This window comes from Thunnus albacares, chromosome 8, assembly GCF_914725855.1.
Source record: "Thunnus albacares chromosome 8, fThuAlb1.1, whole genome shotgun sequence".
In the NCBI taxonomy this organism is placed as follows: domain Eukaryota; kingdom Metazoa; phylum Chordata; class Actinopteri; order Scombriformes; family Scombridae; genus Thunnus; species Thunnus albacares.
In genome coordinates this window covers 19,394,886-19,465,794 of record NC_058113.1, presented here as the reverse complement: position 1 = coordinate 19,465,794, position 70,909 = coordinate 19,394,886, and the positions used below count along the sequence as shown (strand labels likewise).

Below are 70,909 nucleotides of genomic sequence, written 5' to 3'. Positions count from 1 at the left end.
TAAATGAGATAAATAGGACAAAAAATTATGTATTACGGAATGTCCAATAACTTGTTGGGGTTGATTTTAGTTTTAGGTTGTCCAAGTGAGGATATTTTTTTTTTAGGATTTTTCGGATTAGGACTGGGGTTTAGGATGAAGGTTAGACTTAAGGTTTTGGTTATGGTAAGGAAAGAGTTAGGATGATTAATGTCAGAAATGTAGAGTGGAAACAATTAGTAAATAATCAGTTAGCTGATACAACAGAATATCTATTCACAATTACTTGATACTAGATTAATCATTAATGTCATTTTTTCATGCAAAAATGTCACATATTTTCTGATTTCAGCTTCTAAATTGTGAGAGTGTGGTATTTTCTGTATTTTATATCACTATAAACTAAATATCTTTGAGTTTTGGCCTGTTTTTCAGACAAAACAAAACATTTTAGGAGGACATTTTCACTATTTTCTGACATTTTACAGATCACAGTTAACGGATCAATCAATTAATCAAGAAAATAATCAGATTAATATTGGAAATAATAGTAAGTAGTAAAGGCAGTTGAGGAGTTTAAAAGAGTGTACGTGTGTTTGTAGAGCATAAGCCCATGAGATTTTGATCTCACCTGCACAGTCAGTAGATTCCTCCTATTTGTTTTTTTTTTTTTACAACATATCTGCTCAAATAGTCTCAACTAAATTATGTAAAGAATAATAATCCAGGATAAACTACAATGTTCTGGCAGCAGTTTCTTCACAGCTGCTCTGCCAATAAAGCACAAGAGCGACAGTAAGACAGAGAAAGAGATTTGACAAACACAATACAATACAATGAAGCATGGTAAATGGAAAAAGGGCTGCCAGAGACCCAGAGGGACATTAGAATGGACAGAAAATAGAAATGGTGGTAGGCCGCACTGTATATCTTTCACAAGTCTTAATATTGTTGACAGAGGTTAGGGGGCAGCGGAGAAAGATGGAGAGTTTGGAGCAATGAAAGCAGGAGGGAGTGACAGAGAGGAGGAATGATGGGTGTATTGAATGAAAAGGTTAGTCCACAGTCCTGCCCTGCAGCATATGTCAGATGTATGGAGTGAGAAGTATGTGAACGAGAAAGTGAATAATAGAATATAAAGAGGAATAATAAAGTGGGGTAGCAGTTGCTATGCCAACACTGTAGTATACAAATGAGTTCTCACTCCACCTGATCCATCTCTCTCAGTCTTTCTCTTTCTTGACTCGCTTGCGAGTTTAAAGCCACATAAAAGCTTGGCTACAGGACATAATACTGTATAAATCACATAAAACTTCCAAGTGACACAACAGGCGAGTGGGTGGGAGAGGAAATAGAGGAGGAGAGTAATGTGTATCTGGTGGAAAAAAAGGAGATGTATAGGAAATGTGAGAATTTGGAGAAGGAAGCTCATTAGTGAAAGGAGAGAGGCATTGATTAGACTCTGAACCATAAGGACAAAAGGACAACCCCCCATTTGAGTACAAAGTGTTATATCAATATATATACATATATTTTTAATGATTGAATTAGTATTACTGATACATCAATGTATCAGCAGCATTAACTACTGTACATACTATTGGGTATTTTAACATGCATCAAATGCTTTGCATTTAATATCTCAACCTGCAAAGTAACAACTGTAAGTGTAGCTTTTAGATGGTAGAATGTAGTGGAGCAGTACAATATTACCCTCTGAAATGTAATGGAGTAGAAGTATAATGTGGGAATAGTATTTAAGTAAATATAAGTGTATTAAAATCATACTTAAAGAGAACATAACATGCACATTTCCAGGTCTATATTTTTGTTCTGGGGCTCTGCTCTCTGCTCTCTCTGCATGATTTACAGTTCAAAAAACTCCTTATTTATCTTATATTGGCCATTTACGCAGCCCCTCAGTTCAGCCTCTGTCTCTTTAAGGGTGCCCTCCTGATAACCCACTTTGTTCTGATTGGTCAGCTCCCGGAAGTTGCCCCTCGGTACACTTTCGACCTGCTCTGGAGGCTACGTAAACAAACAGTAGTGGTAGGATTTCACTTTTTTCCCCAGTTCTTTACTCGAAATATAAACTTTGCAAATACATATGTACATGTTCAAGCCTAAATCCAAGTGGACAGTAGCTGTGTTTATATGGACCCTAATATTTGACTAATAATCAGAATAATAGCCCAACCAGAATAAAAATGCCTCATGTAACCACCTCAATTGGAAGAGACTGGCCTGATCTGGCCCGATTGGAAGGAATTTTCAATCGGGTTGAGAAGGGTGGTGTAAACCTTTGATATCCATTCAATAGGAAAACATTAGTCCCTAATAACCATGTAAACGCTTAATCCGATCGTTTCTCTCTGGTTGGAATAAGTATATTCTTTCTGCACATGTTTTCCCCACGTGGGGATAACATCAGGTGATGGGATGGTAGAGAGAGAGAGAGCATGCGTGTGAGAGAGAGTATGAAGTTGTCAGCTGTGTATGTAGCAGCGCAGTGTGTGTACAGTTTAGGTTATTTGTCACTGAATAAATGCTACAACTCTTCAAGACCCAAGCCAAGTTCCTGTGTTTTGCTTGCCACCTGCTGATTACAGTGAAGGGGGTTAGCCCCGACTTGACTTGTTTATCAGACACCTGACATTATAACAGTATTTAAATGACAGAAAATCACCAAAAGCATATGTCCCCGTAAAGTACAGTACCTGCGTAAATGCACTTAGTTACATTCCACCACTAAACACTCTGACTGAGCAGGGAAGTCGATCAATAAAGAAAAGAAAATGGAGGAGATGATTTTTCTCTTTCTCTAAACCACACACCTGTTGACCAGGTTTATGGTACATGTCAGAGAAGTGATGAGTAAGTGCATTGCATAGCTATATGGCTCTTCTTAATAGACCGCTGGGCTGGCCCCACTCTATCAGACACGCTCTAATCGTTGCCCTACACCGGCTCCATCGTATCCTAATGGCTCAGATTGCATTAGGGGCCTGGAAACTGTGTGGGCTAACCCACAGTCTAAAACCAACCGTTGTAAGCAGATGGATCACTCTGATCTGACTCTCTGAGAGAGACTAATCAACTACAGAGAGTGGGGGACTACAGGGGGTAAAAGATACAGAGGAGGAGTGTGTGTGAGTGCGTGTGTGTGTATGTGGGAAGTGAAAGGGAAAGCTTGCATAAAGCTGTGGGTATCGCGTCCGCTCTCCCATTTAAGTGGCGAGCAAGCAGTGCAGAACATCTTGCCTCCAAACAACTGTGCCCTTTTAATGAAAGGACAGACAGGCACACACACACACATATACACAGCATACGGATAAAGCTTTATTAGACTCTATATTAGACTCTATATCATTCAGAAATTGTATTAGACACAAGCAAAATACCTACCATTCCATGTCAGGCTTTGTTCTATAAGATATATAATAAGGTATTAAGTGGAGAGCCTCAGGCCTTTGGTTAAGTGTGCTGCTTACACATATGTGCAGCTGTCTTGTTTCTAATATTATGATGTGTTTGAAGAGTTCAGAGGTTAATGACTGTTTCACAGTGTCAGCACGAAAGCAAAGTGTATGATGTGGTTGGTGCTGATGTACAGGATGGTGTCTTTGTGTTGCAGTCTTCCTCAGTCAGCTATCTGCGGACAAAAGGGCACTAGTCAGCAGACTATTGACTCTGCCGGATATCCACTCATACACACTTTTCCTGTCACTTTTACATTCAGGTCCAGTTATTTCTTCCCTCTGAGACTTCATGGTTGGCTTTAAGGTTTCTTAGGCTGGACATTGGACAGCTACTCTTGTTCAGTAGTCCCTAAAGCTCACTGGTACCCTGATGCATCAGCTTCTGTATCTTCATGCCAAGTGGTCTCAACCAGGCTAGGTGATTAGCTTGGTTGTTGTTGAAGCCACATATCACAGTGCCAGGGGCCAATGGTGAGATCATATTCCCAGTTGTCACTAAAAAGATGATGACTGTGGCCAGTGCTCCTCTGCCATCAACATCCCTCTTTGAGACTGTTTGCCCTCCTGATCCATCTCTTCTAGAACAACCTGTTACTTGATATCATCATTATCCACGCCACTATCTCCACACTCCTTTAGTTTAATGAAATCCAAAGCAGGGCCTACTTTGGATTTCCAGCCTGATGTCCTCAAGTGTGAGCGTTGTGTTGTTTTGATGTGCTGTTTCTGTTGCTTCCCCTGGTTTTATTGCCCCAGCTGCTAACAGAGCCCAAAACAGTGATACTCTGTGACAAACACTGGAGTTGGAGGCCTTATCCTAGTCTGGTAATCAGACTGAAATAGTATTTTACTTCATTATTATCATAATTGCATCCAAGGCTTTGGTCCTAACCAATGAGTAGCGAGTAATGTTTCTGTCCTGCCATCGTCATTTTCAGTGGACACAATTGCTAGGAACAGTTACATTCAGCATTTTTCACACCAGGGACCTTTGTTGCATGTCATACCCATCTCTCTCTCCCCTTGCTTCCTGTCTGCTTCTTCACTATCCCCCATCCAATAAAGGAAAAACTGCCCCCCCCCCCCCCCCCAAAAGAGTAGTCCTTAATACATAGCCTAATTACATAAAACACATTGGAAATATCATAATTTACATTGCAAGTATATTTGTAGCATGCTTCACATTCAGTACATTTAAATACATGTTAGTACAGTTTCAAGTCACAGTTACAGTTTTCAAGTACAATTAAAGTGTATTGGAAATGCTCAAGCGGTTTCTGGGTTGGTTTCTGTTTCAATGAATTTACTAAGTGCTGTCCTGCTGATGAGATTATTGATTATTGCAGCTGTTCTGATAACCATTGCATCTCTATAACCTTCTGTTTGTTCGCTCCACAAGCACATTTTTCTCCTCCTCTCCTCTCTTGTCTCTCAGGCATCTCTTGCTGGACCAGAACCCAATCAGGAACCACTCTGCTTCCCTGGCTGTCGGTGCCATTTCCAGAGGTTTCGGATCCTGCAGGAGTTCAGCCTCACCTCACATCTCTCATTCTGAATGATGTCTTTATCCTTCTCTCTCTCCTGTGTGAATAATATCTTTTCTTGTCTCTTCTCCAGTGTATGAATGGTGTGATGTGAATCTCCCCTGTGTGCATGTGTAGTCTGTCTTCCTGCCAGGTCTCCATGGTGATGGAGGTTTCATGGCTCAGGTCCTATTCTGTTCTGGTGGCACCTGGAAGCTGCTTGGCATCCTCTTCATCACATTCTTCATGTGTATTATAAATCCATTATAATTTAGTTATCCTGTTCATTGTCTGTCCATCCTGAGAGAGGTATCCCTCCTCTGTTGCTCTTCCTGATGTTTCTTCCATTTTTTCCCCTATTAAAGTTTTTTGGGGGGGAGTTTTTCCTTATTTGAATTGAGGGTCAGGGGATGTTGTATTGCTATACAGACTGTACAGCACCCTGAGGGAAATTTGTGATTTATGATATTGGGCTGTACAATTAAAATTGACTTGACTTGAACTTCTCTTCTGTCCATAGTAATGGCAGTGTGAAAAATCTGAGACCTGATCTGCATCCTCATTGTTCTGAGAAGCTGTGTCAAATTTAAGCCTCTTTCTATGCATAGGCATCAGAGAGTCAAGGTCTCAAGCCTTTTTACAGTAGGAATGCTATATTGTGTCACCCTTGATTGAAGAGGCAATTGGCAAAGTATGCCTGCAAGTGTGTGCAGCTGTCCTCATACTAATATTTAGAAGTGTTAAAGGAGTTCAGACGCTAACTACAGTTTCAAAGTGTCAGCATGATGGTAAAGTTTATGCAGGGTTGGTGTGTGTGTGTGTGTGTGTGTGTGTGTGTTGGAGATGACTGGAGCCTTCCTGAGTCAGCTGTCTCCTATCTCTCAGCTAAATGACAGTGCCTGATTCCTCCCAGATTTTTTGCGTCACTGTATTCCTTAAAAAAATACCATTAAGTGCAGTGCATTTTACTAGTACCACAGTGGTAGAGCCCTAATTACAATGCCAGTGTACCTACGTAATGCAATAGTGCTGCGCCATCACTTTTGGGTCAAAATTGCCATGCAATAGTACAATAATCAACATTATTGTTGCATGGAAAAACCATCACTGTGCCAACATAGAATACTATGTGCAGAGTAACTATTATTACATTTAGCGACCCAATTTAAATAGGAAAATAATACAAAGAACATACACTTTATGTCAATATGATTTAAGGAAAATCCAAATACCTGTTTCCAATTATTTGCTGTAGTTTAAAAAGCATCACCACATGAAAAATGAAAGCATATTGAACATTTATCAAAGATAAAAGTAGAAGATTTCCTTGCAGTAAAAGTATAAAGTGTAAAACAGAAACAAACACAGTACCTCAGCATTTGGATAAAATTGATCTATGTGGAGTCCTTATTACCAAAATTCTGCCCTTCTGGCCTCAGTCTCCACATAATCTAGTTTTTTTTTAGATGTGTAATCTAAAAGAGTAAATGAAAAACATCTTTAATTAGCAACAGAGTTCTCATGATTGTATGGTTCTTCTCATTTGGCCAAATATACTCCTTGCATAATATAATCCTGGCCCAACTTTCAGTAGAACATGTAGATGATATTATATAACATAAATAAGCTGTACTGTTTCTCAGTCTCTCCAGTGTGTTGCTGCCTTTCTATTCTGTAATGACAAAATAAAACTGTAAGTTATATAGTACACATAATCTATATACCAGATATTTTGTGGCTAAAACATCCCCTGAGCCTTGATTTTGTTATATTTCTGCTATGGAGGTCCACTCATGAGACAAAATCAATTTACTTTTAGGGTATGAAAAGTTAAACAGATCAAATATCATATTCATCATATTAGGTCTGTAATATTCACCGCAGCCTTGCATTACTCAAGTGTGACACATTTATAATGCATTATGTGTCATAGTTTTGAACAGCCCAAATTCACAGAAAAACTCAAAATAAGAGCCAACACACTATCCAAGATTACCAAGTAAAGACACTTGGTAATATTCATATAATTGTAAGTCTGTTGGTACAAGATGTTACTCCGCAAGAGTTCAGATTGTCATAATTAATGTATACCTTTGTTCACATACTGTACATTAATGTATGTACAAGTAACATTACCATGTTTTTATAATGTCATGGTGTCATTTAGGCCACAGTGTACCATTTTCACAATGACCAATACCTCTACAAACTGTAAAACATTGCTGTACCACAATATGTGATTTTGTACTATGGCCAGTACAATGGGTAGTACCATGTTGTATTTTGTTCATGGCTAAAAATAAAAAAAATATACTGTTTATTCTGTCTTATTTGTTCCATTGTATTAGACCATAGGTTCTCATGATCTTGTGTTTTTTTAGCTCAGCTTTCTAAGCCATTTCACTCCCCACTCAGCCTTCATATATTCCCCCCTTCCCCGTTCTCATTTATTTCCTTAGGAGAGCATCGATTGGCTCGTTTAAGCCCTTCAGTCTGGACTAATATTTCACTCCATGCAGCCCCATTTCACTCGTCCGCCTTTGCCTCCATCGTGCTTTACTCCTCTCCCCCTATCATTAGTTGCACCCCTCTACCATCCAAATACTCGTGTGGAGAGACAGTATGAATCCAACTTGCCCACAGTATTACACACAGACCATTTGGATGGCACATGCACATACTGTATCTTTAAATCGCTATTGCTTACTTGAGAGGCAATATTGAATATAACCTTAATCATAATTAAGAGCTCAATTGTTAGACTCTAACTATAATTAAAAACAAGTCCTCCAAATTGAATGACCACATAGGTCGTTGGACCCTACACTCCAGAACGACCCATATGGTGTTTTCAGAACGACCAACAGGAGCATTTTCTAATGAGGCGCTTCTATCAGCAGTAGTCAGCAGGACAACATCATTTGTCAAATCACTGGTAAAAATAATTATCTATTATGATGTGATAATGCTGTGGTTAAGGTCTGGTTAGGTTTAGGCACAAAAAACAACGATCATACTTTGGGTTAAAATGATCACTTGAACTACTTCCTTACAAATCTCGTGAGAGTTTCGCAAATCTAGGGTTACCATCTAGACATGACCACACGATCCCACCTCCGATTATGGAAAGGTCTCACCTTAATCATCCAATTTACAATGCGGACTGTTTGAGACGACACATGAAAGGAACCTCCCCTGAATGGTATTCAGGTGAAAATCTGCAAAGAGATGGACATTCAGTTCAAGGAGGACTTTTTAAAGGAAGATAGCGAAACCCCTGCCAAACTTTGGCCCAAGGTGCAAGAAGGAAAAAAAGGCCCTTCTAAAACTAGGCTATACACTTATTGATAGACGCAGAATTGACCCTGACCTGATATTTCCAGCCAGGTAATACTCAGACACTTTGTTAAAGTATACAAGGTTTTGTTACATGTAGCTATACTAGATGGAATTTAATTGATAGAACTGTTCAATAAAAGGCTTTAAGCCATACATTTATTTCCAATAAGTTGGTGTGGTTTTGTTATTAAGGACAATTACAAGATACTCTGCCTCTTTTGCACATGGAACTTCACATTCGGTTGGAGTAATGGTATTATTTAACAGGTTTCCAGGCATTGTAATTGACCATAAAGGATAGAGAAGTTCACTGGTTAATGGTGGTAGTGGAAGTAAATGACAAATGTTATATCTTACTATGTATCAATGGATATAATAACAAAATTGTTAATAGAGAAATGTGTGCGAAACTTGGTAAACTTGTGAACAAATGGAAAATAACCTGTACTTCAGATACAGTGATAATGGGTGGAGACTTTAACATAGACCCTGATTCATGGTTAGACCGAGTACCTCATAGAAGCCCACAACCTGAATATACAGTACTTACACTATACTAAATTTGTGTACAACAGCAAATGTGATTGACTACTGGCGGATATCTAACCTGACTTGTATTCAACAGACATGGTTTAATTCTTCAGGAAACAGACAATGTTCAAGGCTAGATTATTGGATTATCTCTTGTGAGCTGTGTAATGATATTTCAGACTGTGGAATTTCAGCTTCTCCACTCACAGATAACTGTATGAATAGTCTAACCTTATCAACATCTAAGCAACCTCAGATCTCTGCTAATATTTGAAAATTCAATAATGACTTGTTGCAGAATGGAGGATTTTGTGAACAGATGAAGACTCTCATTGAGGAGGATGAAAAGCTAGATATGTCTATTATGAATAAATGGGAATGGTTTAAATATAAAGTGGAACAAATAGACATTGACACACGTAAAAAATATCACTTGTAAGGAATCATAAACAAAAGGAATTGATAGATAAAAATAATTCATAACACTATTGTCAGAAAACATAGAATTACAATCTGTACAGTTTCAGTTGGATGAGATATACATAGTGAAAGCAAATGGAGCTTATATTCAATCAAGAGCAAGACAGATTGAACAGGATGGAAAAAGTTGATCTTACTTCTTTGGCCTTGAAAAACAAAGACAGACTAAGAAAAAAAAATCTTATGACCAATGATAATGTAATAGAAGATCCAAGATTGATTCAGGATAAAATTTGGCTTCTAGTCAGTCAAACTATAAAAAAAAAATCAGTGTGATTTTCTATTTGAAAACGTCAAAGATGACATCAAAAAACTGAATGAGGAAGATAAATATTATTTACTTGATGAGGAATAAATGAAAATTGATGTAGCATTAAAACAAATGAAAAATGGTAAATCACCAGGAATTGACGGTTTAGCATCTGAATTTTTAAAATGCTTTTGGGATGATATTAGGAAGTTATTATATAAAGCATTTTTGGAATGTATTCAGAAAGGGTGTTTACCCTCTACTATGAAAACAGGTTTAATAACATGCTACCTAAAACCCAAGAAAGATTTGTTGTTGATAGACAACTGGAGACCAATAACTTTACTATGCAATGATTACAATTACTTGTAATATTTGTTAATCATCTTAAACTTGCTCTTGGAAAACTTGTAGAGGAATATCAATCAGCTTTTATTAAGAGAAGATATATTCATAACCAAGTTAGACTGATTCTGGATATGATTGACTATCAGTCATTTATTCAGTCAGTCTCCTTCAACACTGGAATTACATCAAAATTTAAGGTTTTATGCAAGATTAGACAAGGTTGCCCAAATATTTATATTGTGTACGCAAATGCTAGCTTACTTGATTGTGAACCATCCTCAAATAAAAGAAATAACCATTTTTGATTATGAATACTGAATTAGTCAATTTGCACAATTTGCAGATGACACAGTAATCTTCTTAAAAGACAAATCCATAATTGCAAAAGCCTTGGACATATTTCAATCTTCTCTAGAGCATCTGGTCTGTGTTTAAAGTTGAAAAAATGTGAATTGTTACCTCTTTATCCTTGTGTTGAGGCAAATGTTGAATCCATTGCTGTTAAAACTAAAATAAGATACCTAGATATAATAATGCCTAAAGACAGAAATAAAAGAGAACAAATGAACACAGAAGAAAAAAATAGATAGTATGAGAAAATCTCTTAATCATTGGCTCATAAGAGATCTTTCTGTTTTGGGCAGAATTCAATTGACAAAAGCAGAAGGTGTATCTAAACTAATGTATCCATTTCCTCATCTTTATGTTTCTCCTCAAATAATTAAAAAGGTGAACTCTGTAACTTTTAATTTTACATGGAAAAATAAAACCCACTATCTAGAAAAATCTCAGATAACTCAAGACTATAACAATGGTGGCCTGAAAGCCACTGAATTTGAATCTATAATCGGAGTGTTCAAGTTGAACTGTATAAAAGCTTATTTGGCACAGCCTGGTCCTATATATAACCAAAATGTTTATTCCAGAAAGTTGGAGGGTTGGAATTTTTGTTGAGATGTGATTTTGAGATTTCTAAACTGCCTACTAAGCTGTCAGATTTCCATAAACAGATATTGTATTATTGGAAAATTATATTTACCCATAATTTCACACTACATGGCTCCACCTTGTGGAATAATAGAACCATTACAATTAATCGGAAGACCTTAGTTAAACAATAGTGGTATGAGAAATAAGTTGTATATGTTATTGATTTGATGGATAAACATGGCCATTTTATACAGTTCAATTCATTTATTGAGAAGTGTGATTTAAAATGCTTGTTCAGAGAATTCTGTCGCATTTGCAAAGCCATTCCACTTCCTTTAAAACACATGATACAAAATACTCTTACATATTCAAATGTGTCTATTAAGTTACCTGAATTGAAGATTGGTGAAGTGTACATTGGTGAAAGAAAATGTAACAACAAAGTAATTGGTAATGTTTTAAGATAGAAATTATTTTCTTATTTTAAAACACCATTAAAAGTAAGAATAATTGATAACGGAACAATGTTAATGAACAAGTATTGTAATGATCTTAAATGGCCAATTTCACCTAAAATAAAAGGCATACAGTTTAAAATTATGAAGTATGTTTATCCAGCTGCTGAAACCTGATGGAAAAGGTCCTTGTGGATTTTGTTTGAAAAAGCCTGAAACTGTTGAGCATTTATTGTTTTCTTGTTTGGTCACATTGCAGTTCTGGCAGGATCTTTACAGCTGGTTATATATCAAGACTGGCATTCCCTCATTTGATTTATTTCAGGTTTTGATTTATATGGATGGTTTCTCAAGGAAGGTGTTGGATATGGTAAACATAGTTATCATTATGGGTAAATATATATAAATAAATGCAAATGGAAAAAAAGTAAAGCCTCCTTAATCACCCATAAAGATGTTATCTTAAGAATAATCAGTCTCTTAATGAATTATATGAGGTCATATCTAAGCCTCTTTCATTTAAAGTTATAGCCCTTGTTGCTCAAATTCTTTAAGTTTACATTTTGTTATATTGTCAATATTATTTAAATGTTTTTTTCCTCTTCTTTTTCTTCTCTACTGTTTTTTGTTGTACAATGCATATGTGTGTATGTGTATATATATGTACACTAACTATATGACTAGAGGTATATGTATATGTATATATGTATATTTTCTGGCCTTTAAATTATTATTTTGTATGCAAGCTACTGTTCCCTTCTTGTGTTTGTAAATTGTAATTGTTCAATAAAAAGAAAAAAAAAGGTCATAATTACTACTAACATTATAACCTATTGTGTCGTCTTTCTGCTGTATGTCTTAAAAAGTCAACTGCTGTATGTCTTAAAAGACATCCGTGATTTTGTTGTGGTTGTGATTCCACTGCTACACACCCTCCTCTCATCCAACATGCTGTTTGGGGGAATTAACGATAAAATCATTTATGAGGCACTATACTGATTGGCTGGCTATACTGCCTTGTCTCTTGACAGAAACAATCACTGCTCAAGAGTGGATCTGATGCTACAAAAAATGATTCAGAATTATACACAGAATATCACTAGGCTATTTGTTCCCAGTGAGACATCACACCAGGTGACAGCTCTAAATGGCTTGTTCAAATGTTCAGTGTATTTTCATCACATTAAGATGTCCATGAAACAGTGTGGTGTATCAATATTATCCGCCATCATGATTTTACAACCGACAGAATCCCAAAACCCCAAAACCCCAACCCACCTGCAATAATGATTATCGCCCTGTAGCCTAAACCTCTTTGGTGATGAAGAGTTTTAAAAGGCTCATTCTACCCCAGCTACAGAGGGATGTTTGTGGGCTCACAGACCCACTCTTGTTTGCCTACAGGCAGCAGAGAGGTCCTAAATCCTAATAGCAGAGACAACCTAAAATACTTAATTCAAGACATGGCTAAAAATGTCCACACCCTTAAGTACAGGAACATAAACATACCCAGCCTGAAAATGTTAGGGCCAAATTATTATAAAATAGAATCATTCTGAATTTACCATTGGCTGTGTAATTAATGTGAGTCATATACTATAATGTGCTGATCTATGGGCGAGATAAATGTTTACGCCCTAAAGATCTTGATAAGAAAATCTACCAACAGATTTTGTCTGGCGTCCACCATGAGCATCAGGTCACTAGGGGCTGATTTCATGTAGTCTCTCCCACATAGGTACACACACACACACACACACACACACACACACACACGAACACAGCTCTCGGCTCTAAGGTGTGGACACATTTCCATCTGCTGATCCTTTAGAGCATTGCAATGCGCTCTGCAGCTATTTAGAGCCAGACCGGATCTAAACGCTACCCTGAGGAAAAGTGCCTCGCTGAGAAAAATTAGCATCTCAGATTTACTCAAAATTTTCATCCCAGCAAATCTCTTTCCAGTCATTGCTTCTGCTTAAGTGCGATCCGCAGCTTTGTCATGAATACTTTAATTTAGGTCCTGAAAACAGCTCAACAGCAGCTGCCAGAATATCTATAATCCCCCAAAATATTTCAGCAACCCTGTATTAATCAGACACCTCGACCCCCAGGTGAAGCAAGTCCTCCTCTGGACTAAGAAGCACAAATAAATAAATACTGTGTAACTCTGATGAGAAGAAACTGCCACCAACACATCACTGCACTGAAACATTGCTACTTATTTTTAATCTTCTTCAAACTTTCCAAACATCATTGGTAAAAAAGAGCATATCTTTTGCAATTTAATTAAAATATTCGGAAAAAATTATAGAAAAGCCACTGTAGATGATTTACAAAATATATACATTAAACCTATACATGTACATACACACACAGACATATACAGGTATACAACACATACGCAAACATCCATATTTGCATACAGTGGGGTCCAAAAGTCTGAGTCCACTGCCAAGAACTGTACATTTTAATGATAAAAACCCATCTGATTTGCTATATTATGCTTTACATGTGTAATTTATATTGCTGCTAAACAATAAAGGATTTCTGCTGACAAAATACTTTATCACACAGGAAGAAAATCTATCAGAATTTGAACTTTAGGGCTGCAATTGGGGAGCTTTTTACAGGCCTAAAGTGGCTGCATGAGGGGTTTAAGCAATAAATACTAAAAACTACTGTCAAGCATGGCACTGAAAACCTTCAGTTATGGGTATATTCTGATGGGGATATTCTTCTTTTGTGGAGTTGGTGACTTGAAAAGGATCAACTACACACTGACATTCATTTTTCAGCAAAACAATGGCTGTACGTGCATCAAAGCTATGTTAAACTGTTTGTAGTCCAAGAAAAAAGAAGTGTTGACTTGCATGTTTTTTTTTTTTACTTCACAAAATATTACAGTACAACTCAAAGATGCTCTTGAGAGAGAGAACTTTGATAATGTGGATTCTCTAAATCTTAAAAAAACCCTGTGTTGTGCACTATGCGTGTCTTTCTGCAGAACATTACATGTACAGTGGCGAATGGAAACTGTGGACACACACATATTGAGAAATTTTGACTTTCTAAGTGTTGTACTTACCACATGAATAAAATATATAAAAACATTCAGATTGAGAAATTATTTTTGTTGAAGCTTTGTGTTCGTTTTTGGACTCAGGCTTTTGGACCCCACCGTACATCTGTGTGTTCATGTATTTGTATATACCTGATGTATATATTGCATCATTCATCTACATGTAACCAAATCAAGAACACACTACACAATCTCCTTAGACGACAAAAACTGTCCTCACCTAGTGGTCCTCAGGACCTGGCCACGCATCAGCACCTGAAAGCCATTTCACCACAAATGTGGCATCAAGATGTAAAAAAAAAAAAAAAAAAAAAAACAGTATACAGGGAGGACAGTTTATACTTTCCAGGACTTTCTAGCATGGCCAGCTGCTGATAACCTTATTGACAGAGGTGAGGAAAAAAGGAGAAATACTCAAAATAATACACAAGCCATAGGAACAAATGTATTTCTTAGAAGTCGTGACATCAGTAATTCTATATAAAAGCACAGAGAGATTATGGGACTGATCGAAGGGGCACACTGACCCATGCTGTTCTAATGGTGACCATGGCAACAACATGTGGATGGATGGACAGCTGAGGGTGTACATTAACTTTAAATTCACATAGCTGGTTTAAATCAGAGAGGATCCTGACAGAAGAATATGTACAGGAGCTTAAGTCTCAAATGTTGGACAGTGAATGTTTGTTTAGTAACTGATCAGAGCAAAAGTTGGCATTGATGTTCTTTTTATGTACATTGTAAGCTAGGACTGCATTGAGCAAAGACTAATTTACAAGTTTAGTCATGACATCTAACTAGGTTGAGTGCAATTTTCAAAAATCAACATTTCTGCTGAGAGCGTCCCATTGATTCTGCTCGCTGCTTGTTTTTTCAGGCAGCATAATAAAAAAAAAAAAAGTATAAGCACTTGATGACAGAGGACTTAAGTTCTAAAAGAACTTAATTACAAACACTGCTACACTGGCAAGTCATATTAGGTTGAATGCCAATTAACAGCAAAACAAGAAACCTGACAGTGTTCTAGAGAGTCTAAATCATCTGGGTCCAAAATGCAAGTGCAACGATCAAAGAACCTGCAAAAATAAATTTGCATTTCAAGTGGCGTTCTCTTAAAATAATGGCAGAATATGCCAAACACTACAATGAAAAAGACAAACAGAAATTAACAGTATAAAGGATGCTGACATATACAGTGATTGTCTCACAAGCTAATACGACCCAGTTTTGTAGCAGTGTTTGCCATGGTGATTTTCTGACTGCAAACTAATTCTTCATGTAGTGTTTACATCATTTTGTACACCCCCTGAAACTCTTCCAAGTTCTGTTTGTCTACTTTTGACCCCACTCATCCTTCAGGCTTGTCCTTGCCCTCTCCTCACCCATCTCTTCTCCCTCTCAGTTGTAATTTCCCTTTCCATCACTCTTTCTCTGCAGCCTTTAACCATGTTCCATTAGAAGATACAGTTGCTGCCGTTTGTCCTTTTCTTTCTTTGCAGCCACCCTTTTGATCTACTCCTGCCTTGTGCTTTTCTCCCCCTGCATATTACATATTTATATTACCCTCTTAATAATGCACCTTGCACCATCCTAAGCCTCCTCTTGTTTGTACTCCATTGTGCCTCCGTTTCTACTGCTGCTGTATCCCACAGGGAAATTTGCTCCATTGTTCCCAGTTCCTTCCCCTGCCTCGAAGCTCTTCTCCTCCAGTGGTTTGCCGATCCAGGCTCCATAACCGTGGACGCTGAGTGCTTGGAAGAACTGTTGCTTGGCTAGCTGGAAGGACATGGCAGACATCTTGGCCTGAGCGTAGGAAGGCAGGGAGAGGAGGTCAGTGCGGCCGCACCGCTGGCACAGAGAGCGGAACAGACCGAATAGGTTGGATTTGGACACTCGGGACACAGCCAATTTGTTCCTAGAGGGAAGACATTTAGAGGGCTCTTTAGTTGAGAGGAGACAGTCATGGAAAACATCATTGTTTGTCTGCCAAACTGGCATGACACAATTTTTCCTCTTATGTCTTTGCTTGTTAGCTTACTTCAGTGCCTGCTGCTCACTGATTTTTAACAATTATATGAAAATTAAATTAAGCCATGCCAGCAGCATGCTCAAGGGATGGTAATTCTGGTCTATTGGTTGGCTAGTCCACCACTTTGGTCCAGACTGAAATATCTCAACAACTATTAGATGGATTGCTGTGAAATTGTGTACACACATTCAAGGTCTCCAGAGGATGAATTGTAATAACTCTGATCTCCTGGCTTTTCCTGTAGCACCATAATCTGGTTGAATTTACAAAACTCATGACAGCATGAGTACTAAAAGTAACACGGTGAACTAAACATTATACCTGCTGAAAATCAACATGCTTGCATTATCATTGTGAGCCATGCCAGTGGCTGTAGAGTCTTAGTCTTGTTACTGAATACAACAGGGAACTTCAGATTATCCAAAATAAATGCTGCCAAGGGCTTTCAGTTTAATTTGCAGATCTAATTCCACATTACTATTTTTAAACTACTTCAAATTATTCTTCTGAAGACAAATTCCAGGAATGTCTTTTCACAATGATACGGTGTTAGATCAATGTCACAACGATCAATAACTCATAGGTGAAAAAACAAGATCAAATCTCAGGAAAGCATTTTAGAGGCATATTGGGCTACTGGGTAAATCAATTCAAATATTAAATTTCTGCTGAGGCAAAGGATTGACTTGAAGATGACAGAGGTACAAGGGTATATCTAGCTACTGGAGAATAAACAAACAATCTTAAGTATTAATAAGCAATGTGTGTTGCTGTCAGGAGTGACAGGATTTAGTTTGGCTACATACCCATCTAGTTTGCCTTTGGTCCCGTCAAGCACCTCTACACTGTGCTGGTCTGGAAAACTCCAGTTCACACTGGATTCCTTGGTCTTGCCTGTGTGACGTGTAGAGTCGTACACACTCACCCTGCCCACCTGCAGTCCAGCCAGGTGGTGTGGGAGAAGGGAGGGGGACAGAGAGCATATTGTGTTCAATCAGGCTAATTTAGCTCTGCAATGTGAGTCAGCAATTCCAAACAGAGCATATAAAACGAGTTGTGTAATGCATGTGTCAGTGTGATTACTGTGACACACTGTGTGTTGATTACTGATGGTAGTTTCAACCAATTCCACTGATGTGTAATTGAAAGCCATGTGAGTGTTGAAAAACTGGTCAAAAACTAGGAACTAGCTAAAATGAATATAGCTGTCTGCTACTGTATTTCTCAGGCATTTTGCCCGGCGGTGTGATTGTGACCTAACCGTTTTCTGCTAATTAATGGACGAGCCAAATTTAGAGAAGATAAAAAGTGAAGAAACAGTTGTGCAGGCACAAATAGGAGTGTTGGCAGCTTAATTGATGAATTTAGTGAGAATGACCTCAATATTTCTTAATAATGTCTTCTTGTGACATTGCCGAAAAGTTGTGTTTACCTCAGGGTGGTTTAGCATAAAGGGAGAAGGGAGACTCTGGGTGAAAGCTTCACCGTCTCTGGCCAGCCGACAGCAAACAGCACGTGTCAAGTGACCGTGGCTGTACAGATAGCCTGACAGATGGCAACAGCAAACACAGGTTGTAAAACAGACATTTGAGACGAGAAGCGACGTAAAAGTGGGAATTTATCAAATTTCATTGACAAGTTAACGTTCATGAATATCTGTCACATCATCTGTTCTTCAACTGGCTTCACTGTAATATATATCTCAATGCAACAGAATGTTTTACCAAGCGTGATGGACTTCAGGTAGATGGGATGCAGGAAATGAGTGAGCAGCGCCCCCTGCAGGCCCAACACATTCCAGCGTAGGATCTTATCACTGCAGCTCATGGTTCGCAACCTCTCGCCGTGCTGGATGCCATCCCAGGTAGGTACAATGGCACTTGACTCCACTGGGATGGTGCCCTCGCCTGGCACACACACACACGCGCACACACACACACACACACACACACACAGGTCACAGGTCTTGCTCAGAGGCCCGGGAATGGAATCATTTGCTTGCTCCATGCACTGATGATGACAGATTTGTGAGTCTCATATCTCACCATTCTCCACTTTGGTGCGGAGCTTGCCCTGCTTAGCATTCTCAAACAGAGGCTGGTGGCCCTCCACCTCATCCCCCGTCTCACTGCATGACTTGTCAAACAGAGCCCCATCCCCGCATGGTGCCGTGCTTTAGTGAGGAAGAAAGAAGACAAATAAGATATTGACATGACACACACCAAAAGTTTCAAAGGAAGAGGGACATCGATCCAAACATTGACGAATCTGACTAATGGACAGGATGGGAAACGAAAGACGAGATTGTGCAAAGAGGTGAACGAGGAGAAAGAAAACATCTGATACTCCCACCTGATGTAAAGGTGAAAGGTGATGTCAGATTTGATCCGCAGTTTGGTTTTTTCCGCTGGCTCAAATATACTGTCATCTGCGCCATCATAGTGCTTGAGCAGCTCGCTGTACAGAAACCTGAGAGGCAAGAAGTCGTTGAGTTAGACTTATAAATAATGTCCTGAGGACTGGGTCTGAGAGAAGAGCTGGGTATATTTAGAACTGGGAGAGAAACATTGATAAAAGAGTAAGATCTATTTCTACCGAACAAATCCCCTTCTGGAGATGATTTCAGCATGGCAATCATTAACGGTGTCCCCTTTAAGGCTCAGCTCCTCCCCTTTAACACAGCGATTCCCTAACAGAAAAAAAGACAACAAGGAAGACGCATTCAATGTCAAAGAACACAACAACTCAGTTCTGCAGTGACCTAGTTCTTTTTTAGCTTTCCGACAGTGCATGCCTGTGAGCACAGGAATCCATAAAACTTCCTCACATCATGGAAATGAAGTGACTACTTATTTTCTTATGCTGCCAGGCACTTCCTTATGCTACCTGTTTTCACCACTACCTCCTTTACTTTAAGTTACATGCTAAAGGTAATGGATATACCAGTTCCCAGGCTGACAACAGTCCCCAGGCCCTCCCCCCTCCTCATGATGATGGTGGCCAGGATCTTGCGTCCCAGAAGGCTGTGCTGGATTCGTGTGGTCAGGGCGTTGAAGCGCTGGTGACTCAACATTGCTATCTGGTCATGCAAAGTGCTGCCACTCACTGGAAGCTAGAGAGAGAGATGTATACAGGACAGGAGAGGCAAAATAAATGGGAAAAGATTATTTAATAGTCAGTGTATATGAGATGTGTTTCACTGAGTAGTCCAATTAGAAGTCTCACAAAACTATACTAGAGAGTCAGTTTTTTTTTTTACAGGCTTATTGAGGCTTCCTCAGCACAGGCCTAAATTAACAGGTGCAGCCAAAGAATGTCTAATGTTTTTATATTAAATGTCTGTATATTGTCAATACAGATTCACCACTTCCTATAGATGCTACAAAGCTAAAACCTTCCAGTGAAGAGAACTGATTAATTTACTGTGAAGCAGAAAATGTGTTAAGTTATAGACTCTGGGTGTAGTCTACTTTAGATTGGTTATGTTTTCACTGAGGTTACAGGTGATAAATATGTATATAGACATTTATGCTGTCATACATGCAGGTGCTTACTGTAGTTCTAGTTGAAGCTCAATCTTTCATATCAAGGTAGGCAAAACCTCATATCTCTGCTATTTCTCTCATAAAATTTTGTACTGCCTTATCCCAGAGAAGGCTCTTTCATGACAGAAAATGTGAAAAAAAAGTTGGTACCTCCGCTGGGATAAGCTCCCCAGTGCGGGCTGCCCTCTCAGCCTCTCCAATGAGAACCCGTAAAGCAGCATCTGCTGCTTCTTGTTTCCCCTGTTTTTTGTTTGAAGCACAGACTGGAGGGAACCAGCGTCCACCCAGCTTGGCCTGGTAGGTGAACCTGAGCAGGAGGGACAAAGAGAAAGGCAATCAGAAGAGGATAGAACAGGGTTTTCAAACTAACTTCAAGATCCAAGTTGTTTTCAATGACATTCAGTGTTTTCATTTGTGAAATTCAAGGACAAAAAACTAGGCAACAAGTCAAAATACATCACAGAGGCCTCATTTTGTATTCATGATCTGGTCAAGTCAGGAAATGATGATTATAAAATCATTCCTAATGTTTTCTTTAGTGGGTGAAGTGTTATTTGAACAAGAGAAATCAAAAGAAACAAGGCAGAAAGGCCTCAAACAATGTTCTACACTTAAAAAGGATTTTCTTCCTCAAATAAAAAAGGAACAGATACTTCCAGGACCAGGGAGACCCTGACAGTAAGATATTTTTATCCAGTGTGTAGATATGTATCTGGTGTGCCTGGGCATTACACACATACTTAGGCTCATGTGGTGGCCCAGACTGGCCCACCAGGCGGATCTCAGCAGCAAAGCCCCGGGCTCTGGCATACTCCAGAAGACCTGATACTGCGTTGTTGTTAAGGTGGTTGATGAGGTCCCCAACTCCTGCCTCATGGGCTGCTCGCAACTCATCTGCTGTCAGAGGGGGCAAAGAGGGGCATGTAGTCCCAGAAGCAGCGGCATCACTATCGCTGGAAGAGCCCAGGGGCAACTGGGGCTGGAAAAGGGAGAAGGGGGTAAAGTTGAGAAAAACAGATGTAAACTGTATTGAGAAAAGGAAGCAGAAAGAGAAAGAAACAAAAACACTACTTTCAACCTGAGTGATCTATTGTTTTTTAATCTTTTAAGGAATAAGCAAATACCTCTTTTTCCTCCCAAAGGAAGACCTTATTTATTCTCTCACTTCTCACCCCTACCTTGTTGAGCTGTAGTTTCCCATCAGCCATTAATTCTTTGACAGCCTCCTCTGCTGCCAGCTGGCGGGCTGCCTTCTTGCTTGGAGCCGAGGCCTCTGCAAACAAACTTTCTCCAACCTTCACCCTGTACATAAACCTGAACATAAGACAGAGAGGGTGAAAAGGGTGGAAAATGTTTCTAGTTTTGAATCTGAGATCAGACATGATGTCACACTTTTATGTCATACTATTCCAGATGCCTGATCTCTCACATTTAGATAAAAAGGAGGAGGCACAACAGTGTGAAACTGAGGAAAACACAAGTTTGTACTGAATCTCTCAGCCAGACGACTGCCTAAAGGGATGGATTAAAAACAAAGAGTGGTAAAGAGTAGAGGGACACAGACAGTATTATGTTCTTTGTCAGCTGACATTGAACAGAAATAGCTGATCAACTCCTTCCCAGAAGAGAAAATATATGACCACAGAGGACTCCAAGAATGTGGGGTGGGGGAGAACAACATCCAAAAGGACAGATTCAGAGGGGGTTGAAGTATACAGTACCTTGGGTCATGTGGTGGGCCTGCTTGGCCAGTGATGATGAATTCAATGGGGTTCCCGCTGCGCTGGCTGTACTCCATCAGGACAGACACCGGATTCTTCCCACCAGGCAGAGACCTGGACAGCGGCTGGCGAGATCCCTCTGCCATCCCCATCACTTCCACACTACTTGTCCCAAAAATTTCCCCCATGCCTTCAGCTGCCCCCTGATAGACAGCAGAGGAGAAAGAAAATAATCTCCACAGCCAAACTTAAGTTTACAGTGCCTAGTCTAGTGAAATAAATGTAGCTCTCCCTATTCACATGTAACGTGCCTGACCAATCCCAGGTGACTGTTTAAGTGTACTGTCATTAACTTTGACATGGCCGTCTTTAAATACTGACAGGGGCTAATTTTCACACATTCAAACACGAACTTACACTGGTTTCTGAGAGTATATCCATCACTTGGTCCATACTGGCAGTATTTCCCTCATCTCCCGTGCTCGCACCTCCCTGCATCTCTCCGATGAGAATGCGCAGGGTGGCTGCAGCAGCGTCCTTCTTTGCAACCTTCTTACTGGAAGCTTCTGCGATAGGAAAAAGTCTCCTGTTGAGCATCACCTGCATACGGAATCTGACAGAGGGAGAGAAAATATATAAATGAGGCACAGTGATCTGTCGATAGATGATTCATATAGCAGCTACTGTTTTGCATACAAGCAAAGTAATTTTCATCCTTGATTGGCGGCCTCGTATGTCTTCATTACAGCAGATTTATTTCTCAGAGAGTTTGAATCAATAGATTTGTCAGCAGGTGCTTTGCAGAGAATAACAAACATGGGTGGAAAAACAAAAAAAAAAAGATACACATTATATAGTGAAACAACGAACAGAACTTCACAGACTTCAGTCTTCAAGTGCTGTCTAGCTAACCTTGCAGCATGAATACATAGACTATGTTCACAAATGAAATTGCATTACCCCTTGCATCAATTAAAACTTTACAATAACAAATAGATAATGTGACTAACCTTGGGTCGTGGGAGGGTCCCGACTGGTCGAGGAGCAAGAACTCACAGTTCTGGCCCAGATACTGGGCATACTCCATAAGACCACTCACAGGGTTCTTCAGTCTCACCTCCTGTAATTTTGCCCACAAGTTCTGGGAAGGTGGGGCAGCCAACGACACAGCAACAGTTCCAATAGCGTTGGTCTTCTCTGCGGCTAGTCTCTCAGCGTCTGTTTCTCTGCGAATGGCATTTAGGAATTCTGGGATATCGTCGGTGGCCCACTGTCCTTCGCTGGTCTCTTCCTCTTGTTTTGAAGTAAAGGAGGGAGGCTGGACGGTGGAATGAGGCTAAAGAGGGAAAAGGAGAAGCAGAAAATCAAGGTAGACCTCCAAGGTTGGTAACCTTAGATTAATGTCTGGTAAAAACACACTTCACATTCTCTAAGCTTTTCTTCTCTTAAAGAAAAGGTTAGACTTTTTGAGAAATACACTTTCTGCTACTTTTTTTTTTTTTTGCTTTCTGGTGGAGTTTTAGATGAGAAGATGGAAACCATTCTCATATCTGGCAAATTTGAGGCTACAGGCAGCAGCCCGTTAAATTAGCATAAAGCCTCGGAACAGTGGGCAACAAGCGCCCAAGAACATTTCCCATAATGTCCATTTGATTATTTGAATGAATCCTTATATTTTGCTTATTCAGCATATGACTGCCACAATTATATCTCTATATTAGTGCTGCATGATACTGGAAAAACTTACATTGCAATATCTTTTTCTTCGGTGATATTTATTGCAATATGAAAAAAAACCCCAGGAAATTTCACCAGATTTATAGAGTGTACAGACATACAATTAACAATCATAATCTTCATCATTTGGGTAGTGGTGGTACAGGTGGAGAGGTATTTGGGAAAAACAACACATTTCTTAATACACTTTTCAAATGGACTTGTGTGTTATAGTCGTGTTATTTACATGTAATCAAACTCAAAAATGTGTATCCAAAAACCCTTAAATTGGACTTAATTATGTAATATCACATGGACTGTTCTTGTAGATTAGTTATGGAAAATGAGAACCTTGCGAGCTTTCCTTTTGTATCAAGCAGCAAAAAAGTTGCAGCATGACATGTTTGAGTTAATTTGCCTTAATTGACATCATGTGTCCTGTAATGTGACTATTGCACATGCGCACATCGCCATGTTGATGCTGAAACAATATATCGTGCAGCCCTGTTCTATATGTATAAGAAAATATTCACTATACCACCATTAAAAAACAAAACAAAAAAAACACAAATTTTACCCACCGCTTCACTATGACTTTGCTCTGGCATCCAACCCTCCTTAAATGGCAGTGGTTCGAGGCTTGGTAGTGGTGGTGACGGCAGGAAGATGGACCCACCTCCTTTCTCATCTCTAGTGGCTACCTCCATCTGGCTCCCCTCAGCTGGAGTGCTCTGTGCGGCTTTGAGGCTCCTCTCCATCCTCTCTCTGCGGTGGTTGGAGAGCTCCCAGGTGGGAGGGTTGACTTCACCATTCTTAACAACTTCACCTTGCTTCTCCAGGGCGTAGAGGGTGGGGTTGACCTGCTTAGCACTCCTAAGACCCAGATTTTTGGCTATGACAAGAGCAGTTGCCTCTCCTGAATCCAGGAGGTACTGCAGAACTTGCTCCTTTTGGTCTGTCATTGTGGGAAGCTTAAGTTCTTGGTCAGGGGAGCTGGTAGTGCTGGGATGTTGTTCCTCCTGGTGTTGACCTTTTGCTGGTGACTGAGATTCTTCAGAGTCCGATGACTCTGAAGAGGAGCAGTAAGAAGAGCTGGAATCTGTGTCAGAGTCTTCTTCTTTTACTTGTCCCCTGTTTTCTGCTGTTTCTGTTTTTAGCTCAACCTTGGCTTCAGGGTTTTGAGAGTGTTCTGAACTGACACACTGATGGGGAGGTGGACTTTGTACTTCAGAGTTTTGATCTTCCTCGCCTCTGAGAGGTGCTCTGTACAGAGTCCACTCAGGAGGGAGGAGTCCTTGCTTGGAGGCTTTCTGTGAGCGTTCTAAAGCATAGAGAGCCTGGTTGACTATCTTCTTTGGCAGATGCAGCTTTCTGGCCAACAACTTTGCAGAGATGCTCTCACTTGGCCTCAAACCAGTCAGAGCCCTGTGGACCTGATCCTGGATGTCAGGAGTGAGTGTGATGTTACCTTTACTAAAGCTCAAATTCCCTGATCTGCTGGATGCAGAATGTCTGTCAAACCTGTCTCCTCCTCTGTTGTGCCTGTCTCGGAGGGACAAGCTCTGAAAATTGTCACACACAGACTCAGGTTGGACGCCCCATTGTCTGTTGGAGTATTGGCTGTGGCTTTTACTTTGTAGCTGGTTTTGATTCAGATGTCGAGGGCCTGGGGTGCCTGGTGGGGGTCCTACACTAGGTGGGCGCGCAAAACTCTGGTCCTGGCTATAACCCCCTCTACCCTTTGGGCTGCTGTTAGGGTTTGGATATCTACTATACCCTGACTGGGGCTGGTATGAAAAACTAGGCGACCTTCCAGGTACAACTCCCCCTCCACCTCCTCGTGGACTGGCTCTGAACTGTGGAGCCTCAGAGCTCTGTCCTCTGAGGAACTGTACCTGTTGGTACTGAAAAGAATTATTAGCAGGACTGGGACCAAGATTCTGATTATGTGAGCTGTTGGGGGTTATGGGATTAGGGGCCACTTGACTGTGGCTTGGTATGGGTGGAGCAGAGGGGATGAAAGGAGCTGGGGGTTGTATGGGCACTACAGGATGGGCAAGGCTGTTGTAGTAACTTGGATATGGGCTCGGCTGTGGGCCAGCTCTCGGGAAGAGTGAGGCTGGGCCAGATCTGTAATAATTGTCCTTGGCCTGGAGGTGGGGTGGTGGATGTCTGTGGTAGTGTTCTCTGGAAGGCCCTCCTCTACCTCTGCTCATAGCGCAGGGGTTGAGCGTGAAGGGGGCCGGTGCAGCTGGCTGTGCAGCTTCTGTGTGATTGTATGTCCTCTAGCACTACCAGCAGACCCTGCTGGAAAGTCAGGGCAGGCCAGTTGCAAACTGAGAGCACCTGAAATACAAACAAAGGACAATGTAAGGGGAATATTAAAAAATAGAAATAAATAACAGTAAGATAATTGGATGGTGGAAAAATGAGAAGCAGCCAGGAGTGTAGGAGATACTGTCATTCCAGCCAATAACACAAGTTCAGGCCCTGCTGGCAGCCCTCCAATCTGCTCAAGTGTCCTTGGATAAGTGATTGTATCAATACCAACTCTGAGGACATGGTTTTATGTGTGATCCTACACTCTCACCTTCCTGAAATGTGGCATACAAGAAAGACTTACTCAAGGAACAATGAAATATGTCAGTATTAATGGGAAAAAAGGAAAATGTGCAAAGCTTAAGCTCTGATGTACACAACACTGTCAACGCTGCTGTGTATATCTTCAGATTATACCCTAGCCAGTCTACAAGGATATTGCAGGGTGACATACTGTCTCTCTCAGTCACACTGAAACTTAATCCCAGGGTAAAAGGGTGGTGATTAATAATTCAGACCTTCTTGTGACTATTCTGTTTTATTTCTGGCCTTACAAATTATTGCTGGATCTGGATCCATAGCGGAGAGGAAATAGAGAATCTGATGCAGACAAAAAGGACAGTTCCAAGGACACAAGAACGCGAGGGCTGCCTGTCAGTGACAAGCTGTGGGCAGAAAACCATGCAGTTGCTAGCTGACAGGCCTAACAATACTGCTAAGGTTTTGCAGAGCTACGTTAATTCCTTCCTTCAAAAAACACACATGACCAAAAAATACTCATTTAGTAGAAATGTGGATCCTGAGCAGCACAGTCCAGAATTCCAATATCCTTCTATGGTACAACATTGATTCAGCCTCAAGTGTCATATCTGACAACACTCAATAATGTCTATATCAGTGAGACTAACAACAAGGAGACACCCAATACTGAGTCAGGTTTCATCCCCTCTGGCCCAGTCAGCATCACTGGTCTGTCACATAGAGCTGAGAAGGCCCGAATGCCGCCACATTAATAGAGAACACCATAGTGTTGGTTCATCACAGTAATAGGGGCCGACAAGGCCAGCAGCCCAGGGGCCAAACAAGGCTGGAGCTGACTCATCTTGACCCTGATGCAAGGCAACAGTTGACGGCCAAAATAACAACTCTTGTGTTTTTCAGAATCCACTTTCATTATGCCCCCTCTTTGATATCAGCCTGGCCAAGACAACCCACATGTGAAAAGTGATGAATCAACTCTTCTGCACACTTAATGCTGTCATGCCAAGACACAGCTGAACACCTGTCCACAGTTTGATGACCAAAGTAACCCCATCCTTGTCGCTGAGACCTCGTCTTCCCTTGTCAACTGAGCAGTACAGGACGGTACATAATCCCCAATTTGGTACAAAAGATTTCACATGTGTATGCAAAACATCACATAAACTGGTAGCACAAGGCCCAGTGAGCTCACAGAGTATTGTGGATCTCACCTAGTTAAAGTGAAAGTGGCGGCAGTGGAAAAAAGTGGCACGTTTTTACGTTGCTGCTCCTGGAGCTTTCCCAAACGAGATTTATATAACGATTGCTGCCGAAGAGTCTCGTGAAAAATAAAACCAGTTACGAATAACAAACAAAGCACAGAGTAGGCAGGTAGAGTTAGCTGTTGTAAACTGTAAATCACTAATGGTTTATGTTGTGAAACGGCAAAAAATACATGTTCCAACGCGCAGAATCTTCCGCTTTGGATGAGCCAGGTCCTGTTCGCAGCCTCCACAATGCAAAACACTACTAGTGTCGCTCGCTTATAAATGCTGTATGCAGAGCTGTAAAAACACGTTGCAAAGCTGTTTACTTATATCACGAAAGTTAAGGGAAACCCCACAGCCTCGTGTTAAGCAAGTAAGGAAACATACAATAAGTTTCGATTTCTATTCTAAGAAAAGATAAGTTTCAATTTTGAGTCACGTGACCCGGCAGAGACACACCCATCCAGGGCAGACAGAGATGGACACGCGGGTCTGTAATGTATAAAAGTGCAATTAAAGTAAAGTTCTTCTGTGGCTTCCGGTTCATTTCCATGCTTAAAGAGGTCGCTCTCAAACAATCAATGTGCCTGTGCTACTGTGGAGAGACAAGGACATCCTCCCTTTGAATGCACGCTGCACACAATGCACTGAGACAGAGGAGACATCACATGCTCAGATCAGATTCTCACATTAAAAATAAAACGAGGGGTGGAGAGAATGATAGTAATGTAATACATTTTGGGAGATACAAATATCACAGAAAAACATTGAGATCTTGTAACGTGATTGTGGTAGGACAGAAAAATGACAGAGTACTATACGGTGAAGGTCACTATTAAACACGGGAGTAGCAAAGACACATGTTGTGTTTAAAGGTACAACAGAATCCATTTTCGCCTGAAACAATGCTGGATACCCTCATAAAACTGCACAATTTAAGTTAGAAAGCACTTCTAGTAGTACAGCAGGGAGGCGTGAACTCACAAAGACAGGATTAAACAAAAGTAAAACTTTAGTTAGTGTGAGTGGCTTCCACCATTTATGTTTCAGTAATTGCGCCAAATTTCGGTAGAATTATTATCAAATTTAATTATGAATGACTTCATTTACTTTAATGATGTCTATATTCCACTTCATTAAATTAAATAAGTATAAATGTACCTAGCTACATTACATCCGCAGGGATTGAGTGAATGACTAAGTAACGTAGCTATACAATATATTGCAAAAAGGTATTTAACCATGTAGATTTTAACACGTTTTAACACGTTTAACACCTCAACAAATTTCACATGTGTCGGTATTAACATGGTCGACACGATACTACGATAAAAGTTTGACAGGATATCTACCAAATTTGAACTAGAGCTCGAAGAAGCAGCAAATGTCACTGCCTTCAATGTTGCCATCTGCTGTGTTGCTGAGCATGTAACAATTAAACCTTTTGATCTTGATCTCTTGAACAAAAACACACAGACATTCACAAAAACACGGATACTCTTCTGAAGATACCATTTCTCGTATAAGTTGCATCTCGCTATTTAAGAGTTTGAATAAACTCATCACTTGGTGTTATGTCACTCGAAAGAAGTGGATAAACTACAAAAAAAGGGGTAAGATAATGTTAGGAGGGTGAGACTCATAAGTCATAGCTTTAGCTGTAATCTTCTTCGTTTGCTTGACGCAGACTTTTAAGAAACACAACAAACCAGCAGCTGTTTCAGTGGTAGATATTGAAGCAGCATGTGTAACGTTACTAGCGTTATAACTTGCACATCCAAAGATCAGACGTAAATACGTAAATGTTATTGAAACCGCCGAGAGATAAGTGCTCAGATTTCTTAAACCATTTTAATTTGCTTTGATGTATGCATTTAATATGGAACAGTCATATTAGAGCACAAAACGTGCAGCTGGTAGCAGCCAACTTAACATCCTCCAGCTAATGTTAGCTAGCCTGGTTCACCGCACTGGCACTGCACCATTTCTAACTACCGCCTGCAGCACAGCCAATTTTTAAGCAAATTTACTGTCTGCCACCGCAAAAAAACCCAAACTACTCTCCCCCAGCACATGACACATAATTTAAAGAACCCAATTTGGGTCAGTGGATTACCTTAACTCGCAGTGTGTCGCCTCTGTGGGCTCTTGTTGCTGTATAATTTATTAATGCAGTGATAGAAACAATCAAAGAACTGGTGCGCGAATAAGTGACGCTTATCGCTCGCGACCGACACAAACAGTTACACGTCGCATTTGGATGACGCAGCCACAGTGGCAAGGTTCGGATATTTTTCATCTGTTTCTTTATCAGGCTTTGGCTCATTAGGTTGGATAACTTGACAGACCGTCATAACATACTCAGTTTTGAAACTTTCACCGTGTTACTGCCAGTCGTGGAAAGTACTGTGCTTAAGTACATTTTGATGTACTTGTACTCGAGTATTTCCATTTTATAATACTTTATAGTTCCACTCCGCTATACTTAAGAGGAAAATATTGTACTTTCTACTCCACTCCATTTATTTTACAGCTTTAGTTAGTTTTCAGATGAAGATTTTATGCAATAGATAATATAACAAGCTTTTAAAATACAACACTGTTTTAAAATTATTTTACATACATAATTGGACATGAGACAAAGAAAAAAAGGAATTATAAAAATAAAACAAATATAATACAGCCCAAACCATACCATATTATCCCCTTAACCCCACCCACACCAACCCTCCCCTCAGACTCCTCCAGGCAAAATAATACAAACTACTGGGAACAAATAGGAAGAACTCATAGCACATTACAAATTCATATTGAGAATTCATACCAGGAAGTAATCAACTAACATAGAAGCACAAGATAAGAAAAGAAAGACAAAGGAAAAACATACACATAGTAATACACAAAAATAAAAGATTAGAGAAAAAAACTGAAAACAGATTTGTCATTCAGAACTTTTGTTTTTTCTTCTTTCCTCTCCCATTAATCATCTCACGACTCCTCAGATTTATCTGGTGACCCTTTGGAGGGGCTCAACCCCTAGGTTGGGAACAACTGGACTAAACTAGCTAACTGTATATAAAGTAGTTCAAACTAGCTCCACCTCCAGCAGCTACAACAGTAATATGCTGCTTACACAGTGATGCTTCAATATTAATAATCCAATGATGTCATATACAATATTATATCAGTCAGAGGGTCGATTCAAGTGCTTTTACTTAATACTTTAAGTACATTTTGCTGCTAATACTTGCTAAACAGTTGTGGTGCCTCTTCAGTCTCTATTGTTGGTGGTGGGGTGGTGGGACTGGGTCTGAGTTCTGCAGGAAACCATGACTCGTGTTGTTGTACTTGACCTGAGTCCTGACCTGAGTTTTTGTTGTCCTCACAAAAACTGATATAAGGTGATACAGTGTCTGCATACTCATCCAGATCAGCTGATGTGTCTCTGAAAACATCCCAGTCAGTGCAGTCCAGGCAGAACTGTGCCTGTGCCCTCCTTTGTCCACCTTTTCACAGTTCTCACCACAGGCTTGGCACATTTAAGCTTCTGCCTGCCTTTACTTAAGTATGATTTTCATGCAGGACTTTTACTTGTAATGGAGTATTTTGACATTGCTGTATTGGTAGTTTCACTTAAGTAAAGGATCTAAGTACTTCTTCCACCACTGGTTACTGCAATGTGTTGCATCCAAATTTCTGATACATATTTAAGCCACTGAAACAGGTTCTTCTCTGTTTATTCAAATTCAGTATTGCTTCATTGGCTGGACCACCCCTCCAGACATGTTTTAAAACACATTCAAATAATCTCCTTGAATTAATATAGCATATTTGTGTTTTATATAATTAAATTTAATCTACTCCTTTATTTGTAATAGCACTTTTAAAAAAAAAGAGGTTTACAAAGTGTAAACAAAGTCAAATGACTGCTGATAGGTAGACACAGTTACCACAACAAAGCTAAAAAAGCTGCAACCAAACAGTAATAAAATAAATAAAAGACTTTAAAAATAGATAAGTAAATAGTATAAATACAAGATAGGATGGTACAATAAATACAACTTATGAGAAAAAGGCTAAACAGCTGTAGCTATACAAATAAGACTTAAAAATATGAACAGAGTCATACAGTCATAGTTCAGGGGTCATGTTTGTAAAAGCTCTGTCCCATCTAGATCTGAATGAAGTTTGAGGGATTTAGTTTTAGAGTATGTCAAATTATTTGGTTCTAATATCAAGCTGCAGCGTAGCAGGAAGTGTTGCCCTGTGCCAATTTCTCTTGTAGTTGGCAGAAGTGACAGTCGTTTTTCTTAGGGTTGCCAGGTTTTTAGTGTCTAATGGTCCCAATGGCCAAGTTGTTGACACCTCTGTATTTAATGCCTTTCTCTATTTCTTGTCTGTTTCTTGTCTTTTTATTATCAACAAGCATCAATTCATCATTTAACTATTAAGGAATGCTCAGAGTTGTCTTTTAAGCAAATTTTCCCTGTCAGAATTTGTCACTCTGTCATTTATGGATATAGATTGTGAAACTTGTAAATTTTTGTAAAATTGTAAATTCATGCTGTAGTGAGGTATAGAAATCAATTTAGACATTCAGAATATAGTACCATTATTACTCCCAGGACTAAAATAACTCCCTCAACCTCATATAAACACATGAAATGCATTCACATAAAAAAATCACAAACTTCACTTTGGAGCAATAATTGACTTTAGAGCAGAATTATAATAGAATGTTTTTGATCTTTTGGAAAAGATAAATTGATAGAAATGATAAATTATCTTGGATGAAATCCTACATCTAAATCTTTTCTTTATTCATATAATATATTTAAATAAAGTTGTAAAATAGCAGTCTTTTGTGACAGTGTCGCTATCTTGAGATTGTGGTTATCACATATTTATTATAGAGACATATAAATGTGCTTAAATGTTTCTTGCTCAGAATAAAATCAGAAGGAGACATGGTCTGTTGAGTTGAATTCAGACCTTGTGATAACTTTCCTCTACCAACCTCTTTGGCACAAACAGGCCATTAAATTGTTGGAGAACTTGGAACTCTGAATACATTTGTTTATGATATAAATATATTAACTTTTAGGAGATCTCAGAGTACATCTGGTAAGTGAGGTTTTGCACTTACTGACGAATCCAGTGGGTGTCAGCATTACTCTGTGAATGTACTGATGTCAGCTTGTTGAAAAGCAAAACAGCTTTCAAATGTGCAAATGAGAAAGTGACAGACTTTTTGATGTTTCTATATGTTTAATAAAAATTTTTAACGTTTCTTTTTAGACTGCTAGTGTGTTACATAGAACATTGTTATACTGAACCCTTTATCTCCAGCTTTGAGTTACTGTATAGACTCCTGGATTATTACTACAATCCCATTACCTGGAGGGCTAATCATATCCACAGACCCTCTCAAGACCCTCTCAATAAAAAAAATAGTGAGTAAGTACATGATAAAATGATAGAGGATGACTCATAAGTGATGACAGACAAATCTGCAGGAATTAATGAGCAGGGAAGAATGAAAGGTGAGTTTTAGCTATAGGTCGGGTTATCCCCTGCTCTCAGTATCTGATTGACTCAAATACACACAGCATCTTCCTCTTCAGGGGAGTATTCATTTCACTGCATTTCTCACCCACTGTGTCTCTCTCTACATCTTCCTTTCTCCTCCTTAACCCGCTCTGCCACTGTCGGCATCACACTCCCTCCACTTCTTTTCTACAACCTCTCTTCCCCTTCAGACCCCAGTCTCCATCTCTCTCTCTCTCTCTCTCTCTCTCTCTCTCTCTCTCTCTCTCTCTCTCTCTCTCTCTCTCTCTCTCTGTCTTACTCTTATCATCCCCCATCTTCTCTCTCTTCCACTCTTTCTCTGTTGATACAGAGGAATGCAGTATGTGGCAAGCTGTGGCTCCTTGGCTGTTGATACTTGCGACTCTGCTCCGCGGTGAGTGACTTTCACTGATGCTTTGAGTGAGACTGTGCTCGAACAAGTGTGCGTTTTCTACCTGTGCTGTGTGTATGTACATGCCCTTCCATGTTTGTGCCACCGAGTAGAGACAGTAGCTCTTGTAGTAGTAGCTCTCACCAAGAATGTCTGTTGATGTGCAGCCAGACAGAAAAAAATAGATTGATTTTATGATGAGAAAGCAGCAATATTAAATTCAATCATCTTTACTGCAGATTACATAGTTGAGCGGTGCATTTTTATTACTGATAAGACTAAAGTGTAATAGATAGAAATACAGATAGATAGATAGATAGATAGATAGAGCCACAGAGGAGGAGAAGAGGATAGTTATGAGGCAGTTAATTTTTAATTTATATGGCTGGACATTGTGGACACTGGGGTCTATTAATCTGAATTATAGGCATACCATCTGTAGAGTCATATTGATATTAATTAAGAACTACTAAGTGAATATAGATTTGACACTGCATAGTGAGTGCATTAATCTTACACCATTTATTGTACCACTCCCATGTGGTTTGCAAAGCAGCAGGTAGATTACTGTTTGGCTTCAGAATAGGCATTGTGCAGTAATTTTAAGTGTATTGTAGTTTTCAGCTCTCATCGTCGTGAGTGCTGTGTCTGTCTGTCTTGGGTGTTTCGGTGTTTAATGGCCTCACTATTTCCTGCATTGAATAGAGCTGACATTTTTACAGCAGAGAAAAGTCTCTGACTGTCTGCTGGTGATCAATCAGAGATGTAATTGATTAAGAGTAGCTGGCAATCTGTCTCTCTGCTATCCGTTCTCTTTCTCACACATTTCCATTCCCTGTTCCCTTCTTTTGTCCTGTGTCCACTTTACTATGTATTTGTGCAACTTCATCTTTAAAACATTTTCCCATAATCCTGGTTTTACCTTCACTGGAGCATGTCTACCCTCTCTCTGTTTTTTCCTTCTCCTCCATGTACCTGGCCGACAATTTCAACACCACTTTCTGTCAAACTATCCTTCTATCATTGTTAATCACACCATTTTTCAGCTATTTCTCTGACTTCAGTGCTTTCTTCCTGTTTGTCCTGACGCAGCTTTCTCTCTGCAAATGTCGGTTTTTGCTCTTGCTCTTCTTTGGTCATTAGACTCTCTCATGATGATGTTTGGAAATGTATAAAAAGTGGTTTTCAACCCAGTGTTCTTGTTTGGCCCCTGATAAGTTGAAATATTTGGCTTTGATTCAGCACAATGCTGTTTAAATAAAGAAGTTGATGAAACAAACAAGTGTGTGTGCGGCCCTCATCCTTCAACTGATTAAACTCTCTCCCATTTTCCATCCCCCTTTTCTCCCCTCTATTAACCCCCTCACCCTCCACTATACAGTATCAGTGCAGGGTCCTCACCAGCGCTTTCTGCTCAGGGAGCTGCTGAGAGACTACAACCCCATGGAGAGACCGGTGGCCAACGACTCTCAGACTCTCACAGTTCAGTTCTCCTTTACTCTGATGCAGGTCATGGATGTGGTACGTATGCATGGCACCCCTTTATCACACATCAGTGCAATTTTACAGTTACACAATACGTCCAAAAAAAAAAAGCTACGCACATTTTCACATTTTCAAGTCTATCTTAATTACATGCCCATACTGTAGATACATTTAAAAAGTTAATGGTCGCTTTAATTGTTCCTCCTGGCTGTGAAAGGATCCTTTCCAATGTAAGAGATATAGGAACAAAAGTCCTCCTTCAGTGTGAAAATGCAGTTTGAAGTTCAGCTGAAGTTAATATGAGGCTTCATAGGTCTGAATTAGTCAGATCAAATGGGTATCTTATAAACTTAAACTAATTTTAGTATGTGTTACCTTGGACAGTGTGTCCTTACTGAGCTGCAGCAGAGGGATTGCTAAAGCCTCATATGAACTTCAGTTGAAACTTTGAAATGCTTTGTTTTTTTTTAAAACAGAACAAGGATTGTAGATACAGTAGTCCCCCATCTCTGACACTGGAATCACATTAGGAAGCAATCTCTTCAAAGCCAGTGTAGACAGGAGAAACAATTATAGCTAATAATAACTCTTAAAAAAGCACAAATGAGCCTGTGAGTAAAGTGTGAACCTATTCTTAGTTTAAATCATAAAACCACCAATTTCTTTTCATTCCCTTTGTGTTATGCAAGGATGAAAAGAACCAGATTCTCACCACGAATGCGTGGCTGCAGATGGTGAGTATAATGAATAATAATATGTTATCGATCTGTGCAGTGAAAACGTTCAGGGTCATATCGGAAGACATGTAGACTAATCAAACTTTTTAAACCTCTTGTTGCTTCAAACATAATCTTATCTTGAAAATCATGAGTGCTGGAGGAATCAGGGACAAGTGACCAAGCTTGTTTATGCCTGTGTGTATTTGTGAATATCTGAGTTTCTTTTTTTTGTCCATTTGTAATACGAGAGTTGTGTTTGTGTCTCCCAGCAGTGGTACGACCACTACCTTCAGTGGAATCAATCAGATTATCCTGGAGTTAAAAACCTTCGTTTCACTCCTGATCAAGTTTGGACGCCTGACATATTGCTTTACAACAGGTGTGTGTGGCATACAAACAAACACACAGCCAGTGCTGCTGCTGAGCTCCAAGCTATCTAAATAATTACTGTGTTACTGTCTCCCAGTGCTCATGATAAGTTTGATGCCACCTTTAAGACCAATGTGCTGGTTAACTCCAGTGGCTTCTGTGAGTATCTGCCTCCAGGTAAGATTTTATTTATCAGCATCTCATCCGCAAAACCAAACAGCGTCTTCAATCATTCTGCATATGTACAGTGTCAAGCTGCAGCAAATTAATTCAAAGAATGCTTACTGCAATTGAACATTTTCCTCTTCACTTACTTCCAGATGGCTGCAACAAAAAACAATTTTACTTTCCTTTTACTGTCAATTAATTCCCTTCTTTCTCCTACCTTCCAAGGAATATTTATCAGCACATGTAACGTGGACGTGCGGTGGTTTCCATTTGACATCCAGCGCTGTGAACTGAAGTTTGGTTCCTGGACGTTTGATGGCTGGCTGCTGGACATTCAGATGAAGGAGGCAGACGTGTCAGGGTACATGCCCAATGGAGAGTGGGACCTAGTGGGTGAGACTGGCTGTAAAGGCCCTGCATAATAAACAAAGTTTGTTGCTTAGTAACTGCAGCCTTTGGCTTATATAGATTACCACCATGCTGTACTGTACCTGTACTGTAAGAAGTGAGTAGTCATGTCTAGTTAGACTTTATCAGGAGAAGTTGGAGTGTGTCTTACAAACATTTCATTCAATGAAAATACAATGGCAATGCAGTTTTACACTTTGACTTTTTGTATGCTTTTGTGCACCTACTGTATGGTACGGTGCAGTAAGGCTTTACTCAGGAGGAGTAAGGGTGGCATATTTTGCCGTCCTGCAGAAAGAGTTATTGATTTTCATAAAGCCACTTGTTTTAATGAAATTAGATCTTTCATTCTACACTCTGTTTCATCACTCTTTTAGCTTTTTTGTATCATTTTGGACTTTTCTTACTCAAAAACATGTAATGGTTGTAACAAAATACAACACTTCCTGAGATTCTTGTTTTGATGTTTTTCCTTTTCTGTGAAGCCCTCAGTGGTGTTTTCTGCATTTTAATGTCGTCTTTGTCTCTTCTTGTTGCCTCAGAGGTCCCCGGAGGTCGTCATGAGGTTTTTTACGACTGTTGTGCAGAGCCCTACCCCGATATAACCTTTGTGGTGACCTTACGAAGGAGGACCCTGTTCTATGCTCTCAACCTCCTCATTCCCTGTGTGCTCCTTTCCTCCATGACCCTTCTAGTCTTTCTGCTCCCTGCCAACTCTGGGGAGAAGATCAGCCTGGGTGAGGAATAATAAAATGAGGAAGAAGAAAAACAGGGTGAGGGATGGTGAGGCAATAAGGAGGGGTTGAAAACAAAAGGTTCACCTGGTATAAGATGAAATATATTTCTAGCTGCATGTTCTATATTCCTTCCAGTGCAAAGCATCTGGCGGTTCTCTTACAGTCTTTCTCCGTCAACACTTTCTGTCAGCTATGCAGTCTATGCAGACGCTGTCAGGAGGGTTGAGATGGAGGAGGAAAGAGAGAAAAGAAAATGCAGGAGGGAAGATGAGGAAGTAAAATCAAATGAGTTTTCCTACAAGTGTCAGAAAGACAGATGATTGTGGAGAGAAGTCAAGTGCGGCATACCAAGTATACTGTTCCACTAAGTGTGCTCATGTACTTTCTTCTATTAAGGTTTCTCTCTCTTTTTCTTTGCAACTCACGATTCCCTGGCGTCTTGTGTCTGCCTCCAGGCATCACGGTTTTACTTTCTCTGACTGTCTTCATGTTGATGGTTGCAGAGATTATGCCCGCCACTTCAGATTCGGTACCACTGATAGGTCAGTTTCTTTCTGTATATGCACGTCTTTATTTGTTTGTGAGTGGTGGAGTGGTGGATTTTGGATACAGTGATAATGTTAATAGCATACAGATTGAAAGCACCCTCCTGTCTGCCTCAGGTCAGTACTTTGCAAGCACCATGGTGATTGTAGGGATGTCAGTAGTAGCCACAGTCATCGTCCTTCAGTTCCATCACCACAAACCTGACAGTGGACACATGCCGCGCTGGGTGAGTTGGATCCTTCCTGCTTATCTTTATTTGAAAATATGCCTCTATGCTCTTTTCCTTATCAGTGTCTATCCATGTCTGACAGGTGCACTTGGTTCTGCTGCAGTGGGTCCCTTGGTTCCTGCGGATGAAACGTCCAGGGGAGGGGGCGGACCCTACTCTTCCCCACAGCCAAGCAGACTGTCAAAGCAAGACCCTGTCCTCTCCTACCACCACCATTACCACCACCACTATCCACACCCCGGTTCCCTCCATCCTCCCCCAGAGTCTCAACTCCCTGCAGGCCAGCCTGGCTCAGCTCAGCCACCCTCTGTCACACCCACCCCCTCACCGGCCCAACTCCCAAGCTGTTATCCTCCCCAATCCCTGCCACAGAGATCCCAGCCCCAATCCACATCCCCAACCCAACGGCCATCTGCCTTACATGGGCTTCCACACCTTCCAGACCACTGTAGAACTGGAGCCAGTTCAGAGGAGCAGAGTCACCAGTTATAGGAGGGCTAGCAGTGGACTTGGTGGAGGAGATGGAGAAGGACCAGCAGCAGTAGGAGAAAGAGGACCAGCTGGAGATACACCTATCCATCACCACCTACCATCCGCCAGATTTGGGAGTCCCCCACAGGAAACTCCAGAGCCTGACCCATCAATCACATTCTCGGGACCCAGTGGCCTAGAAGCTGGGGCTGGAGCAGGGAGAACAGCTGCCATGCATACCCACAGAGGTGTGATCCGAGGCGGAGCAGTGGACAACCAGCTGCAGGCTCTTCTTGTGGAGGTGCAGTTCTTAGTTGAACGTGTTCGTGAGCACGACCGGCAGCTCAGTCTGGCGGAGCAGTGGCAGTTTGCTGCAGCTGTCATTGACCGCCTGTGTCTGGTTGGATTCAGTGTTTTCAACATCATCTGTACCATCGCTATCCTCATGGCTGCACCCAACTTTGGAGAAGCACTGTCAAAAGACTTCCTCTGAGAGAAGCGGTGATGTTAAGGGATGATACAGATAAGGATTTGTTGGAAGCACAATTGCTGTTAACAACACTGGGACATAAAACAGCAAATATTCCCTATTTAGGAAGCCGGAGTGAACTGTGACACATTTACATGATTTCAGAAACACTACAATGTGTTTTGTTCTCTTTCTGATAGATTAAACCTGATCATGCTCGGTTACTGTTCACACATTCTTTCAATAGGTTTTATGGATGTTTCACTGATATTTGGATGATGGTTCATGGACTAATTGACAAAATCATCAGTAAATATTTTGTGAGTGTAACAATGAAGAAATTGTTTTTTTGAGTAGATTTGTGATTGAGGATCCTAAAGAAAAATCACCACAGACTTCTGTGTGAGAACCTGTAAGCATGACTTGTGAAGTATTTGTACTGCAGTCATGGGACACATCATGAAGATGCTCAGTAAAAAGCAACCTGGCACTAACTTGCTGCATGTAAAATGATAGCTGAGCTCTAACACTCAAGCAGGATTTGTTTAACAGTTAACATGCTCAGAGTTACATTAAAACTGGTTGGGTTTGTTCACTAATACTCTTCAACTGATTGTCAGTAGGGAGGCTCTGTGCTCTCTCGTGTGACACATTTTCCCAAATATACCGCAGTAGAGCCAAATCTATTTTCTTTATAATTTCAATTTTCAATTTAATTCACAGTTTTCTCATGGTTTTCCTTTAATAAGATGTCCAAAGTCATTGTGATTAGTATATAGTTTTTCTTATTCTATATGAATACTGTCCTCCAGAGATTGAAAACGGAAACAAAGAGTCTTATCACAATAACAGAGATGGGATATCATCGAGGTAATGGGATGATGACATTGGCAATTCAGTTCTCCATCACCTTTAACAACATGTTAGTTTCATATTACGCTGCAGTGACTGTTATAAGGAAGAAACTAACATCTCCTAGAAAAATATCCAGTATTTCTGCCATAGGGATCTTTTGTGTGTCATTCACTTTCTATAAAACTACACTGCAATGATGTGATATCTACATACTCTTGTGTCTGATTATGAGAGACACTAGCGAATGTCCGGTAGAACAAAAATTTCAAAGCTCCATTTTATATTCATAATGTGGAACACTATAGTCTGTCTGTGCAGGCGTTAATGAGGTTCAGACTGAAAAGAGAGAAATCATAGGTTATGTCAGCTTCCAAAGAATTTCAAGAGGCTTTTTATCCTATGGACATACATGCACACCGCAACACACCCTCACTCATCCACCCACACACTCAAACACACGTGTATGCAGAAAAATACAATCTCTATGACCCAGGCTTTGAATGTAAATCATGGCATACATTTACTCTGTCAGGTCGAGGAAGTGTTGGATGCTCGAAACGCCAATAGGTTGTGACAGGCTAAGATGTAAACACTGTGAAATAAACTGTCTCATCTTTTGCACTCTCTAGACTTGCATCAAATTTTCTATTCTCTGGCTCCCCTCCTCCGATCGAAGTTGAAAAAGGATGCAGAAACAGAGGACAGGAGGAGGGGAGGGGTGTGTGAAGAGGGCAAAAAGGAAGAAGAAAGAGACAGAAGAGGGAGATGCAAGGGAGGGCTATGCAGAGGTGCAGAGACACAGAGGGTGCAGAATGAAAGAGTACAAAAAGAACATAGTTGCATGGTTGAGAGAAAGAGAGGGAAAAAGCATAGGGGTGCTGAGAAGGCAAATAGGGACCAATAAAGTTTTTAACTGATTGCTCATTAATGAAAGAGGAGAGGAGAGGAGAGGAGAGGAGAGGAGAGGGAGAGGGGAGTAGGTGGGGTAGAGGGGTGAATCCCCCTTCCTCCTCCTCCTCCTCCTCCTCCTCCTCCGGGATGCTGCTGCTGCTAAACTGTACTTAGACCAGCATTTAGGAGTGACTGGACGTATATTCTGAATTGGCAGAGGGTGTCTTAATCAGAATTTATGTGAAGGATCTTGGCAAACCTTTTCATGTAAAATGACTGACTATGAAATAATACGAACACTTTATGACAATTGAATTTGGCTAATTGGTGTCTTGGCACGCCTGTAGTCAAACCTTCATCCCTGAGACTATTAAATTGGTTTTATACTTTCTCATTGTAAGTACAGTATGTGCTGCATGTGCTGGCAGGGCAGTGCACCATTGGATCAATTCACCGCGCATTTCAATGGCCTACTGAGCTCTTTTGTCTGTGTGACTGGTGGGGCTGCGGACTGCAGACAGCTGAGAGATGCAATACAGCACAGGTAATAAATCTGAGATACTCTCCTCCTCCAGTGACTCAGTCATCCACCTGCTCTGTGGCGACAGCTCCAGCCGAGCTGTTTGTTCAGAGGAGAAGCAAACTGGTTCATACAAAAACAAAGGAGTATGCAATTATTAGGATGCAGGATGCAGAAAACAGGTCTTTGGTATCAAGGGACCACTCCAATCTGTGGCTGCAGTTGTGACATAAATTTGCACATACACACACATCCACACAAACACAGAGCTGCGCGAACACAAACCCACTCACACGTTAAGTGGTAAAGTCGGGACCCTGCTGCAGACCTAATGCAGTAACCACACATACTCCTGAAGCTTTCCCCAGTTCTCATGCACATTTGCTGTTCACTCTCACTGCTGCTTGTGCAGTAGGGTGTTTTCTCATGTGGAAAAAATATAAGCGAGGGAGAGAATATATAAAGGAAGTAATACAGAGTAGTGTGGTATTTTAATAGAGGTTAATCAATTCAAAAATGTAACAACAATTCCCTGAAATTAAACGAAGCTATGATGCAATATTTGTTTAGTTTATCGACTTATTTCTAGTCAGTTCAGTGTTCATACTAAACAGGTGTATCATGGGGCTTCCACAGAAAGACAACTGCAGTCCTCCTGACTTGCATGTGTTTAACATGTGGGTGGAAACTGAAGAAAATCTGTCAGTATAGAAAAACAACACAGATATAGGCTGCAGGCTGTGGCTGCTGAGACAACAATAACAAAGACGGAGCCACTATACCACCCACATCACAATACTTTATATTTCCATTGTTAGATTTTGAAATATCAGTGCCTCAGTTGTAGAATAAATTCAGGAGTCTTAATCTGTCTGTTTGCTTTGGGATTACATTTTTACAATAAATTACACTTTAACCTACAAATGAAAGCCTTGTAGTTAAGACACTTAAGTGTAACAATTTGCAAGACATCTCTCTGGACAGTTCTCTGCCTGGAGAGGTAACAGATGTTAGCTTTTTGGAAATTCAGATGTTCCTAGATAATACCCCATGCCACCAGCAGTCAATAGCTATTAATTACTGGGTGGATACACTCAATGTGGGTCGATATGAAACGGCCATTTCACTGCCTGTTGGGTAATTGTCTCCCAGATCTCATTACAAGACGTTGGAGTTCAGGAGGGAAGAGCAATGAGAAGAGAGGAAGAAAGACAACAGATGTGGGTACACAAAGGGAGAGTGGGAGTACTGGTGTGAAATCATCTTTACAGGATAAATCCTACTCTGCTCACTGAGGGGCTTGTGTGTAACTTTCACTGTGACTTTTGACAGTCCTATATTCCCACCTACTAGTTCCAGCAAACAACGTTAGCTTAAGTCTGTAAAAAAAAAAAAAAACCCAAACAAAAGAACCGTTGCATCAATAAATCAGTTTATTTAAAAGAATATGTTACAATTTATTACAGTAAGCGACGTAACCAAACCCTTGTCTTAAATTTTACATTTCAACATGTCAAAGGATCTGCAGGTTGTCAATCTCCATCCTCTTTTTAGCGTGACTCTTTAAAAAACCAAACCTTATCAGATGAACAACTTAACAACAGAGATGCTGAGTTTTATATCTTACTGAAATAAATAACGCAAGTGGCAAGCGAGGCTTAACTGAAGTCAGAATGAGAGAGAGAGTGAGAAAGAGAGGTGAGCGAAAACAGAGTGCACACTTGAGTGCGGGCAGATCAGACAATCGACCATGTCAGATGCGGCCCAGTAAACAGACAAGAATCCTGGGAAATGCGTTCGGCCTTTTAGGATTGCACATTCAATCTCACAAGTCAAGGCTCAACACATTCAATTAAACCTCCTTTGCGCCCACCAAGGTCTGCTGAAGCTCATTAATCACCCAAAATGGCTTTTGTGAACAGCACCATCATTATAACAAGCACTTTTAGCAGGGTGTCAATCTAGGACTCTTTACTTGCTTGCAGATAATAAAAAACTGTTAACATTCTCATAATGAGCTAAAAAAGGCGGTAGGGCTGGGCCAAACTTGGATATTATCGTTTATTGACATTCAGTGGCATCATGTTGTGATTGTACGATCTTATCATGTTATTGTTTTACATTTTTCTGTTGGTTCAGAGCAAGCTGTGATTAAACCTTGGAAAATGTGTCTATGAAGTTTTTGTTTTCACATATATGAAGTTTTTGGAACACAGTTCTTTGCTTTGAACATCAGTTTGATCATTTTACATGTGATCTTTCATACATTAGCCATATCATGATATACAGTGTATTGATTTCGGAAAATATCCCTATAATAAGGAGACTTGTCTTATAAAAGCCAGTAGCAACTGAACATGCACTATCTGCTGAATAAAGCATGAAATTTCAAAATGCCCCTCTATATTATTTTAGAATACAATAGATCGTTTCGTATTTGATGAATAATGTAGTCACATCACAATATTGCACTGAGCAATGATTAATATTTAATGTCAACATGTATAAGTTGTGAATGATGTGATGAGCTGTAATTACTTTCGTTATTTATTTGTTGTTTCTATTTTATCATCAGATAAAAAAAAACCTTATTAAATTATTTTGGAGCATTAACTGGGCTTCTTTAGAGGGACGTTAAACTACACAGTTTATCACATTAGACTGCAGTTATTATGTGTTTAGTTGCTGCGAAGCCTTCAGTGAATGTGCAGTTATCCTCATATCTATCATGTTGATGAAGGATGCAAGCCACCCTTTTTGCTATGAAATTCTCGTCCCACTTAACCTGAATCTGGAGTGCATGAGTGGCTTAACAGTACGGCAAAGTACCAGCTACAGAGATAGATAGTGCTGTGCGTAAAGGCCATTTGAATTACTGGCCTATTATAAATCCTGCGGGAGTTCTCAGAGACAAAGTAATCACTACCAGACGGGGAGCAGGAAGGAGGAGAAGGACCCCTGCTGTCTCTTCTGGGTAATGCACAACGCACATACTCAACTGCACTGCCGCTTGTCTTGATCCTTCTCCAATGCTGCTCTACAATCTACATTTTCATGGAGTGTTCACATAATACTATAAATACGTTAAAGTTTAATGCATGGCTCTGCACATGGCAGTCAGTCAAAAATAAAAAGTAAACTAAGTACAGGCTTGTTCCAGTATTATGCCCACTATCTGTGTCTTAGATTACATCTCCCACGTTTGGAGGTTGTTAATACTGTCGATAAAGTGCAACGTCAGTCTATAAATGTTCCTGCTCGTGTGTCAAAGCATCACAGCTGTCTGCTCTGTGTGCCCGAATCACTACGATAACACCTGAATGAAACAATCCTGCAAAATGTCTGCTTTCTCTCTCTCCCTTCTCTCATTTGCCACATTATTAATGTTAATAGTTTTCTTTTATAAATGCAGATTTTTTTTTAGCGCCAAACAGATGGAAATTTATGTACGAGATGTGAATCAGCTGCGACTTACATTCTCCTGATTTTTCCCCCCTGCAAGCGCAGTTTAGTAAACATGCACAAACACACTTGCACGCTTACAAATGCTTTTAACTGGCCAAAAAAAAGACACACAAGACACTGCTGCTCTGATCCATAAATTGAGAAGCGAGTGTCTTCCTGTGGTTAACCCTCAGTATCGCTCATCAGTGTTATCTGTGTTCCCCTTTTGCGAGCACTAAGCACAGCTTTCCCTTGTTAGTCCAGCAAGAATTACTCTCTTCAGCTTTCTTCCTCAGCGGAGGCTCAAAACCTCCTTGTGTGCACGTCACATTCCACTTCAAGTCCCTGCTAATAAGAGGAAGGCTTGCATGAATCCATGACTTCAAGTTTTTAGAGGCCTCACTTCATTTTTACAGAGTTTTGCTTAACGCATGATTATGATGTGCTGTATTCAAGAGACCTGGTTTGTGTCTGTAGCTTTTTATGCTTCTGTTTATTTCAATTTGCTCATTTGCAGATGCTTGTTGGTTTGCATGTATCGCGGGTAGCTTCTCTGGTTGTAGTTGATGGAGTGTAAATGATGACCATGTAGTTAATAGCTGAGTGTTTCTGGTTCTGGGGCTAGATGAGGGCCGAGCTGAGCTGAGTCGATGACGACGGTGTGAAGTTAAGAGGTAACGATCTCCCTTCCTGGGTGCCTCCATCCCTTCTGTGCCTCAGCAGCTGGAAAATATTCTGCAACAGAAACAGCAAACAGGACAAAGAAAGACAAACTCAGAGGGAGAAAACAGAGAAATTCACCAAGGCTTTTTCCTGTATCATAGACCGGACAGAGGCAGGCAAAGCCTTACCTTGCCACACATACCATCTTTACTGCAGTTCTTATTGTCCTTGTCTGTAGCCTCCTCTTCCACCTGTCGAAACAGACATACAGTAGCAGCTATGAGTGAAGGACCCGTATACATGACTTGTAATAGACTTAGTTAGTATGTGAGAAAATGGTCCTTACCTCCTTCCTCCACTTCAGCTCACAGAAGACTCTCTCGAAGCACTCGTGCATGTAGTTAAACTGAACAGCGGCAAACGCAAAGAGAGAAAGATGGATTTAGATAAAAAAAACAAAACAAAGACAAACAAGATAATAGTATTCATAAGTTTGACCTCTTCTCCTTTCAATTATAGCAGTCACCGCACTTGATTTGAACATTTTAATTCTACTTTGACAGCATATTAAAAAGTAAAGCCAGTTCTGGTGGACTGCAACAGGCATTAAAATACTGTACTGTTTATCCAGACACTGAAATTAAAAAGCTGTCACAAGCGATGTTTGAGCAAACAGTAAGATCGTCAGGGAACTGGTTATTTAAATCTATAAATGTAAACACTGAACATCAGACACTTTGAACAGTGAGCTTATGGTTGAAAAAATAAAAACATCCAAAAAATCAATAGTTGCAGGACTAAAAATGATTTGTTTTTATTTCCTTATATTCCCATTTATATTTTTATACATTTATACACTTTTTTTTGTAGGAGTGGGTGTGGTTCTAACTGTGTGGTATTGTTTTGCATTCCAATTGTTGACACCATTGTTCTCTGAAGGCACATGTAAATGGTTGCCATGGGTTACAGGCAATAGCTTTCCAGTTCAATCACGTTGTAGATTTCCATTGTTTTGAGATATGTATATATACATATAATGTGATGCTTGTTAGTGCTGTTTGTGCCTGAAGAAGATCTGATTGATTGCAATGCTGCACAGCAACAGTAAATAAAGGAAACATTGTGGGAACAGTGTGTTGATTCCACTTTTTGCCAGAAATAAATTAAAAAGAAATTTGCTTTATGTTACTAGTTATAGTTCCAAATGTTAAGTAGTGTTAACATTTGTGTGCGATACTCACATAAGGTGTAAATATCTTGACCCAGCGTGGTTTCTTCTCTCCTCGTGCATATTCAAAGCAGAAGGCCATGCCCTCTTCATCCGTGTCCCACCGCTGCATCTCCCCCCAGTCAAATGCAATCACCTGGTTCTGAAACCAAGTAGGGGCTTTAAGTAAACACACTTGACTCTATATAAAAAAAATACACATATACAAAGTCACACATAAAACAAACAACAAGCAGTTGCCCTTGCCTCAAGTGTCCCTTCCTCGGTGCAGGCGTGCAGCTTAAAGTGGTGAATGCTGATGGCTGTGATGACGTGGCCTTTACGCCGGGAGTCGCAGGAACAGTGAGGGAATATGATCTCATTGTAGCCCTCGCAACCCCTCAACAAACTCAGATACTGAGAGAGAAAGATGTAGGGGACACCAGACAAAACAAGAAGTGACAAGGTGAAGGTAGGCAGATCCTAGAGTTATTCTCTGCAGCTGAACTGATGTGAAGATACAGTATGTTGTGAGCATTTGCCCGCTGGGGCAGGTTTAATCCTCCAACCTTATTTATGTTTTCAGACGCAGGAGAACTCGCTCACTTCCTCTATGCACATTTTCCTAGCAAGGATTTGTGCCGGTGACAATCAAACCTACACTCTCTACCTCCACCTCCAGAAGGCTCTGTACCTTTTCCAAGTTGTTAAATCATACACAGTGAAGGGAGACAGAACAGGTAGGAGAGTGGGGATATCATAACACATAGGGATCTATGATGACAAACCCTATCTGTCTCTGTGTATGTTACTCAAAAACAGTATTAGAGTAGCTGCGTGGTATGTGAGAGACTCACCATGGACATCTTCTTCTGCTCTGCTAGCTTCTGCAGCTGGTAGGACTTCTGCTCTGCTTTGATGAAACCTTTCTTCACATCATCCACAGCCTGCAAAGGGGCCGGAAAGGGGACACTGTTAGAAAACCAAAAAGACAAACACATACAGAGACACACACATGTACCAGTCAGACACATAATGTCCAGTGCGCGCACCTGGTGGAAGAAGTAGTTGACAGCAAGCTGGTTGTCATTGAGCAAAATCTCTTCTTCTGTAGTGAAAAGCCACTTCCGCAGGGTGAGGCAGGTTCCCGGGATAGCTGAGGTATAGTTCTGTACATACAGTTTGTGGGGGAACTCGTTGGGGGCAAGCTTACGCACTGAAGAAGAAAGAAAAAAATAGGAGGGAGAGAATAAGAGTGCTGTAAAAAAAAGTTAATCTACTGCCATCAATGCTATTTCTTTCAGCAGTTTTGCATATTTGTTTAAAGCTGAAATCTATTATCTTTCCACGTGTTCAACCTACAGGACAAGACAACAGAGCTTCTAGTGTTAAATATGTGACACTAAACGCTGTTTGATGCTCTGATGTTGTTGGTATGCAGTGGAAAAAGAAAAGAAAAACAACTGACCACCTATTGAGAGCACAAATTAATTGCTGAAGTTATTAAGTTAGACTGCATTGATCAACATTGCTCAATAGCAGAGTAAAGAGAGCGTATCCAGCCACGTACTCTGCTATACAATTTATACTTTTAACACTTACATTAACTTAATTTGATTATAGTTTAATTGTCACATCATCATTTCTGTATTTTAAAATGTCATGTCAACAAAGCTTGTTGACTGGGAGACATATGCGGGAAAAGAAAAGTATCGAGGCCAAAACAATTAATTAAAATAAAAGTCAGAAAGTAATGATGAAGTTTCAGAAGTGCCTTGAAAGATGATTCAGATTCAGTTGGTCTAGTTTCTCTGGCGGGATGAAGTCCAATAGCTCTGATTGCAAAAGGCCAATTTATCTACAATTTAAAGTGGGGGCAAACAGAAACCTTCCAAGAGACCTCAGGTTATGATCTAATGCATAAGGGATTAAAAGACCAATGATATTACTTCAGTTATAATTACACCAATTGTGCATTAAATGTAACAAGAAATATCTTCAAGTCTTCAAACTAAAAGGCAACTGGTATGGTAAGGCTAGAGTAAGAGTGGCGATTCATCATTTATATTCATCTTAATTCAAGCCGCTGCCTTTCCTTCAATTTGGAGAGAAGAGGAATTCAAATATTTATGATCGTGGATGATAGAGCTGGACGATTAGTTGAATTTTATTTTCAATTACAATTTTGGCTTCCAACGATTATGAAAACAAGATAATCGAGATAAAATGTTTATTGTGCTGCATTCCGCTTTGCAATGATGCTCCCGTTTTGTCTTGTGTTATAAATCCAGCGCACCCCTTTCCTTTACAGCAGTACACTTTCACCCCTCCCTAAAAGCCCGAACTCACTCTCACTGGGAATCCAGTAAGTGCTTTCTATCTGTTCAATCCACATGAACTCCGAACCGCATTCAGCGTCTTTGTCCACAGAACCGGCCGTCTGTCAGCTGCAGCAGAGCTGAGAGGACAGCGGCCAGACAAACTACCTTCACCAGACTGACTGACGGCAGAAATTTACTGAACCAAAACAGTTATCATGTCGGCTCCACAGGAAGAAATCAACAGTGTTTGTATTTATTGATTCATTGATTTTATTTCCCACTGTAGCGAGTGAGGGGAATCTGCCTGCAATTAAACAAGCAGCTCACAGACAGACTGAAAGCTTTGATCAATCAACATAGATACCGTTAATAAGTTCAATCACATATACAGCAGGATATTTGTGTGATTTAAACAGCTGTCTGTGCAGATTATGCTTCACTAAATGCGACAGAAATAGACTGGGAGCTTAAAAAAAAAAAAAAACACGGGGGATCTCTGTGAGATGCGCATCACTAATGCGTGTCTTGGAGTCAGTGTGGATTGATACATGTAATACAATGGAAGCATTTCTGTTCCGGGAGTCAATGAGTAATCAAGTTAAATAATTGCAATCTCAATAATGACCAAAATAATCGTGACTATTATATTATTATAATCGAGCAGCCCTAGTGGATGACTTTCTCCACATCACTGAGGGATAAAAACTGTTTAATTTCTGAGTTGTTGTTCGCCTGAAAGAAACAACCTGCATGCAAAACTTCAATTCTCATCAAATATGACTCTATTGCTGATGTGCTACTGCTTCTGTCTTAGACTGGAATTAAGCTTCTCCGCAGACACAGGTAAACATCTCTGCAAACACACGCAGAGAAGGGTGTTGTCGCCTACGTGCAGCCCAGAGAAGCATAATACCAGCTCGGGCAGCAACAGGCAGAGCTCACACTTCATGTGGAATAAATTCAATGGTGATGCGTGGGATGAAAAGTACTACCTCTGATAAAGCTCTCTTTTGTTGCTTGTTTTTAAGCTGACATATCCTTGTACCACACTGACCTTAAAGAAGTGAGGAGCAAAAATGTTACTTTCCTCTTTTCAAAAGTAGCACACGGCTGTTTATTAGAAAAGATGGCATAATCATAACACCCCAGACAACATGCAAATATTCTCTGTCTCTCTTACCACTTTGTTATTAGGTGACAGTGGCTATCACTAAAGTCAAAATTTGTGCTGTGCTTCAACAAAGATGGACCATGTTCAGTGTGGAAAAAAAAGCATAAACACAAATACACAAACATGCTCAGAAGCTCAAGGCTGAATTACATGTCCTAACTTACCAAAGGTGTGGTTGATGACCTCAAACAGAGCAAAGTAGCTGGCTGTTATACTGTCCATACCTAATTTCATAACCACGGCCTGAAAGAGAAAGAGAAGTAGAGACTGGATGAAAAAAGAAAGAGTAAAGTATACTTAGGATGACTGTAATGAGGTCAAGGTTATAACGGTTATAGTAATACGGGCCTCTGTGTGTGTGCATGTTTACCTGGTAGACCTGGTCTGTGGTAGAGTTTTTACGGACTCTGACGGTGAGTGTGGTTTTATCGGGCATGGCTATTCTCAACTCCACATCTGACACGCCGTTATAGTTCTAGTTCATGAGAGGGACACACAAATTGCTGTGAGCCACAGGCAGAGGAACACAAAAAAGACACACACACACATGTATATTTTTCTTTACCTCATCCGACTCAGACAGGAACTCCTGCATGATGTCACTTTCTCCAATTACCCGCACAGAGCAAACTGCGGATAAAACACACATAATATAAGTCAAGATTGTTTTCCCACACACTTTTTGCCCTATAACTTAACTTTACGAACCCCAGATATTATGATACTGATCCTTCTCTCTACATCACCTTTCTCCAGGTATTCTTCCAGGCCTCTGCGTCGTGCGTCCAGCTGCTGCTCCGAAAGGGAAAAAGGCCATTTCCCAGGGAGCTTGGGGAATGTGAAGTTGGCAAACTCCCTTTTCAGGTTTTGGTGTAGGATCACAAACTCTCGGTAGCGCTTGGAGCACAGCTGCCTGCCGGCCATGTACACATTATATACCTGGACGGAGAGAGACGAACAACAAATATATATTGTATGTCCTAAAGTGATGAAGAGGGAATTATAATATTTACACAGGTCTTCAGATAATTTGTGTATGCTCTCTCATCAGATATTGTCTCCACTGAGATTAAATTAAAAAAAAAAAAAAGTTTGTATTTCTATTCAACCTCCATTGTGAGTGGACATTAATCTGGTGACAAGCAGACATCCATTTATTATTCACACTGTTGACATGTATACATGGAAAGTCAGTGTGGCTGTGACTCAAACCTTTGTGTCATAGAACAAGGCTTTTTTTCTTGAGTGAGTTGAGATGTTTAGTCCAATCACAGACCTCAGCACAAAGTTCACATTCAAGTGTCAAAAGTGGACATTGTAGATAAATTCATGATGCATCTCTGGTAACAATAGTTGCCTTCAATGTTACCATCTGCTGTGACAATAAAATCTCTCTCTTGAATCTTGACACTCACATTCCTTCACTGACTAATCCTCCTGTCTGCATATTCACCCATCAACGCTTCAAAATTCCCCATTTTCCTCTCAGTAAGCCATCCATACATGCACCCACCACAAACTTTTCCTGGTTGAGCTCAGTGTGTTTGTAGCTGGGCACAGAGATGGGGACGGCCTGCTTGTCGGAGTAGTCGTAGCAGGACTGGGCTGAACCGTCGTCTCCAGGATCCAGGCAGTCGGCCTCCTGGGGCGGGACAGACAGCACGGCCAACACCAGTTCCCTCTCTCCGGCCCGGATCAGGTCCACCACCTGCTTGTGGGTCGCTCCCTCTACATTCACTCCGTTACTGGTGGAACGGAGAAGGAGAGGTAGATGTCAAGGACAACAGTTCACTTTTATTACTATTATGGAATACAAGAAAAGTCTTACAACATAATTCAGTCAAATACTACAAATACAACAAGGATGAAGCATAACAGCGTAGGATTCTTAAACTGGCAGAAAGTGAATAAAGTCTTTTAGTGTGCTAGACCACAATGATTTTAGGACACATCTTCTGTTTATGTGTGTCAGTGTGATAGAGACTTTGTCCTTAAAAATCACCTGGGTTCACACCCTCCCCCCTCAGGAGTAAGACCTTTGGCTTATATCATTGGCACAGCTGAGCATGAGCAACACTGGGTGTGTGCACTTTGGCTACCGAGTGTCAGAGGCCTGTGTTTATGACAGAGCTGTAGTGACCTGACCTATAGTTAACTTTTACTTTGAGCAGACACAGCACTTCTTCTGAAGGTATCACCTCAAGCTGTTTGACTTAACTATGCCAGGATGAGATTCAATAAATTAAATTATTCTCTGCTTTTCGTTTTCCTACTAATGCAATCGATTCTTGCGATTTAAACAGTAACTTGCAAATATTAGCATGAATGCATAGGCTGGCAAAACATATATTTAAACATTTTCCATAGACTGCCAGGACTGCCTTAAAAGTCACTTATTATTCATTTACATAACCTTAATGCAACCCAGTTAATACCTTAGGGGAAACCTTGATCATCATTTGTGTGGCAAAGTTAGTCAAAAATGGGCTCTGATCTTTTTATGCAATGACTTCCTCTCTGAGTTTTGGAGAACAGGTTAATATAAGAAATATGCACTAAAATGTTAGAATATGTTGTGAAAATATACTTTGAACTTCACAGACAGATGAATCTCAGTTCTCAACTATTTATCATACCACCCAAGCCCTGCTCTCCAAGTCCACACTGCCTTTTACCACAAAGTGCCACCACTGTTTAAATGCTTTTAGGGGTGTAATACAAAAGAATTATGCTAATTAACATTTTAAGATTTTTGGGTCTTATGGTGAGAGATGAGACATATCTAGTAAGGTGGGAGCTGTTGAGGGATCATGTCTTTGTCACTGGTGAAAGCATTTGTCTTGTGAAACCTTATGTATCGGAGGTAGTAGAGCAAATAATTCATTTGCAACTATTTTAATAATCAATTTATCATTTTAGTCAAATTTGCTGGTTGCAGCTTCACAAATGTGATGATTTTAAGCTTTTTTACACATAAAATGGGTCATAACATTTTCGATATCTACTAATGTTTGTAGCTTTGCACTTATGACACTCTGTGTCCTTGTTCTGTTTTATTTACTTAAATAAAGATTAAACATGATGATTAACTTTAGCCTTTGTTGTTATTTGATAACCACTAATAAACAAAACCATTTGTATAGGGGCAAGTAAACATCGACTTCGGGTAAGGAGATTTCTGAGTGACTTGCCTGACCGGTCAAGTGGGAAAAAAAACATTAACAACGTTGAACCCTGATATTTATATGTACTGTGCACAACACATCATGATATTACCCAAACATTTCTGATGAATAACGGGAGAGCAAGCTGCTGCGCCGAGCATAACACATTCCAACTGTCAACTGGAAACAACAACAATCCAGGACAGGAAATGCTTCAGATAGAACTTGTGACTGACAGCTGATCTGTTATGTCAGCCGTTATGTCATCACATGGCTTACATTGGCAGGGTGACATAGGGCTAAAGCTCAATGGACACATGCTCTCTAATACCTATGGAACTCAATGGCAACAGAAAGCTACACATGAATATGTGGTTGGGTCAAGCGAGGCCCTCTGAGCAGGTCAAACATGGCAAAGCTGAAATTGGTGAGGAAAGATGATTATGTAGGTAGAAATAAAGAGGAGATAGGAGGCATGATTAAAATCATCTTGCAGGTGTAATGGGAAAAAAAGAGCAAATGTCTTCTACAATACAAACTACAGACTAAGCATTTTGGCAGCTCTTTCATTCCAGCAGCTTTATGACTATATAATAAGCACCTGATGTAGTGGCCTTTGCTCCTGCAGTCTCAGCACTTTTGAGCATGACAAATAGTTTTTAAGGGACATTTTCAAGTGTGTCATGTTTTCAGGTAATAATTAATGTACTTGTTCATTTTAAGCGTTTTCAATTCTGTACTTGATGCATGCACACTTACTTACACATACACATGTACAAGCAAATATTCACACACTCAAACCCAAGGCTAAATCTTCCCACTGCAAAGCTTATAGAGAGGATGAGTATTGTTCAGCTTGTTTAACATGTAATAGCACTATGTACTCTATGTAATAGCCTTTATCATTAAGCAAGAGGCTGTAAAAAGTCATCTTGCACTATAGATTGTTCTGCATCAAAAGCTGAGAAGCTTGAAGTTGTGTGTAAATGTGCAAAGAAGTATTGATTGTATAGAGAATAGCAGAGGCTCTATACCACTGCAGTTAGTGCGCAGGGACTCCACTGTGTATATACTGACTTACAATGTACATATTCCCCTTTGACAGGAAGGCTCCATGCATCAAAGTCAAATGTTCAGCTGAATACAACAATAAATATGTAAAGCTCTAGCCACATTGGGGCCAAACTCATCTACAGAATGGAGACACAGTGGGGGAGACATTCTCCGATGAAGCAATATTAGTTCATGGAGCCTTGACTATTGTAACAGGTAGTCTTACATTCATCACAATGAATGGAGCCAATAATCAAAGGATGCTATTGACCAAAATAACTGATCTGAGGATTTAAAAAAAAGAGCTAAAAGGCTGCTCCTTACATACAGTATACAATTCATGAACACATACAACCACATGCTTGCACACAGGAACACAGAAATAATGGGGTCAACAAACTGCCAGGTTACTGCAGGCCACCCATTAACAAAGCAGTGTGCAGAAGCTAGCCAATGAGACACAGAATTTAAGAGAGCGAAGCCAATCAGAATTGAACTGAAGGCATCCCTCCCTTTCTGCATCCCTTTATTCCACACATATACACACAAACACACAGACACACACACACTGAAGTGCCAGCACTGATGCTGAGCTGTGTGCTGCGTGTTCCTCTCCATAGCAACAGAGCCTAACATCAGCAAGCAATCTCCATGCATACTAAAGTCCCAGCTAGGACAGCCACTTCTATCCTAAATGCAGCAGACATATCAGTGCTCAGTGATGGTCACATCACAACCGTGTGTGGTTAATTTTCAAAATTCAGTGACGTTAATGATTTGACCTTGATGACTAATTTAAGCAAAACAAGCTACACTTGTGTGTGATGCAGACATATTACACACTGCATCTGGTTAGGAGGCTATGGCTGTGTACAAGGGGAGACTTGAGAATATTTGACATGCTGTGGATGAGAGGAATAGGTTTCAGTGTGACGGGAATTTCTAATGATCCCTGGTTCTTTTCTCTCTGACACAGACCCCCCTTTCATTAGGATGAACCTGCAAGTCCAGTGTGCTCCAGTGCATGCACACAGGCTAGGACTTAACTGGTGGTGCTCACAGCTCTTGTTTGTCTTGATTTTCATTAACTTACAAGCAATATCATACGAAAGAGTCCTTTTGTACATGATTTATAATCTGCTTTTGAGTGGAGCAAAGACAGTGCATTAGCCACTTACACCTCAAGAATCCTGTCTCCCTTCGAAATACCGGCTCTGTCCGCGGCACCTCCCGGTAGGACGGCACTGACATGCTGCAGCGGAGCGTACAGTTCCCCGTTAATGCTTCGTAGTTGCCCTCCTTCACTTACTTGCCCCCGAACATTGAAACCATAGCCCGAGTCCGACTTCACTATTCGAACTAGCCGCGGGCCTGAAGTAACGGTGGTTGCCGTCTGGCAGCTGCCGCTGGTGCCGGGTGTAACGTTACCGCTCCCGGAGCCGTTACTAGAGGAAGGGTGAGGCAGCGGAGGGACCGATGAACAACTCCCTTGTCCCTCGACGTCCGCCATTTTTCTACACTATTTGTATCATCCACTCCAAGTCAGCTAACATTAAATATCCTGCGAACATTAGCTAGCTGGTGGCACCAGGCTAATCGGCTTGGCTAGCTAACTGATCGAGATCCACCGGAAAAAGCCGACGGTGTCCGATGATTCGCGAGACCGCCCCAGGATGCGTTCCATGTCGGTCACTTCAGGCTCCTTTTACTCCTAGCGGAAAAGCTTTTTGGGACAACATTTTTATAGGTACTCATTAGCAGAGGTCATGGCTATTACCATATAAAATCTGTATTATCAATAGCATAATGATAACAACAAATCTATATTTCTCCAAATTTTTAGATATTGAAACAAATGTAATTTTTAAAATGATGAACCAGAGTCTTGAACGCGTTTATTTTACTATTTTATACATGCAGTTACTTTTTGGACTCGAATGAAATATTCTATATTGTGTAAACCTAATCATAATATTACAATTGAGTTAAAATGTAATTACACATTTTGAACATGATAAATATAACATTGAATTCATTGTAAACTCACTGATTCTATAGACCTATGGTACATAAATACACATACATAAATACAAAATAACAAAAGTTACTCCCAGTTTCACTGGATTTTTATGTGAATTTCAAAGAATATATTAAGACTCTCAAAATTATTATCACAAAAAAAGTAAAAAAAACTGTCAAACTGTACAGTGAACTCCTCAAAGAATTACGTAGGCTATGTTTTTTTCTCTCCATAATTTTATATTAACGAAGTTTATTTATCCCAAATCTGTTTTTTCAAATTATTATTATATTTATTTATTTAAATTCAAATTTTTGTTTATTTGTATACCATTATGTTTAGCACATGTCTGCACTGTTTGTACATTTGAATGTTTTCTCAAAAAAAAAAAAAAGAGAAAATAGTGTTGACTGTTTATTCATTCATTTTACATGCATGTGGTAATGTGGTAATGCTCCATGCTACAGTTAAACACATGCTTTGGAACATCAAATTAAGAGTGGAAGAGCAAGGAGTTGGGTGCGCAGCCTGTTAAAATACAGTCAGGAGGAATGTGCAGAGACGTCCCTGATTCCTTGTTTAGATTATGAAAAGAATGTATCCTTTTGAAAAATGAATCAGTGTGCGCTAAAATCCATATTTCCCTCTGCTTTCTTGTCATGTTTAATCTGTTTCTCAATGATAAAGCACCATTGGTGTAAAACAAGAGACATGATCATCTGTGCAACAGAGATGCAGAGATGGAAGCAAATTGGTAGTTTGGTGTGACAGACAAGGCTGCATTTTTATAAAACAATTCAAGGCATCTAAAGCATCCTTTCAGCATGCTTGCTTCTGCTTGCTTGCTCACTGTCTCAACAGCTTTGTTTTTCTTTGTCGTATCATTTTCAGTCCCTCTCAGTTTTCCCACACAGTTTTCTTTCCAAGGTTTCTGGTGGAATTTATTGTTATTTACTAATTTATTAGTATAATTACTAATTAATGTAGTAAAATTAAGTTAAAAAAATAATTTAGTAAAGAATTACTAAATTAGGTTAAACAGATCTGACTTTAACCCAGTGATTCCTAACATGTGGATCAGGATCCCTTGAGGGGTCCTGTGAAAAATCTCAGGGGTCACCAAGGGACAAAAAAAAAGGAACATATATTTTGATTTTGATTTTTTTTCTAACTTTCCTCTAATTTACGTTTTTTCTTCTGAATACTGGATAGTTTAACATATTCAGGTATCTAAAATTCCTTTAAATAGAATTCAAGAAAGAAAAATCACATACTCACAACTCATGACTGTATTATAAGACCATAAGCTGTGATTAGGGGTCATGTCATGAGTAGACAGACATTCTTTCTTTTTATATGGTCATAAGCCAAACAGGAAGATAACTACTTCTGTAACATATCCTGATTGCCAAGAAATAAAGACTGGAAACAATGCAAGAAGAGCTGAAACAATATTTGTCGCTCGGCTATTTTAATAATTGATCAGCCTAATTGTTTTAAGACATTTTCCAAGCATAAGTTGGTAGTTGAGAAAGTGTACATTTTCATTATTTTCATTATTTTATGTTTCTGATGACATCATGACATTTAGTCCAGCTATCCTGATTTTAAAACAGAACATTGTGGTGTTACTGAATCAAATCATTAAAGATAAAGCTGCTGTCAAGGCTGAATGATAAACCATGGAAAGCAAACAACTTCTCCTGGGCCCAGACACCCAGGAGCTACAAAAGTCTCGGGTTCAATTTGTGTAAATTAACTGAAAATTTGTCAAGGACTTTGTAAAGCTAACACAGGCACTGCATTATTACATAATCACAAGGGCCTGTCTTGTGGAAAGACCTTGTGTCAAAATCTGTTTTTGCTCAAATTGTGCACATTCCTAAATAACCTGTATACTGTAAAATTTCATTAAATCTTCAAAAATGTAATGAAATCCTCATAGTGTCCAGAGTATTAGTTCAGGTTGGTTTCTGGGTGTGCTTTGTACACGGTGCTAGTTCGTCTTGTTGTTCATCACCTTTATGTACATTTGGTAAATATTATACATCCACTTTATTTATTAGTCTAATTGATTCCATCCATAAGTACAAGGACATAAATTTGCATGAACTCTTTAGAGTGAAAAAAACTAAAAACTAAACACAAGGTGGCAGCATTGGAAAGGCTGCATAAAGCATCTGTTGTGAGAATGGTGAATATACTGTATGTGAAAGCAGTCTGCCTCTCCCCTCGCTTGCCTGTACAAACAGTGACGTTATCGTCAAAGTCTGAAAGTGGGACTGTGAAATGAGTCCCTGAATAATGAGCTAAGAGACTGCATTTTAGTTAACATATATATAATAGGGGTGATCATGTTTTTAAAGACGATTCTAAAGGCATTTATGCTTTAGTAAATGTGCAGTAAAGAGTGGCAAAACCCTGAGTTTGCACAATATATATAAATATACGATATATTTTAAATTTAAGAAGCACGCAAAACAATTTATAAAGTGTGACAGCATTTATTTTAGATTCTTTATGAGTAACTTTTGACATACAAGTCAAATGGCAATATACAGTGTCTTCAGGATCATTTTTTTTTCAAATCCCTCAAGCCTGCATAATAACCCAGTCATGACAAGTTTGTTTGTTCATCCAAGTTTGCCTTCATATGATAATGACATGCATATTTTAAGGATGTGACTGTACTGCTGGTGCAAGTTGGACCACTAGTAGAAATTAAAATAGGTAAGAAAATCTTGAAGCAGTGTTGCCAAAGTATTTATTTAGCTGCAGCACATCACAGCGAGGGCTGTCACAAAACTGACGAACTCTTTGAAATCAACGACCCCGTCCTTGTCGTTATCCAACATGCTGAAGAAATCGTCCACTTCAGCTTTGGGCTAAAGCAAGAAAAACAGAGGAAGTTGTAAGTAGATTGTAAAAAAAAAATGGCAAAGAAGGATTCACAGCTCTATGGTGCAATAGTACTACATCTTTTCTACTCACTCCTCCCTCAGGAAGCTCATTACGGAGCATTTCACTGAGTTCTGCCTTGGTCATAGTGTCTTCGTCTCCGTCTTTTCCAGCGTACTCGTCAAAGGTAGCCTTGAGGAGTGTCATTGCTTGCACGACCCCTGACATGGTGGCTGGAAGGAGAAAACATTGTTGACTGTGTATTCACTCATTTTAAATGCGTGTGGTAATGTGGTAATGCTTCATGCTACAGTTAAGCACATGCTTTGGAACATAAAATTAAAAGAGTGGAAGAGCACGGAGTTGGATGAACAGCCTGTTAAAATACAGTCAGGAATGTGCAGAGACATGCCTGATTCCTCGTTTAGATTATGAAAAGAATGTGTGCGCTAAAATCCATATTTCACTTTTTTCTATGTATTTTCCTTTTGCTTTCTTGTCTTATTTGATCTGTTTCTCAAGGATAAAGCATCATTTGTGTAAAACAACAGACATGATCATCCGTGCAACAGAGCTGCACAGATGGAAGCAAATCGGTAGTTTGGTTTGACAGGCAAGGCTGCATTTTTTATAAAAACAATTCAAAGCATCTGAAGCTATGATAGTCTGCCTGCTTGCTCACTTTACTGGCCCTTTCTTATCAACAGCTCTGGCTCTGCACTGTCATATCCCCACTCACTAATTTTCAGTCCCTCTCAGTTTTCCCACACAGTTTTCCTTCCAAGGTTTACAGTGGAAAATCTTGGTAACCTTAATCCTCTGAATTCAAACCAATTAATCACTATTATATCTTTAAATTATAATTGTCATAACCTTACCAATTGATTTGTACATTGACACAGATTGAAATTATAATCCAGATGCAGCACTCCACACAATCATGTTAGATACTAGATCAACTATTGAGATAAATGCTGCATTTTAAAAGGGTTTTTAAATGTATTTCCACTTACCAAAGTTTTATGAAGACTCGCGAGGGTCAAGAGGATGGATGAGAAGGATGTGAGTGGAGAGCATAGACACAGTCCAGCTTAAATAGAGGTTAAAACCCCCCACCTTTTTGGCCCTACCTCTCTTTTTGTCTTTTTTCCTTTATTCTCTTTTGTTTGTTTCTTCCCCTCCAGAAAAACTTACAAAATGCCAACGTATTGGAATGAAGTCTGTCTCGCTTTTCCTTTCACATACGCTCCTCCAGTAATACCAGTACTGGACATCTTAAGTCATATAAGGATCGTCAAGCAAAAACATGTGGTGAAAAAACTGATGGCTGTCAATATAATCTCCTTTCAGTCAGTATGATAAGGGAACATGCATTCAAATACATGTGATGAAAGGCTTTTTGAATATTCTTTCTCTTAAATGGCCTTAAATGGTAGTTTCTTGAATGGCCTTATCGCTGCTGTTAAACAAACTTGAGTTTTGGAATACTTTCATCAGAAAGTGTATTTAATATTCAGGAGAACCATTTGAGACAATTTGATGTTGCCTGCTTTCAGAACATTATAAACTTGCTGTCCTTTCATGTGACAACAATGACCAAGGGGGTTCTTATATTAATTTATTGGAAACTGTAGTCAAAACAATGATGTCAGGGATTATACTTTCTATTCCAACGGGCACAAAACATTTTCTTGAACAGAAGTTCTTCTTTCTTACCATTCATTCAGTATTTTGATGGCTTAAGTCTCAGATTATCCCAACCAAAGCTATCAGATGGCAATTAAATTCAACCTTACTGACTAGTCCAGTAGCTTTCATACAGACCAAAATCTCATCTCTCTTCTGTTGAAGAAGTGAAAGGATGCTCTGGATCCTTCTAGCTACACCCTGATTTCTCTGATGATTTCAATTTGTATGCTAAGGATCTGGTTCTGCAAGTGGAGAATATCACTCAATCTTTTATCTGACAGGACAAGACTGGTTTAGGGTCATTAGGGCCCCCCATCAGGTTAGTCTGGCTATGCTGCTATTTGTCCATCTTCACTTGAGAGGTGAATGCTGAGAGGCCTCCTGTAGATTTTTTCTGATTTACCTCTTATTTGTGCAGGCTAAAGTAATGCGTACCATAAGTTGTTCATCTCCTTTAATTAATTATTTTTTCAATTCAATTTTATTCATATTGCACCAAATCACAAATAAAGTTATCTCAGGGCACTTTTCACATAGAGCAGGTCTAGACTGTACTCTTTGATTTAGAGAGACCCAACATTCCCACATGAGCAAGCACTTGGCAACAGCTGCAAGAAAAAACTCCCCTTTAATGGCAAGAAACCTCAAGCAGAACTGGGCCCTAGGTGGGTGGCCATCTGCCTTGACCTGTTGGGTTGAGAGAGACCGGACGATAGTTCCACAGGAGATGGGCCTGATAGCTGAAGGCTCCGCCTCCCATTCTACTTTTGGAGACTGTAGGAACCACAAGTAAGCCTGCATTCTGGGAGCGCAGTGTTCTAGTGCGGTAAAAGGGTACTACGAGCTCTTTAAGATATGATGGTACCTGACGATTAAGGGCTTTGTAGGTGAGGGAAGGATTTTAAATTCTATTCTGGATTTTAAGGGAAGCCAATGCAGAGAAGCTAACATGGTACAAATATGAGTACCTCTGAAATGTAGTGGAGTAAAAGTATAAAAGAGCACAAAATGGAAATACTCAACTTAAGTACAATTGCCTCAAAACTGTACAGTACTTGAGTAAATGTACTTAGTTAAAGTCTACCACTGGACACCTCAAAGAGAAAAAAACTAGAAAATTGAACACAGGGTGGCAACATTTGAGAGGCATCTGTAGTGAGAATGGTGCATATATGAAGGCTGTCTGCCTCTTTGTCACTGTTATTTTCTATTTTGTCTGTGAAGCATCAAAACTTTGATTTTATAGTGTAATTTGAAAGCTGGACTATGAAATGAGTCCCCGAATGATTAGCTAAGAGCCTGAATTTTAGTTAACATGTTATATAAAAATGATCATGTTTTTAAAGATGATTATGAAGGTTTCTGTTTGTTTATGAAAGTTTTACTTCAATGACAGTGACATGTATATTTAATGGATGTGACTGTAGTGTTAGTGCAAGTTGGAGCACTCAAGTTTTTCATTTAGTACAAATTAACTTAGGCAAAGTATTTATTTAGCTGGCCAACTGCACAAACGGTCTTCACAAAAGTGACATACTCCTTGAAATCAACGACCAGATGGCAAATAAAATCAATCATACTGACTAACACAGGGTTTACTAATCCACTCTGAAATGAACTAAAACAATTTCAATAGGGGTGACTGTGTTAATGCTCAATATTTGAGTGGCGACTAAGTTCTACATCAGAGTTTTTTGTATTTCTTTGTTCTCAACATTAGCTAAAGCTAAAAACAAGTCAAAACTCTACAGAAGGAAAACTTCAAATCAAAAGCTGACCCTTGAGGCTTTCCTTAAAGGATAATATAATTCTTTGGCATGAATTATATTACATCAGGCATCCTACATCAGGCAAGGCAAAAATATTATCTTAATGTGGAACCACCAAGTCATCTTCTGGCTCTCATCCTTAACGAATGTGAGTTGAAATCTTATATCAGTGTTATTAGGACCTCTGATGGCTGCCGCTGATCAATACTGATTCACTGATGTGTACATGTAAGCAGCATTTTAATGTTGGAAGGTTCTAATCTATAACAATACATATATAACAAACGGATCATATGTTTTACATACAAAATGTTAATCTGAAAAGTACCTAGTAACTATAGCTGTGAAATAAATGTAGTGGAGTAAAAAGTACAATATTTCTCTCTGAAATGTAGTGGAGTAGAAGAATAAAGGAGCACAAAATTGAAATACTCAAGTAAAGTACAATTACCTCGAAACTGTACTTAAGTACAGTGCTTGAGTAAATGTACTTAGTTAAATTCTACCACTGGACACCTCAAAGAGAAAAAAACTAGAAAGCTGAACACGGGGTGGCAACATTGGAAAGGCATCTGTAGTGAGAATGGTGCATATGTGGAAGCTGTCTGCCTCTCTGTCACTGTTATTTCCTATTTTGTCTGTAAAGCATCAAAACTTTGATTTTATAGTGTAATTTGAAAGCTGGGCTATAAAATGAGTCCCCGAATGATTAGCTAAGAGCCTGATTTTTAGTTAACATGTTATATAAAGATCATGTTTTTAAAGATGATTATAAAGGTTTTTGTTTGTTTATCTAAGTTTTACTTCAATGACAATGACATGTATATTTAATGGATGTGACTGTAGTGTTGGTCCAAGTTGGAGCACTCAAGTTTTTCATTTAGTACAAAATAATGTAGACAAGAAAACTATGAAGCAGTGTTACAAAAGTATTTATTTAGCATTTATTTAGTATTTATTTATTTAGCCAATGCATGCAGTGAGGGCTGCCACAAAAGTGACGTACTCCTTGAAATCAACGACCCCGTCCTTGTCATTATCCAACATGCTGAAGAATTTGTCCACTTCGGCTTTGGATGAAGTCTTCGGAAAATAATGAGAAACAGAAGAAATTGTAAGTAGGTTGTAAAAAAGCAAAAATATGGCAAATAAGAATTCACAGCTTTCTGGTTCAATAGTAGTACATCTTTTATACTCACGCCTGCCTGAGGAAGCTCAGCACGGAGCAGATCAGAGAGTTCTGCCTTGGTCAAACTTTGTTTGTTTCCATCTTTTCCAGCATACTTCTCAAAGGTAATCTTGAGGAGTGACATCGCTTGGATGAGCCCTGACATGGTGGCTGGAAGGAGAAAATATTGTTATATATATTGGTGTATTCATTCATTTTAAATGTGTGTGGTAATGTGGTAATGCTTCATGCTACAGTTAAGCACATGCTTTGGAACATAAAATTAAAAGAGTGAAAGCACATGGAGTTGGATGAAGAGCCTGTTAAAATACAGGAATGTGCAGAGACATCCCTGATTCCTTGTTTAGATTATGAAAAGAATGTGTGCGCTAAAATCCATATTTCCCTTTTTTCTGAGTATTTTCCTTTTGCTTTCTTGTCTTATTTGATCTGTTTCTGGGTGGTAACGCACCATTGGTTTTAAACAAGAGACATGATCAAATATGGGTGGTGCAACAGAGATGCAAAGATGGAAGCAAATCGTTAGTTTGGTGTGACAGGCAATTATAAAACAACTCAAGGCATCTAAAGCTATGATGGCTTTCAGCATAGTCTGCTTGCACCCTTTTTCTTCTCAACAGCTCTGGCTCTGCACCGTCATTTTCTCACTCACTCATTTTCAGTTCCCACACATTTTTCCTTCCAAGGTTTCCGGAGGAAAACCCTTGGCAACCTTAATTTTCTGAATTCCAACAAATTTCACGATAGTCACTATGATATTTTCTATATTACAATTTTCATAACTTTACCGATTGATTCATAAATTGACACAGATTGAAATGATAAAACAGACGCAGCACAATAAACAAACCACACCCAGGGGCTCAGTCATGTATCTCATGTTAGATCCTACATATTAGGTATCAACTATTGAGATAAATATAAAACAGTTTGTCTAAAATGCTGCTTTTAAAAGGATTTTCAAATGTATTTCCACTTACCAAAGTTGTATGAAAACTTGTGAAGGTCGAGAGGACAGAAGAGACTGATGTGAGAAGAGTACATGGAAACAAACCTTTTTAAATAGAGACTGACACACCCTCTTTTTAGGCCCAACCTCTCTTTCTGTCTTTTTTTTCATTTTTCCCTCCAACGAAACTTAACACATATCAACATGATAGAATATACTCTGTCTTGCTTTTCCTCTTAAGCCTCTTTGCATACAGTATCGCTCAAACTTTTGACTGGCACTGTACCAGTAATACCAGAAAACAATAAGTCATATTTGCATGTTAGCTCATGCATTATGTTGTTTCAATTTGTCTTATTATGAAGCACTTTGTGACTGTGTTTGTAAAGTGCTATATAGATAACATTTTAGAATAGTATTACACTCAATTAATGCGGAAAAAGGAATCCCCCTTTACTTTCAGGTTTCAAACATTTACTGTTAAATTAATTTGAAAGCCCTTTATTCTCAATTTTTTTTCAATTTTCAGTATTATTCTCTCTTGTTGTATGCATTTATTATTTAAGGTAAGCTCATTATTCATATAGCCCAATTAATTTGCAATAATTGATTCATTCCTGTTTTTACTGTCCAGTCCAATGTCACTCAATTTATTGCTTTCTATTTTTAGTTTTGCCCCGAAGTTAGTGACAGTGGGTTAGCCTTACCTGACCAGGCTCACTTAAGTTGGACTGGTGGACCAGCTATTCCCATTTTACTGTCAATCTCAGCCGCTCCTAAACAGAGAACGGAGAAAGACACTGTATATGTTCCCCATCGTGTTCAGTTTTTTTAGGTCAGTTTGGATTGTTTGGATTGCATGTATTGAGTTCTGTTTAGCTGACCTCTTTTATGGGCCCAGAACTTTAGTTACATGTCTTTTGTAAACTGTTCTCTGTTTTTGGGTAAATAAAACCCTCTTTTTTGAAAAACTACCTGTGACTCCTCTTGCTGCCAGCTTGATCACTTTCATGAGAGCGTATGAGAGCCTATAGCCTCCAGGCTTCTGTAGTTTGAGTGAGAACAACAATCAACAAGAATCAACAATGTGTAGATATTTGTTTATATGTTGCAACTGGTGTGTGTCGCCAGTTTCACAACCTTAAGTGGCAGCTTTATGCCGGAACATCTGACGGTCAGAGTAATTAGATTGGGATTGAGTACAGACAGAGACAGCATTACAGACAGTAAGAAAAAAAGGAGAGGGGTTGGCAGGATCAGGAAACAGCATGACTCACTGGCAGAGAATGTTTGGATTTGGATACCAAATTAGCCTTAAGTGAACCATTCTGCACGCCTCACCCTCTATACACACACACACACACACACACACACACACACACACACACACAAACACACCTCTATTGAAAAGTATTTGCTCAGTACATCAGCCATTAAAATGTTGTGAGAGTGTGTAGCTACTGTGATAATTAGCTCTTTCCCATCCTGGATTTTTTAAACACATTAGGGACTGTGTTGAGTTGTAGAATGATGTACATAAAAAATATGTTTTTGAGTTCCCATGGAGCACAGCTGAGTCCTTGTGGATCCAGTTAATTAGAGGACAAAAGATTAAAATTTTGTTAATTTACTAGACTTGTTTTGGGATTCTTAATTAAACAGTGTGTCATACTTTTACAGTATTGTCAGTTAAAGGAATAGTTCTACATTTTGGAAAACATGCTTATTCACTTTCTTGCTGAGAGTTAGAATGGAGGCTGCTGGCTTAGCTTAGCTTAGCTTAGCTTAGCTTAGTTTAGCATTGTGCCCGGCCAAGAAATGACTCCCATAATACCACAAAGTGTTGTGTATATTAAGTTTAAAAGGGGAAATGTAACAGGCAAAGGAATGCACCAGGATTATTACATTATCTGTCTTCACTGTTGTGATTTGTAGTTTCTTACATTTTTAATATCTAAATCTGGAAACAAACTGAAGGTATATTTTAACTGCTCTTCTAGTTTACAGTTTGGTAGCCTACAACTGGACTTAATATAGAAGACTTCAAACAGTTGTCATTAAAGGTTCAAGTAAAGCTTCTTTTTGTAAATACAACTCCTGTAACTTAAGCAGATTTGTGTGAAGTAATTTACTAAAATCAGCTTTTTTATTAGGTAAATGAAAACCTTCGATATAATACAATAATGCTGCTGCTGGATAAAGGCTCTCTGTTTATGGCAAAACAGGCTGCTGTACTGTGCACTCTCTGCCTCTCTCATGGTAAAAAGACCAACGAAAACTTTCCATTACAAGCCAGTGGTTGATTCACAACTATGTATGTGCGTGCGAGCGTGCGCGTGTGTGTGTGTGGGTGGGTATGCGCTCAAGTATGTTTTTGTTTACCCAAAACAGAGGAAATAGCTAAATTACATTATAAAGCACTACTGGCTGTAATAGATAAAGAGAGATGAAAAAGAGCAAAAGAAAGATTCTCATCTTTCTTTTGTTTAAAAGGAAGGAAGAAAAACACAACGAACAAGCTTTTGTTTTTGACTTTTTTTTTTTTTTTCTCTGTCTTGGTCTTCATCTCTCCCTGCCCTTCCCTGTTCCTTTCATGTTTTTTATGTTTTAGTGAAGGTTTCTCTCTTTAGTGCTCATTTGGCACAGAAAATGCAAAGTTATTTCATGTACACATGATTTCAACAAACAGCATATGCAGTCAATTAATGCAGATGGATCAAAAAAGGCCGTTAAGCAGCTCCACTTGCGCAATAGTGCTGAGTTCATTACAGTTTATGAGCTATGGTTTGGCTGGATGTTTCGCTAGACAGAAACAATGGATCAAAATTGGAGCTTAGTTTGCTTGGCTTGGTTGTGTGGTTTCAACAGGAATAATGCGGCTGCTACCACGCACTTTGGTTTACAGAGAGGTGTCATTGGATACAAGGAAATATGAGACGGAATTCAAGTTTGTTCAATGTATGACTCTCCTTTCCTTCCTCTCTTTCTCTCCTGTGCATTATTGGTCTCTGGTCTCTGTTGTTTCTGTGCTTTGTGAGTTTGTATTATTGCTGCTTATGCTGATGCTGATATTGACAATATGCTCTTGTAAAATAAACAAACTGTAATTGGACTGTAGTATGATAATAAACAATACCCCTCCTTTTATGTGCAGGTACTGTATAATTTCCCTGTTGCAGATTCATGTACTGCAGCAAACACAGTTTTGCTCCAACAAAGCACCATTGATAAAAAAATGACTTTTACTGCCAGTGAGTGTATACTTGTTGAGTGTTATAGGAGCTTAAAATTGTTCCAAAATTAATTGTTGTTTGTGGATGTTGATTACAATCAAATATCTATCTATCTTTGCATTCATAGGTTTTTTTCTTGAGAGGATGTTGCAACAGGTTTCTACTTTTGATCTGTGATGACTAGTCAATTCTACAAGCAAATTTCTTTTCATTCAATATTCTCTCACTTGTCACTTTGTCGCACCACTAGACTACCACTTTTCACTTATGGTAGCAGTTTTCCAAAAGTTTGCCAAATCATTGCTCATTTTTCTGAAGTGTAGTTTTTCCCTGCTCTGCTATTTTCAAACATCATTTATTCAGTTTTGGCCCAAAATATAAGTTTGCGTATTCCATAGGACATTCAACATCCAAATCGATGGTTGGCTCATTCGTACAGTTTGTTCTTGAGCATCTTTGTTTGAGAGTCTGCAAGCATCCAGCTTGGAACTGAAGCTTTCAGTTCCTGAGGATAACTGAGATTCAATGAATATATTACACCCATTAAGCATGCACATGCAGAGGCGATGTAACCTAAGTCATGCAGAACTTCAACACCCTCGATCACTATTCCAACATCGGCTGGAGGAATGGTGGCATCACCTCCCTCAACACTGATGCTGTAAATGCCGAGGATGACTTGTTCAAGCTCCCTCTGAACAGCTGTAGCATCAGAATCCTTTACATAGGAGATAAAAAAGGACAAAACCAAACTATGAAATCACAGATTGCTGAATTCCAAAGAGTAACTTTTGCATTTCAGGTTTCCCATATATAATAATTTAATGAAAAGAGCAAGATACTTCAGACAGTGTTATGTTAGAAGTGTGTGGCAGTGTAGACCCTGTTTTGTGCTTGTAATTTATTTTCTTATTATTTTGCTGTGTTTGGGATGTTTCTGGGCGTCAACCTTTGGGCAGTGGGTGTGTAGCCCCCAGCCAATAACAGTGCAAAGGGTGTGAAGTCAAAACTGGTAGCATAGCGACCATGTCACATCACTGTCAGCCAACGCTGCTTGCTCTCTTCATTCACTCTCTAGCTCGCTCAACCAACTCTCTCTCTCTCTCTCTCTCTCTATCTCTCTCTCTCTCTCTCTATCTCTCTCTCTTGCTCGGTGAGGTGGGAAGGAGGGGCCAACTTTGAATGCTGTGTGTTTACAAACAAATCCTGCATAGTATACAAATCCTGCATTGTATACCTTTAACATCTTTTTCACAACCAAAAACGGAACATTTCACAACATTCACTAATGGATAAACCTGACAACAGAGGCCTTAAGTTTTAGTGTGGATCAGGGAAACGTCGCTGTGCTGTTTGTCGAGAGGCAAACTATATGTTAATTCTGAATCTCAATACATCTGATCCTTCAACACAGCTACGGTCACTGATCTTTGTTTAAAGTGTGAGTTGACTGCAAATAAAAAATAGCAATTTGTTTGAAACAAGCACAGGAGTTGCTGTTCAGGCTTTGTGAGCAACAATCAAGCAACAGTTTTAGACCCATTAGGGCCCATTTGCAGATGTGATTGGTTTCTCAAAACAGACTAATCAACATCTACCTATAAATAAATAAAATTTTCTACAAATAGTAAAACATGCCTGTGTGATTGGAGCCAAAGTGATGCTGATTTCCCTCCCTGCAGATCTTCCTTCCTTCCTGAACACTTTGATGAGCTGGGCAGTGTGTTATATCAAACTGACATTTGATCTCGTAGTAGAATGGAGGAGGACAGCAGTACGCAGGTTAGTTGCTTTAGGTTGGGATAGGCGTCATACATTAATATCTTAGCACAGTGTTAGAAGTAAACATGTCTAAAAGTGAACTACAATATGAATTCATGTTTCATCCATACAAGAGAGAAATCAAGAATCAAGAAAATGATTAGTATGATTGTTTTATCCACAGTCAGTGTATTCAACTAAAAGAAACAGTTGCCATGTATATCTGTTTTTGAAAATGTAACCATATTTTCTACTGAACCAATACACCTGTATTTTAATTTAGGAGTGTCATGCCAATGACAGAAACTAAAACAGTGTTAAATTAAATGATATGCAGAATGCTTATGGATGCAAACAAACCCAATTATTCACTTATTTTACACTCAAAAAAGGAAATTGGAATTTGCTTTTGGACCCTCAGTTTAATGCAGTGGAGTACAATTCTAACACTACACTGTAATAAATTGCTGTAAAAATACAGCCAAAGTCTTACAGTTAGGTACTGTTCTCTCTAAATATGCTAAAATACTGTAAATTTTGATGCCTTTTGGAGCCAAAACCAAGAATGGACATTAACAGAAGGCTACTGTAAGATTTGATGGTAAAATACAATGACTTCATTTTCACTGTCGCAGTAATGGAGGGACAGAAGCCACATGCAGTCATCAACATCATATAATCACTGTTCATCCTCCGTTGTGGAATCAAACCAAAAGGTCAGTAACATCTTACTCAGAAAAATAGAACTACATTTCTGCATCTGGTTACCCAATTAGTGACTACATTTAATTTTTGCTAACATTAAACTGATATAATCCTAGCAAGCACCTGGCAAGCACAAGAAAGCATTTCCAGGTTTTGTTCTTTAGTTGGAAGTTTGAATTACTGGTATTTTCACTGCTGCTTGCAAGTCTAGTTTAAAGATTATATGTGGATGGCTGTTTTCTCTTGAACCACACATCAGTGAACGCAAATATTAGTCTGGCCTGGTTTACACCTACACCTTGTTTATCACACTTGCATTTCATAATTAATAATAGCCTTCTATTAAAGCACATAACAATTGAAGTCTATTCAGATATGTAGCCAAGTTGATTAAGATATGTTGGCTGCTGAGCCCCAAAAGACAGAGTGATTATATTGGTTGTCTTAGCTCAACTCAAGTGTGTTTCTAAGCTGCAGGTTGCTGCAAAGATATTTAGTTTATTGCCAAGTTGTACTAAAACCTAGGATATAACACGTGAGTTGTTACATGTTATTTTCAGGTAATTCAGTGTGATTAACCCTGAGAGTGGAAAGTAATTCCTAAGAAGAC

At 39.5% G+C, this 70,909-nt stretch overlaps 5 protein-coding genes across 8 annotated transcripts; 1 reads left to right on the top strand and 4 right to left on the bottom strand.

Moving 5' to 3' along the window:
- Positions 1-13,516: 13,516 nt before the first annotated feature.
- On the bottom strand, positions 13,517-29,477 carry adar (adenosine deaminase RNA specific). 3 transcript variants are annotated; one of them, XM_044358914.1, is made up of 16 exons: positions 29,354-29,477; positions 23,992-25,756; positions 22,705-23,030; positions 22,112-22,307; positions 21,695-21,897; positions 21,152-21,287; positions 20,714-20,952; positions 20,124-20,280; positions 19,372-19,540; positions 19,024-19,117; positions 18,781-18,897; positions 18,474-18,601; positions 18,153-18,335; positions 17,861-17,973; positions 17,235-17,362; positions 13,517-16,314 (listed from the first exon to the last, which is right to left on the bottom strand). In XM_044358914.1, exons 2-16 carry the CDS (start codon positions 25,624-25,626, stop codon positions 15,990-15,992), a joined length of 4,149 nt encoding a protein of 1,382 aa, XP_044214849.1. In that variant the 5' UTR covers positions 25,627-25,756; positions 29,354-29,477; the 3' UTR covers positions 13,517-15,989. The 3 variants fall into 3 exon arrangements, with proteins under 3 accessions (XP_044214849.1, XP_044214850.1, XP_044214851.1); XM_044358915.1 differs by lacking the exon at positions 29,354-29,477 and adding an exon at positions 27,202-27,642; XM_044358916.1 differs by lacking the exon at positions 29,354-29,477 and adding an exon at positions 27,426-27,642.
- Positions 29,478-33,063: 3,586 nt separating this feature from the next.
- Positions 33,064-39,396, top strand: LOC122987443 (neuronal acetylcholine receptor subunit alpha-7-like). The gene is made up of 10 exons (XM_044359335.1): positions 33,064-33,199; positions 34,578-34,717; positions 35,371-35,415; positions 35,670-35,779; positions 35,867-35,946; positions 36,163-36,330; positions 36,888-37,082; positions 37,538-37,624; positions 37,745-37,854; positions 37,940-39,396. The coding sequence occupies exons 1-10, from the start codon at positions 33,148-33,150 to the stop codon at positions 38,819-38,821; spliced, it is 1,869 nt and encodes a 622-aa protein (XP_044215270.1). The 5' UTR covers positions 33,064-33,147; the 3' UTR covers positions 38,822-39,396.
- A 3,082-nt stretch (positions 39,397-42,478) lies between these two features.
- Positions 42,479-55,788, bottom strand: snx27b (sorting nexin 27b). Of its 2 annotated transcripts, none has more exons than XM_044359302.1 (13): positions 55,265-55,788; positions 51,383-51,614; positions 50,616-50,808; positions 50,435-50,499; positions 50,240-50,344; positions 50,034-50,112; positions 47,430-47,593; positions 47,235-47,324; positions 46,645-46,794; positions 46,412-46,540; positions 45,517-45,576; positions 45,359-45,421; positions 42,479-45,242 (listed from the first exon to the last, which is right to left on the bottom strand). In XM_044359302.1, the coding sequence occupies exons 1-13, from the start codon at positions 55,594-55,596 to the stop codon at positions 45,129-45,131; spliced, it is 1,776 nt and encodes a 591-aa protein (XP_044215237.1). In that variant the 5' UTR covers positions 55,597-55,788; the 3' UTR covers positions 42,479-45,128. The 2 variants fall into 2 exon arrangements, with proteins under 2 accessions (XP_044215237.1, XP_044215238.1); XM_044359303.1 differs by having other exon boundaries at positions 45,373-45,421; positions 55,265-55,787.
- Positions 55,789-58,594: 2,806 nt separating this feature from the next.
- On the bottom strand, positions 58,595-59,645 carry LOC122987716 (protein S100-A6-like). The gene is made up of 2 exons (XM_044359735.1): positions 59,098-59,645; positions 58,595-58,991 (listed from the first exon to the last, which is right to left on the bottom strand). The coding sequence occupies exons 1-2, from the start codon at positions 59,230-59,232 to the stop codon at positions 58,875-58,877; spliced, it is 252 nt and encodes an 83-aa protein (XP_044215670.1). The 5' UTR covers positions 59,233-59,645; the 3' UTR covers positions 58,595-58,874.
- A 3,733-nt stretch (positions 59,646-63,378) lies between these two features.
- Positions 63,379-64,739, bottom strand: LOC122987712 (ictacalcin-like). Its single transcript, XM_044359731.1, has 3 exons — positions 64,632-64,739; positions 63,662-63,801; positions 63,379-63,545 (listed from the first exon to the last, which is right to left on the bottom strand). Exons 1-3 carry the CDS (start codon positions 64,693-64,695, stop codon positions 63,426-63,428), a joined length of 324 nt encoding a protein of 107 aa, XP_044215666.1. The 5' UTR covers positions 64,696-64,739; the 3' UTR covers positions 63,379-63,425.
- Positions 64,740-70,909: the final 6,170 nt, after the last annotated feature.

Bases quoted from the DNA above. Each gene is read 5' to 3' on its own strand.
- adar (XM_044358914.1), bottom strand. From the start codon at position 25,626: ATGAGCAGAGGTAGAGGAGGGCCTTCCAGAGAACACTACCACAGACAT. The intron at 20,281-20,713 runs GTATGTGTGTAA...CCTCCTGCTCAG, and splicing joins GGGCCACCACATGAGCCTAA to GTTCACCTACCAGGCCAAGC. The intron at 17,974-18,152 runs GTAAAACATTCT...GCCATCTGTCAG, and splicing joins CCTGAAGTCCATCACGCTTG to GCTATCTGTACAGCCACGGT.
- snx27b (XM_044359302.1), bottom strand. From the start codon at position 55,596: ATGGCGGACGTCGAGGGACAAGGGAGTTGTTCATCGGTCCCTCCGCTG. The intron at 50,113-50,239 runs GTAAACATGCAC...TTTCTCTTTCAG, and splicing joins CCACAGACCAGGTCTACCAG to GCCGTGGTTATGAAATTAGG. The intron at 47,594-50,033 runs GTAAGTTAGGAC...TTTCTTCTTCAG, and splicing joins GGTCATCAACCACACCTTTG to TGCGTAAGCTTGCCCCCAAC.
- LOC122987443 (XM_044359335.1), top strand. From the start codon at position 33,148: ATGTGGCAAGCTGTGGCTCCTTGGCTGTTGATACTTGCGACTCTGCTC. The intron at 35,947-36,162 runs GTAAGATTTTAT...CTACCTTCCAAG, and splicing joins CTGTGAGTATCTGCCTCCAG to GAATATTTATCAGCACATGT. The intron at 37,625-37,744 runs GTCAGTTTCTTT...TGTCTGCCTCAG, and splicing joins AGATTCGGTACCACTGATAG to GTCAGTACTTTGCAAGCACC.
- LOC122987716 (XM_044359735.1), bottom strand. From the start codon at position 59,232: ATGTCAGGGGTCGTGCAAGCAATGACACTCCTCAAGGCTACCTTTGAC. The intron at 58,992-59,097 runs GTGAGTAGAAAA...TTCTTGCTTTAG, and splicing joins ATGAGCTTCCTGAGGGAGGA to CCCAAAGCTGAAGTGGACGA.
- LOC122987712 (XM_044359731.1), bottom strand. From the start codon at position 64,695: ATGTACTCTTCTCACATCAGTCTCTTCTGTCCTCTCGACCTTCACAAG. The intron at 63,802-64,631 runs GTAAGTGGAAAT...TTCTCCTTCCAG, and splicing joins CAAGTTTTCATACAACTTTG to CCACCATGTCAGGGCTCATC. The intron at 63,546-63,661 runs GTGAGTATAAAA...TATTTTCCGAAG, and splicing joins CTGAGCTTCCTCAGGCAGGC to ACTTCATCCAAAGCCGAAGT.